The sequence below is a fragment of the Ixodes scapularis genome, unplaced genomic scaffold (genome assembly GCF_016920785.2).
Source record: "Ixodes scapularis isolate PalLabHiFi unplaced genomic scaffold, ASM1692078v2 PGA_scaffold8__174_contigs__length_109621045, whole genome shotgun sequence".
Classification (NCBI taxonomy): Eukaryota; Metazoa; Arthropoda; class Arachnida; order Ixodida; family Ixodidae; genus Ixodes; species Ixodes scapularis.
The window spans coordinates 50,220,722-50,292,810 of NW_024609883.1; the positions used below are offsets into that span (position 1 = coordinate 50,220,722).

The following is a 72,089-nucleotide window of genomic DNA, read 5'->3' on the forward strand; positions in this document are numbered from 1 at the left end:
TTTTAGTTCGTGCAGCCACCACCGCCTGGTGCCGGCGGTATGTGGAAAAGGTCCATTGCATGTCGAGGCCTTTATCGTCACGAGCGCAAATCGAATGTCCACGTAGTGCTCTTGTCCTCTGTATCATCCGCATATAAATATTCACACCACGGCTATCGCAAAATGTGATGACGTGATCGTGTTTTTTTTTTTTTTTGTGGTAATGAAGATTTGCGAGAAAGAGACTAAGACAAAATGTCCGCTCTTATCCTTCAAATTTCGCGGCGACAACTTCTTGGTCAGAAGTGTTGCCTGCGAGTATACTTGCGTCCTGCTAGTACCAGCGAGTTCGTGTAACGTACGTGCAAAACATTCTTATCCAAAATTGATTCCCAGTTCATTTTAAGAAGGCATCCGGAAATATTGGTACGAATTGGTCAGTTTTCACAAGCTTACCGACACTATAGCGGGACGGAAAAAAGATAAAAGCGGCGTTTTTCATTTTTGTTTTTCAGTGTCTGCTGCATAAAAGTTTGTGAGCCAGTTGTGGCATTGCGTTGTTCATATAGAATTTTAGGAAACCATTACCGCGTTCCGCGCATCACACTATCGAAGCCTTTGAAGCGTGCCTTTAAGCGTATGACCCGCGGTAACAGCATCACCCGGGCGCGCGCCTAAAAGCATGTTTCAAAGGCTCCAGTATTGCGATACGTCGAACACAGGAGCGGTTTGCTAAAAGTCCCTAATAATTCGATTCCCGGGATTTCGTCATCAAGCTTTGTGATCGACGCCAGCGAAATGGCAACACAGCGAACAAGCAAGGAACATGTAGTGATTGCGCAGGCGAGCTGATGGATGTTAACCATTTTGTTCTGAGCCCGAGACTGAGGCAGGAAAAGAGGAAAGTTTCAAAGTAGAAGAAAAATGAACAGTCGATTCGACTGTTCATATTTCTTCCACTTTGAAACTTTCCTCTTTTCCTGCCTGAGTCTCAGGCTAAGAACAAAATAAAAAAAAAAAAAAAAAAAGCAAGGAACGCTTGATTGCGAGGGAGCCGAGCGCGTGACGTCACTGGTTGGGGTCAGCGGGAGGCAAATGTACGTGGGCGCATTTGGCGAGTGAACAAACGCACCGGGTATACGCGAGGAGCAGAAGAACTTGCACGCGGCATGTAACCAAAAATATTATCTCAAGTCAACGAGCACGGAATGAACTATAATTAGTGAGCACACCTATACTAGCTTTAGCAGCTTCACTCGGCGTCCACTTCGTATTTCAGTAAAACGTGACCTACCCGAGCAAACAAATGCCGAAATATGCAAAGCGTCGTTGTGGCGGGGTTCAAAACTAGCGGTGCTGCGGAAAGCTATAACTATGCTAGACATCGACAGCCTTGTTTCGCACATGAGTCAATGGGTTCCATCAATTAATGGGAGCGCGAACACTCGTCAACGTAAAATAAGGAGTCATCAAATCGCCTTTGGCTTACCTCACTGCGTAAGGATTCTCATCTTTTCGGTAGACTTCTGTGCATGCCAAGGGAAGCACACGTTGTTGTGCCCTTGGAACTAGAGGCCGCGATAGAACTTCTCAGACCGTGCTCCTCCTCAAAAACTTGGCCATTTTTTTCTGCCTTTTCCTGTTCTAGCCAACTAAGCGTCGCTTTTATTTGTTTCAAAACAACGTTTAACTCTCTTTTTTTAAACACAAGACAAATATAACCGGTCAAATAGAACTTCGCGGTTCACATAAATCAGTCAGCGTTCCATGATCTCACCAGCCTTCGGCTCATCCGGCAGAAGCAGCCACTGGATTTCTTTGCCGAGGCCAGAGTTGGCACTTCATACCATTGTTTCCATTCTGGTCGTATTGGAGGCAGTGCAGTTGAAAAAATTCTTCCACGAATAAAATTAGAAAGGACGCCGTTTCGTCGCTGGGGCCCTTCATCTTTGTCTGCTTCACTGGCAGATTGGCCAGACGCTGACGGGATGCAAATTGAGCAGGGGGGTCGGTGGCCGACGAACTGCCATCCTACATCTCCGGCCACCGATCCCCCTGCTCTATTTGCGGATCTACAGGTTTTCCCGCTCATTTTAATCCAAGCGACGACCAATTTAATCCCGGGGTCACTCAATTTAATCCAAGCGCCATACAATTTAATCCAAGCGCCACACAATTTAATCCTGGGGTCAGTCAATTTAATCCACAATATAGATATGCACTTATTGTGTTCACTGGGCGTGTTTCGCTTACACATTTGGTAACTTAGAACAATTCTTTATACAATTAGAATTTTGTTTGTATTGTTGTTGTTTGTTTTGTATTGTATTGTTTCATTGAAAATGTAAACTTGATAGCAGCTGTGTACCAGAAAGTATGTCTGGAACTAGAGTGATTGCCGTTTTTTTTTTTTTTTTTTTAACGCTGTCGATGATAAGAGGATTTTAACAATTCACACCGCCCCTCAAAACCTTACAGGCGGCGTTTTATCGTCATCTTCACTAACGCCATCAATATATTATTGTACATTTTAAAAGAAATGTATCGTGCATTGTGAATCTTTGTTTACTGTCGAAATCTTGCATAAAAAAAATAAAAAAAAGATCGGTGGCCGAGTGGGCTTGCGCACTCCAGCTTGGAGCACGTCGAGCGAAAGCTCGCGCTGCAGAGCCCAGAGATCCTGGGTTCAATCCCCATCCCTCTCGTTTCGATCTGGATGAACATCGTACAGGCGTACGGTCGTGTATCACTACTGCGTTGTGCACGTTAAAAACCCCAGGCTAGCGGTTATGCTGCACTGGCTAAATTGCTTATTGACAGTGGGTAACAATGTCGCCATGTTCTGGCAGACTAACCACCTACCAGGGTTGTAAAGTACCTAGGTACAAGTAACTGTAAATCGGTATCTAGGTACTTTTGTTGTACCTGAGGTACAAACCTAGGCACTTTAATTTCTCAGTATCTGTATTTATTTATTTATTTATTCAGATACCTACAGCGCCATGGGGCATTACAGTAGGGGGGGGGGGGGGGGGGAGAAGTTGGAAATAAAGAACACGAATAGTTATACAAAAGTTGAAAGAGCAATATTCACAAGCCATAAATCTTTCAGTATCACAACAAAGTGCAGGCTACATAAAAAATAAAAATGCGGTCTACTAAACACTCCGAACGTTACTCAACTACTAACTAGACACTACGAGGTTAGTGTTGAATAAAACATATCGTTAGGAACAATGTTGACCACCGAGGCTGGCAAACCGTTCCAATCCCGTATTGTTTTAGGAAAAAAAGAGTTCATATAGACGTCACTTTTACAGCGGAATTCCTTGACCTTATACACATGATCTTTTCGTTGCGATATGTAATCTGGCGGGTGAAGGTAGGCATTTCTATCTATCCCAGTCCTACAGTGAAATATGTTATTAAAAAATTTCAGTCGAAGGTTCTTCCTTCTAAAGCTTAACTCCTTCCATCCTAGGCTCTGTTTCGCACGAGTCATACTAAGTCGCCTGTCGTAATTGTTTAAAACAAAACGGGCAGCCCGGTTTTGTACTTTTTCAAGTTTGATTATCTGGACAGCAGTGTGAGGATCCCATATAGTGCAGGCATATTCTAAAATTGAGCGGACATGCGAAAAATAAAGTCTCTCTTTCAAGGAACGTGGTACAGGCTTAAAGTTACGAGCGAGAAAGCCAAGCATTCTCGAGGCTTTAGAGACAGTATAGTCAATGTGCTTACTCCAACTTAGGGTCGAGGTTAGGAATACACCAAGATAATCTGTATCTGTATCTTAGGTACATTTTCCAGTAACTTGTAACTAAGTGAAGTTACTTTTTACAGGTACTTTCTATTCACTTCGTCAAAATCGTAGAAAATACAATATAACATATAACTGAAAATAAATTATAATTACAGTCGTAAAGCACGTGGTGTTTCCACTCAGTAAATCAAACTCAAATTTTGCACTTCACAAAACTGAAAATGTTTGTGAAGAAAAAAATCTGGGTGTACGATTAACCTTGGCCTTTAAGAGTTGAAGGCGATAGGGTTATCGGGCCCCGTTCGCATGGCCTTCTCAATCGCTTCTCATGCTCTTGAGTCACACAACGACCTAGTTTTTATGATACAACACTCCCGGCGCCATTGAGGAGCTTTTGCCAGTGCTTTGGATGCCATTTTACCCCGCAAGGTTTATTTATGTGTTTGCTCGGCACGCGCTAACAACACTCGATGCGATAATGCCTTTACCCTGACACAAACAGACATCGAGGCACTCTAATGACGGCAGGATCGCAGTGCCATTCCCAAGCCCTCCGCTGCCTAGTCGGTATCATGTCTGGCTCGCAGCCGAAGGGTCGTGGGTGCAATCCTGCGTAAATTCTTCAAATTTTTCTTTAAGGCAAAAGAATCAGTTTATTAAGTGGGATCATTTGAAACATGCTGCGACCATTAATTCGTATGTATTTAGCCACCTTCATTCCACGCTTGACGTCACGCTTCACATGAGCGTTGTGGGTTGTTTGAAATTCCCGCGCGAAGTCATGTGGCTGTGACGTCACGACCCTATCGACCATTCAGGAATTTTCCGTCACGCCACCGACACCACCGACATCCGACGGATTTTCTGTGACACGAGCTCCTAAACGCTCTCGCGTTACAATATTCTCTTCCTTCCTAAAAACGAAAGAAAAAACGTGAAAGCTTGAAGACTTTCGCGCGTCGTTGCGTTGCGAAGGTTAGGTGCGTGTGCACTCGAGTCTTCGTTTCTCCATGCGGCCGACGTCTTCAGGGCTCGCCGATGGCTTCGATGCCAGTGCTGGCGCTGAAGGGCAAGCCACGTCAACAAGCGAGTTTGAGCGGGACGTCGTAAACAGTGGAAGCTGTGTCCTCGGTGAGCCAATTGGATCGTGAGAGTAAGGCACGTGAGGACTCCACTCCGATCTGGACATCTGTGCAGCGCCGTCACGTGCCTCGCTTCAGTGAGCTTATTGGCCCCCCGGGCCCTTCTGTTTTGCCATGTGCCAACTTCTACCGAGTTGGAGGCTCCTCCGGTGGCTGTTTCTCGCCGACTGTACAGTACACCAAACTTGCTCCGACAAGAAGTCTGGACTGTTTCAAGCACATGCCGCTGCTGAAAAGCGTCTTCTTAAAATTCAACACAGGGCTTCCAGCGGCGGTGAAGCGCGTTTTTAGCATAGGAGGAACAATTGCTACCAAACTGCGATCGAAGATGTAGGATGAACATTTCGAAGAGTCCTGATTCTGAGGTCAAATCGAGCACTCAAGTGAAAAAGGCAAAGTCTTCGAAGGCTCTGGTGAGCGTTTTGCGTTACTTCTCCCATTGACACCAATAAAGCACGTTTATCAAAGTTGTTTTTGTTTTTTGTTTACATCCCAGTATACAAAGGATTTATTCCAATAATAATGTGACAAATTTGAGAAAAATACTTTACATGAAAATAAAAAAAAGTACCTTTGAAGTAACTCTACCTGTACCTAGGTACATTTTTAAGCAAGTAGCTAGATACGTACCTAGGTACATTTTCGTATGAGTAACTGTAACTGTATCTTAGGTACATTTTTGAAGTAACTTTTACAACCCTGGTAACAATGTCGCCATGTTCTGGCAGACTAAACTCTTGCTGTATAAACAATTAACGACTAATTTGTTTTGTTTGTTTGAGCATCACGTGCGCTGCCTGGTGGCTTTTTCTTAGCTTGGAGTGCAGCGAAAGCTTTGGGCACACGGTCACAACCTTGAGAGGTGCCGATTTTGTTTGGTAGCACGTGCAGCGAAAGCAGCAACCGAAGCTACGATCTCGGACTCGCAGTCCTTACACTTTGGTCCACGGTAACCATGGGGTGTAAAGCCAGGTCCGCGGATTAACCACGGACCTGTTGATTTTTCCGTAATGAGGTCAAAATCACGTGATGAGAACAATTCTCTGGTCCACGGACTAGGTTCCCGAAAGGTGTATTCACACGTCAGGTTTCCTGACGTGTGAATACACCTTTAGGGGCACTGTTTCGGTGGCTGTTGGTTGAACGACCGCTTGACAAGATCACCTCCTGATATTGAGGTCGGGCGCTTGGTCTTGGGACGGTTCTTTCCCGCCCAATTAAGGTGGTCGTATTGTCACGGTGGGCATTTATACACCGCACAGTGTATATGACTATAAGCTTTGATTGTGTTATTTGTATATATTGCTCACAATTTTAATTTATTATTTTGTCAAGGTTAATAAGGCAGTCGATTGTAAAATAAAAAGTAAACGTTTAATTACGCGAGCTTTTGCCAACCTACTTAAAGACTAGGTACAACGTGTCTTGCGTCAGAAGTGCGACTGTTCCGAAGCAGCCTGTATCTGCGGATTTAATAGACGTGGTTAGTTCATGAATGTTCCGAACCAGAACACACGGTGGCAGCCGATAATCCGCTGGAACTTTCCAGAAGAGTAAATATTTTTAATAGAAATAACCGTGTCGATCGGTGTTCATTCGCGTGGTAGCGGACTGTGTTGCCCACTCCGCCACGCAGGCGGCAATATGGATTAGATGGTGCTGGCCCTACTGCGGTAAAAATATCCACATCTACCTTTTTGGTTTAATAAAGATATATTTTTGTCTTGATCTCTCCCGCCTTGTACCTTGTGACTTTTGTGTCTTTATTTCGTCTGCCTTCGTTGGCTGCTGATGCCACCTGTCATAAAGCCGTGTAGATCTCACAAATTGCGTGATTGAGTGGGTGTAGGAGGTGAACATTAACCGCGAGAATCTTATTCAGTAAAGAGGACAAAAAGAAGAAGAAACAAACGGAGCGCTTCAAGAAAAGCCCTTGATGTGCTAGCTTGCAGCCTGCTAGTGGCGGCGGTTCATCTGTCTTCATAGCAAACGCCATAAAAAATATTTTAAACTTTTTTAGATTTTGATTTTTTTATCACGTTGTTAGAAGCAGTTACGACATTGACGCAAACGCCTTTGGTGTATATAAAAGTAGGATGTGAATCGCCACAAAATCTCACTTTGCCCAGCGAGCAACCTCCACAGTTTCAGCTGGTTGGAAGGCCATTTGTAAGTTCAGCAAGATCTTCAAGCTTACTCAAATCATGGTCAGTGCTCACTTTAAAAGTTTTAGAAGGAAAAGGTGTTTAATTAAGATATATATACTCTTTTTTTTCCGACGTGCGCTTTTTAAGAAGATTGAGGTAATGAAAAGGAAACTAATTTTGTTTTCGATTAAGCCAGAATTAGTTACGAAGTAATAATGCGCGAATTCCAGCATCACCTAAAAATTCTCACATTAAACACGAGTGCTGCGTCAGGGTTCGGCTGAGACTCGTGTTCAGTTCGTAGGAACACCAGTCCCAGTTGAGCAGTGATAGAGTGGTTGTGTCCAGTCTGTTTCCCGCCTTGGCATTCTACGGGTGACGGCAACAATCCAACTCTTCGGCTCTTTACACTGAAACGTTGTTTGGCTAGGTGTTCGGCATTTAGGCCTGGATAAAAGCGCAACCGCGAGGTTCGACACCGATCAGTTGGATGCTCGACGCTGATTGGTTAACGGGTAGGTCATGTGGCCAGTGGGGTAGGCGAGGAGGAGCTTGACCACCCGCGCGCACTGAGGAAGATGAGCTCGGGAGTAAGGAAGACTGGAATACTGCCAGGTTTATCAGCCCAATTAGCCGCACTATCGCTTATTTCTGGGAACAGCGATGAAGTGTACAGATTGTACACGTTAAATTCTATCTGATGAAGAGTGCCGTGAACGTAGGTTTCTGGCGTCTGGAAACTCAGAGTGGCAGTAAACGTTTGTTGTGCAAGAAAGTTTCACGAATACACACAATTGCCCAGCAATTTGCCATAAATATTTTTTACTTAGGAAACATTGTTTAAAGTGATCAAGTAAAAAAAAAAAAAAACTAATCGAACGATATTACAAACATGTCATTAGCCGGTGAATTTTCGTAAAATAAGGAATAAGGTTCTTTTCTTTTCTATAGGAAAGTGGCATACTAAAATTGCCATTTATTGTCGAGTTTTACGCGTTTGAAATTCCTCCTAACGACAGTTCGCGGTCGGAAACGAAAATTGGTTACCCAAGCAGAGATGTTGATCTCAGAGCCTTACACAACGCTCCAAATATTTAATGAGATAAAATTCGTACTCTGAAAATGCAGCATCTTGACTTGGACGTAATAATTTTCTCAGATTTTAATATTCAAAGTTCGCGATACTTTGACTCGCTGGCATTTAGGCAGATGCGCTTTCTACAAAAAACAATTACCACTTGAGCAAAAAAAAATTTTTTTTTTTGGTTATGGGGATATTTATACAGCGCGTAGTTGGTCAGCCGTTTAAAGTTGCGACGAGTCACTCGCTGTAGATGAGAAATTTAGCCAGTGCAGTACAACCGCTAGCCTGGGGTCTTTAACCTGCACCACGCAGTAGTGACACACGACCGCACGAAAAAAAAAATTGGTTTGTGGGGATATTTATACAGCGTGTAGTTGGTCAGCCATTTTTAAAGTGGCGACGAGTCACTCGCTGTATATGAGCAATTTAGCCGGTGCAGTACAACCGCTAGCCTGGGGTCTTTAACGTGCACCACGCAGTGGTGATACACGACCGCACGCCGGTACGATGCTCATCCAGATCGAAACGGGCAGGGGTGGGCTCGAACCTAGGATCCCTGGGTTCTGCAGCGCGAGCTTTCGCTCCACGCGCGTCGAGCTGGGTGTGCGCTCTAACCTCTCGACCGCAGCAGAAGTTTATTTTTTTATTTTTTTTATTACATGGGATTTGGTCAGAAAACACAAGGCACTTGAAATCACGCGGTACACCAAGGTTGCCGTTAGGTGTCATGTACAGGCGTTGACATACATTTCGTTCATCTAAAGTCACACCATTGTGGGGGTTTAGTTCCCCTCATAAGTTCGAGTGCGGTTTCACAACTCAACAAAGTATTCTGTATTGAATAATACGTCTAAAAATCCGGAAGATGAATGCATCGATTTAAGAGAGCATACCAGTCGAGGCGTTCACCGAGATCGTCAAATACATTTCGTACACGTGATACAGTTTCTATAAAATTCGACTTTGTTGTCCGGGCAGCATCAGCATTTCTGTCAATCATTCTCGTTTTCCAGAGACTATGCAAACCCCTCATTGTAAACAGATGATAAAAGAAGCTGTCATTCGGGTTTAAAGGTAGAAAACGGATTGTGTAGGCACTTATATTTAAATATTTTTTCACAGTTCTTTGTAACACATCCCAGAAGAGGTAAGCATCAGTGCAGAAAATAAAACAATGTTCTATAGTTTCCGGTTGGGTTCAAAGGCGGCATTTCACTGACCACGGAACGAAACTGCCTTTTTCTTGAAGCCAAGGCTTGACAGGTAGCGTGGAAGTGTGAAGTAAAAAAAAAAAAAAAGGTTTTTGCAGAAGGTGACACTCGCATTTTCTTCACACGTTTAAAACCAGCTTGTTCCCAACCGTTACCAAATAGGCTTCGATACAAATGTACAGGAAAAACAACGTCTATCAGATCAGCATAAATTGTTTTTTGGGAAACTTTAAATAAATACTCCAGAGAAAACCGGGTTTTCAAAAACTCAATAGCGCTAACTACCTCTCCAAGGAAACCGAAAGGACGCAATGTGCCTACAGGCACAGATGAGACTTCTGAAAGTTCTGTCTGCACGTAAGTGCGCAGAAAATGATGGGATACAGTTCGGAAGAACATAAAACGAACAACCACCTGCTTTAAAGATAGATGAATCAACCCAAGACCCCCTGTGTCAATGGAGCGAAAAAGGTTGTCTCGTTGCATGGGTTCCCAAGTGGAATCCCAGACAAAAGTCGCGAAAACTCTATGGAATTGTTTAATTTGGCATCTTGCACAGCAAATCACCTGGAGCACGTACCAGAGCTTCGCTACAAGGAAATTGTTACAGGCTTTTGCGCGTCCAAAGATTGACCACCGATTTGATTTCATTATATTGGCTTGACGTTTGATCTTTGCTGCACGCTCAGACCAGTAATGACCACTGTTCCCGAATGCAGTTCAAGGAGACTCCTAAATACGGAGGAGCAACACAGCTCCACAAAATACCAGCATACATCGAAGGTGCTGTGGCGCACTGGCCGCACCAGAAGCCAACGCATTTGAGTTATTTACCAACGCTCCCGAGGCTTCACAAAATGTTTGGGTTAACGTAAAGACATTATGGACACTTTTCTTATCAGCACAGAAAAACGCTATATCGTCAGCGTAGGCTAACTAACACTTTTACTTCCGCGGAATAGAAGCGATAATTGTCCACGGTAGGGTTGGAAAGTACGCTCAAGCAAAGAGGTTCCAAGTAAAGAGCAAACAAAAGAGGAGATAAAGGAAACCCTTGTTTATCAGAAGATTCTAAATTTATAGGAGTCGAGAGTGAACCATTAACAATAAGTGGGTAGCACAGCTTCGGTAGCATAGTTCGATTCCTTTCAGCAATGTTGGTCCCGGGTTTATGTGTCTAAGAATGGCGAAAAGGAAGTCATGAGATAAGCGGTCGAAGGCTTTCGCCAAGTCTACTTGGACTATGGTGACCTGGTTGTTATGCCGAGTACAGCTGTCTATGACCGAACGTGCGACGTGTATACTGGTCTGTATGATTCGCCTTTTAATTCCACATGTCTGATGGTCGCCAACAACACTAGAAGCGACGAACTGAAGCCGTTTTGTCAAAATCTTAGCGAATATCTTATAGTCCACATTGCAGAGAGTAATAGGGCGGTATCCTTCTACGTGTATAAGTTTATCTGCATCCTTACTTTTGGGGATTAATACTGTATGGCTGCTATAAAAAGATGGTGGTAAGCGTTCACTATCGTAAGCTTCAAGAAATACTTTGTGTAAGAATGGGCACAGTAGTTCCTTATACTCCTTGTAAAACTGAGCTGGGAGTCAATCCGGTCCTGGCGTTTTAGAGTTAGGCAACTCATCTATCCCACTCCGAATGTCCTCCAGCGTTACTGGTCCACTAAGTAGTTCGCGTTGAATCTCACTTACTTTAGGCAACATGGAAACTAAAGTGTCTGCCATTTGACTGTTGGAAGATGGCGTTTTCTGGATTAGGTTTTTGTAGTGGGATTCGAATGTGCGCATTATATCAACATCGTTGGTTGAGAGGGTTCCGTTGCAGTCCAAAAGTTTGATTTTTTTTAAAGCCCATGGCGCCTTTCATCATCAATGGCACGCCGCGTGGGTGTTTCAGATGACAAGAAACGCCTACACCTAGAACGTACTAGTGCACCATTATAGCGATTTTGCTCATAGCGCTGCAGCTGACTTTTGATAAGAATGATTTCTTCCTGAAACTCACCAGATTTTTCACATTCCAATTCGTGAAGGCTATTTAGGCTTCGCAAAAGGGCAGTTCCGTCTTTCTTTGCGTGAAAGGACGCAATAAAAGCGAATTCAATCGCTTCATTTTTGACCTCTTGTTTAAATGAGTCCCATTGGGCGAAAATGCCGAATTTTTCATTCGTTGACATATTATTAAAACATTCACGAACATGTTTTTGAATATCATCACTGCCAAGAAGCCTTGTGTTCAATTTCCAGAATTCCCATTTTGGCCGTGACTTATTACGTACGCCTGCCCCAATACGAACCTTTACAAGGCAATGATCAGGAAAGGACGGGTTTTACTTTATAAGTAGTCACATGCGGAAAAAGTTGGCTTGAAACATGAACTCGGTCAAGCCTCGCGTTACATGAAGCATCAATGTGAGTGAATCGACCAGCAGTAACCTGAGAAGCACCGACATCAAATAGGTGAAAGTCATATGTGAGGTTGTTTAGTATGTCAGCATTGCTGTCAGGTCTTGTAGGAGGCACTGATCTATCATTGATATTACAGACACAATTGAAATCACCAAACAAAACAACTTGCCTGTCGGTGTCAAGAAAAGGGGCGAGATTTAAAAAAAAAAAAACGTCTTTGTCGAACATCATTGTAGGCATAAATGCAAATCAAACGCCAGGAGCTACCATTTAAGAAAAAATCACAGCATATGAACCTGCCCTTATCATCCACAGCATGGGAAAATGACGAGTATTCTAGTCTCTTCTTTAAGAATAAAAGGCACCCTCCCGACTAGCCATCCGCATGGCTGACAGATACCTCATAACTTGAGAGGAAAGGGTCCAGTGCACGAGCTGTGTCCTCGTCGGACGATATCTTTGTCTTCTGGACGGCAGCAAAGTCAATCTGTTCCTTTGAGAGGACTCTATACAGTTGGGATTGACGTGCACGTGAACACAGTCCTCTGACGTCGAAGGTAGCGAAGCTCAGGGGAGGAAATGCCAGGGAGGTGTTTGTTAAGGGGGTAGTACATCACCGTCCTCCATCACGTCAGCAGGCCGTGTGGCCTTACTGTAACGGTGCTCACACACCTCCGCTGCCTGCGTTTTGCGTCGCCTCTCTCGTCGCCGTTGTGGCCGATCGGGACATTCTTGGTAGACGACTGAGACAATTTTTCCGATGTTGTGGCGGGTCGTTTGACAGATGTTCCACTGGACGTGGTCGAGCGCTCCCGTCGATGTAATGAATCCTGTGAAGCAATCGTTGACGTCGTACTTAAAGAAGGAAATTCGCTGTCTTGCAAAAACGATTCAGGCTTTTCAGATTCAGCGGTGATCTTCGCCAACTCAGTGTTGACGTCGGGTGGTGGGTGCAGTGGGGCTGTTAGCTGTACCCCTGAAGTGGTGCTGGAAGGGATGACTTCTCCTGGTTGCATCGACCACTTCGCTTATGTCCATTAGGTGTTCTAAAACGACATCTTCAGCTGGGCTCCTTGCTTGTCGGAGCTTGTCCGCATAGGTGGTGACGCACTCACTTGTTGCATGACCATAACGTCGGCATTCACCGCCCCATCTTGAAGTCCTACACTCGCGACGAATGTGACCGATTCGGTAGCATCGTGGACACAGTGGAGGCCGGCCAGGCACGAACACCAAGCTTCGACAGCCGAGCTCTGTGGGCGGGTGCGGTATCTGGCTCGCGTTCATTCCCTCGTGAAGGGTCAACGTCACTTTTTTGTTTATCGTCTCCATCTGCACCATTCCGGCGCAGCGCCATATTTCTCTAACAATCGAACGCACCGTGCCAAAAGCCGCCAGTGCTTTTTTGATACGCTGGTTGTCCAAGTGAACTGGTAGCCATAGAAGCTTCAGTTTGACGTCTCTGGTGTTCGGGTCGATGATTAGGCATCGACGCCCCTTTACACGGAGCTCTACTTTGGTCACAAGTTTGGCTTTGGCCAAAGCGCTTGAGCAGGTCACCATCCAGACGTGACTCATCTGGAATGGGCCGATTCCGATGATACCCTGGCTGTCAACCACGTCCCGCAAAGCGTCTCGGAAGTCTGTTGCTCGGTATGGCCGCGTGGCGAGATCTCCGTCTAGAAAGACAGAATAAAGACTCAAATTACCTGTCGGTAGACGGCGAAGTACGGTCCGGTACTCTTCAGCCGTCATTTTGGTAGTCGTCATTTCGGTCACTTGGATTTCCGGCCGTCAAGGGATCCCGGGCAACGAGGCTGCCCACGACGTCACCAGGCAGGCTTTAAGCAGCTTCGCTCCCAATCAATGCGTTGAGCAGAGTCCTGCCAATGACCTTGAACAAGGCTTTGAGTACTACTAGTAAAAAAACCTCGCTGACTCAGAGCGCCGCGCCTAACTTTGGGCCCTCGTGCTCGAAGAGGACGAGGGCCCGAAGCGGAAGAGGACGATGGCTTGTCTTCGAAAACTCCCTACTGGAACGGAAATCCCGATGATGCTTCGCCAACGTCAGCATGACTAGCTCCCGCATGATATTTTCTTCCTTTATTCACGGTGGTCCTGCAACGCCATCAGGCATTATCGCAGGGGGCAAATAAACACGAAAAAAACATTTTACCATTTGCGGCACTAACAATTTCACAAGGCAAGGCATCCCAGTCTCTAATAGATTTTACAAAAAAAAATGTTTTGCCCAATTCTGTTTTAGTGTGAAGTTTCCCTATTTTATGCATGTGATCTTTCCTTTGGATATGTAATTTAGAGATAATAAACAGGATGAGCTATTAATGCCTGCTGTAATATTATAGATACTGTATAAAAACTTCAGGCGCAAATGTTTTCGTCGTTGTTCCAATGGATACCATCCTAACTCTTTAATCATGTTGGTGACGCTCTCCAAACGGTCGTACCGCGTCAGGACGGATCGAGCTGCACGATTTTGAATTCGCTGAAGTGCAACATCATGGTTTTGTTGCGAAGGGTCCCCGACGGTTCAGGCGTATTCCAAAACTAATCGTACATAGTTAAGGTAAGCGAGCTCCTTAATAGTTTTAGTGGACTTTTGTTTTTAAATTTCGGTTCAAGAATTTAAGTGCTCGTCCGGCCCTCATTACAACATCGTCAATGTGAGCGTTCCAAGTGCAGTCAGCTGGTAGTGTGACAGCTGGATATTTAACTGCTTGGGCCCTCCATCCTCACAGGAACAAAGCCCTCCGCAGGTTCCCTCTGTCGACCGGACCGATGACGCTGGAGGAATGGATTCACTCCAGGGGCACTCCACAGCACCGAAAGGCCACATTAGATTCGCTTATCAAAGACATCTGGGAAGCGACGCGTCATGGTTTCATTTAGCTTCGTCCTATTTGACTCCCTCCTGACACTATATCTATATCCTTTCTTTCGTACCATAGCTGTTCGTAAGTACGAGGCTGTCTCATAATGCATAATAAAGACAATGTTATTCAATCCTTACCCCGCGCATGCTCGTCTAGCCAGAGGACGCGTTCACTGGATCTGCTGCAGTCTTCACAATGCCTCGCTTGAGGAAGAAAAAAATTCGAGAGGAAATAGCTGAGCAGAAGCTAAAACATGCTGAGTATGAAAATGCTCGCCGTGCCAAAAAATTCGCTGGAGGATTGAGAGCGACGTTTGGCGACGGATAGCGAAGTAAGTTTTCAAAAGAAAAGGAGAATGTTCTAACAATTCGACGTAGTCTGCAGCAAAGCGCCGCACAAACACAGCCTCGTTTTTTAGTGTTTGCAATTCGATATAAGGCGACCATGTAAAGTCCAAATTATGTGTGCGATTATAAAAAAAGGCAGATGACAATAATTATCATTTAATTTCTATAAATTATGAATATTTCCTATTTAGCCGAAATTATTTTCTGTTACTTTGCTTCTCCTACTGCTCCCTACTAAAATACGCCGGCAAAAAAAAAAAAAAAAAAAAAAGAAAAAAAAACGACGAAAAAAAGAAAGAAAAAGAGATGCACCATTTAAATGTACATCACACTGTACATCACACGTACATCGGCTGGTCGTGAGACAAAGTCATATGAAAGGCTCGCATTGGAGACAGAGCATCTACAACACTTTAACCTTTCACAGTTTGTGAAATCAACCAGTTAGCCGGCTAACAATAAAATGCACCAGTCTCTAGCGTTATAAAATTATTTCGCCGATTGAAGTTGGTTACGCGCTCTGGGATGTCAATCCAAACTTCAATGTCCTCCCCTCTAATACCGGTGGAGACCTTAAGGTTGAACTTTACAATCTAAACAAATCTGGTCGTAAAAAAAAGCTCTTAGGGGTTCTTCGGCTTGTTCATATTTCGCCCCATAAAAAGTTAGTGTTGGGCACCTCATGAAGGGGGTCTTCGTGAAAAAGCTATAAGGGGTTCTTGTAAGCTCCTTTATTGATGCGAAATAGTTCTTAATCGTCAAGTTGCCTTTATAGTGCGCCAGGGGTCGATAGTGCTTGAGGCGAAACCGTTCTTCAAGAGCTGAAAGAGTTCTTAGGGCATCAAAGAACTTTTCAATAACAATTTTTTTAGAGTGCATAGAGCGAATATGCGGCGAATAACCGACAAACTTTTCCCGTCGGCGCGTTCACCTTGCGTGCGCTGCAACAGCCGCTCTTCTGACGACACGCGCCAAGCGAACGCCGCCGGGCGAAATTTGTAGCTTTTTTTTCACTCCATGGAGTCCAGCCTTTAGGGTCTCGTATCCGCGGCTTTGGACAGTTCACGCAGTCGCCGACGGGGCCGGCAACCTCGCGTGGTCAACCATTATTCGAGAAAACGCATTTGGAATTTGCGCTGGTGTTGAGGTCGCGCTGAACACAGCAAGCCCTCCAGGTTGCAACTTCAGTGCGCCGCGGGTGCAAAGATTCTGGGATTTCAGACCTAGTCACGTCTATAGCGCTGTGACTCCAAAATGAGCTGCTCCACGAAAGAACTGAATAAAGGATCGCCCTAAATTCAATCAAAAATCGCGTGGATTGGACATTCCGTCAGATACAATGAAAGTGACATAGCACCAACAAGCAGTTCCTACTTTACCGCGCAGCTACGCGGTAGAGCGCCACTTAATCCCCCCAACTCTGCGAGGCTCAGCGCTATTGGTGGTGCGTTTTGAGGCCAAACCTTCACGGTTGCGCTTCGTTGCTGACACTCTCTCGCATGTCCTTTCTACGGTCGGACTGACACCGACACAGGCAAGAAAGGTCCATGCGGGTTTTCAAATAAAAGTATCCATTTAAAGCAGATGTACACCCGCCGGCAATTTGAAGGTGAACGCCGGACCGTCGACCGCTCCGTGCTATCAGCGCGAGACGCGGCTGCTGTGACGCCTCGCTTTCTTATCGCGACATGAAGGTGAACGCCGGACCGTCCACCGCTCCTTGTTATCAGCGCCATGACGCGGCTGCCACGGCAGCCACGTCATGGCGCTGATAACAAAGAGCGGTCGACGGCCCGGCGTTCACCTTCATATCAGGGTTGCGGAGTTGCCACTCCGGAGTTGGAATGATTCCCGGAATCATTCCGCATTTTCACGACCCCCGGAATGGAACGGGAATGGAATGGCGGCAGCGTTGAGGGGAATTCAATGGGAATGGAATTAGATGCCTTTTGACCGGAATGGAATGGTAATGGAATGGACACGGTTATTTATTTTATTTTATATATATATATATATATTTTTTTTTTTGGAGGGGGGGGGGGTATTTTTAGCTAAACCGAGCCAGTCAGCGAGTCAGTTGCTCCGAAATAAAATGAGCGGGAAACTGCTAGCCCGCGTGGCACATAAGAGACTTATACGCAAAAAATATGCAATACAAAAAACAAGCGTCAGAGCAAAGACCAGAGGGGGGAGGGGGGGGGGGGTGGCGGTGGCGCCTTTCACGGATGCGCAGGAGACGGGCTTTACTGGTGTTACACGAGATCGAAACAAGAGACCAAGCACCAAGCAAAAGAAACGAAGGGAACGGCAATGAAAGAAACCGCCTTGCGCAGCTCCTCATCGTCCTTCCTGTCTTTCTTCTTTTTTTCTTTTGCGCGTGACGGCATGGAGGATGCACGCGCGCGCACAGACTGAGACCAGGGAGCAGGGGCCGACTCATAACCCGCAGAGCTCTGATAACTCGTTGAATCGCACGCCGCCACGCCGCCGAAATATGGTCAGTTATTGTTTTCTTATAGTTCGAGGAGCGTTTTTTAGCATGCAGGTGGCCAACCCAGCTGCCTTTCACGTTCGTTCGCGCACTGCTTTGAAGCGCGAAATCTGGGTTCGCTTCGGCATTAAAACAAAGCCAGGTTCACTTCTCTCTTCTCCTCTTGCGCTTTGCTCCGACGCGTTTTTTTATACTGCATTTTTACGTGTAGGTTTGCCGTTTACTTGGTCTTTGTTGCGATGCTTGTTTTCTGTGTTATGTGTTTTACATTCAAGTGGGTTAGGGTCACAAGCAAGCTAGCGGATGCCCGCTCATTTCCTTGGACTTTAGTCTCTGCGTAGCTTGCTTCACCTTGCGATGGACAGCTGCGGACCCTTCGAGTCACCCCAGGCAATCCAGCACCGTGAGCTTAGTAAGATCAGTGTTTTTTTTTGGAGGAATTTAGCAATTTTTTTCAAATGTTTATGCGTTCGATAATGTCAGCCTTATGCTACATATGCCGAAAACATTGCACAATGTAGCTCTCAAGTGCCAATATTTTACGTTTAGGAATTAGAGGAATGAAATAGAACGATTCAGCCATTCCAGGAGTGGGAATGGGCCCAGTGTCCCTATTCCTAGGAGTTGAAGGAATTGAATTATCGAAAACTCTAATTCCCCGGAATGGAATGGGAATGGAATGGGGGTGCCCATTCCGCAACACTACTTCATATCGCACACGACTGTACACTTTCAAGCAGGTCAGAAAAAAGATGAGTACAAGGTGTGAGATAAGCAGGTGAGGGAACAACCACTGAAAACGTCCGCAGAGGTGTGGCCAGATGGTATCCTGGCGGCTTCCGCTTTGCAGGTACCTCCGCCTTACGATAGATGGCGCGGCGGCATACGGAAAGGCCATGAACCCGGTTTTGTATTAGCGAGTTCGTTTCACACGCACTGGCACCGTTCGAGTTCTCTCCCAGAATGCATCGCACTCTCAGAGTGTTGCACGGAAACTGGACTCAAACGAACTCGCCAAATGCACCAAGTGCAGAAGACTGAAGCTGCCGCCATCTATGTTGTACAAAAGGTACCTTCTTCAAACCGAAACTAGCGGCTTTCTGATCGGAGTGATGCGTGGGAATGCGAGAATGACAGTCGCTGCCAACGTCTATCTACAAACGTTGGTCGCTGCAACCTGTAGTTTATAGTTGCGATGACTTCAAGCAGCTCAGCTGCCGTAGAGATAGTTACAGACGGCGTAAATTTCCGCAACCAGCTGTCTACAAAGCAGCTGGTTGCGATCTTTCAATTCTTATAACCGTTTACACTGAAGAAAACTGATGATGCTGTCCGAGCACAAGCATGATCCGTTTGAGCATGGTATTATGCGTGAACCACTGAAAGGGTGCGGCTTAAAACTAGCCTGTTGGAATATCCAGCAAAACTGGGACTTTCGATTTGGATCGTCATTATAGGTGGATCAGATATTAGCCTTGGTGAGGGCGTCGAGAACGAGAGCATTCTCGAACAAAATACGACGGGGTAAGTTAGCTGACATAGCTATGTTAAACATGATGATGTTGCCCAATCCTCGGGTAAAGTTACCATCTTTAGCTTTCTTTGATGCTTATTGGGCAGTCAGAGGTTTCTGCTGGGGGAGTTTTGTCGACAAATGTTAAATTTTTCACCCGCACACGGATGGTGATAGATATCTCGGGGGCCGCTGTTACGTTTGTTCTGAGCATTCCTTTACACACTGGTATATTTCAGCGTTTGTACGGCAACAGAGCGATTTAAAACCTGCAAATAAATCACGGGTTGTCAATTGCTTTCTTCGGGAAATAGCAGACGCTCACAATTCAAGCTCGCGTTTGATTTCGTGGCCCGCGGGACCCGATTTTTATCAGAAAATCTACTTTTTTTCCCGTTCGGTTCCGCGACACATCGTAGCAGACGAACCCTTGTCGTCTGCTCCCGCTCCTCGCCGGCCCCGCCGGAGCGAGGCATGACGGGATTGCATTTTGGCGCACTCCCGATTTTCTCGGTGCAGCGAGTGCATGCACGCGTGGGGTGTCAGCGCTGAAACGAACTCGGAGAGTGCAACCACTCGTGGAGTGCCGGCCGAAACGAACCCGTTCCACGCTGCGAGTGGGCACGCGTGGGCACGAGTGCCGTGAAACGAACTCGCTATATGAAACTGCGAGGGAACGCACCGCGTCAGCGCTATTCTTTAATTTAAAGTGACATATTTACTGAATCCTTGAGGAATAAAATTATCACACGATTATCTTTCGACATTTTCCTTAACATTAATGCGCTCTCCAAGCCGCGTGAGCGGCTGGCAATAGGGATTAAAGGTTTTCCCGCTCATAATAATCCAAGTGCCAGCCTTTTTTAATACGAGCATCTTTGAATTTAATCCAGTTATACCCCTATTTAATCCAAGTTGTCAGGAATATAACCGAAGCTTTCACCAAGTTAATCCCAGCGCTGTTCATTAATCTGGGGCACTCAAACTAATCAGTTCGTATCTGTGAATCAACAATGACTGCTGCTGGCCTGTCAGAAGTATATCAGAGGTCTGATGTGCTTGCAAGTCATGAATAAATTTTAATGTGATATGCGCGTTTAATTGCTGCTTTCTCATATTCCAAATTCATGCGCTTCGCAGTACGCTTGCGTCGTGTAGCGGTTTCCTGGAAGGGCGTCGTCTGTTTCCTTAAACGTCTGCAGAAACTTGGCGGTAGGCTTGCGCCTCTAGTTTGCAGACGATTACACGGAAGTCTCTGTTTGGATGGCTTATTGAGTTCGGGCAACCCTGTCGTGCTGGAAACAGTCGCACAGTTTGACCGCACTGTAGTGCGACGGTGTACCGCTGGCTTCAAATCACGTCGAACTGAACTTTACCTTGCTTGTACGTAAACTGCAGAAACTTACAAGCTGGAACTTAGAAGACGTCTACAGGCGGAGTGAAACCGGTGCCGTCAGCGCATTCACGACGCATCTCAGCTGACTTCTCAGCTCGCCTTCATTTTGTAGCGCTGCGTGCCTTATGGAATATTTTAGCTTGTAATGTAAACTACAGGCAAAATATTAAATATATTTTTAGTTTGCTGGATTAAACTTGCGTGGTTCAAGGACAGCTTACGAAATAAATTGCCAGTGGGTCATGTTGCCTGCAAAATAATGAAGATATTTGGCTTTTTCGTCTCCTTGCGTGGCGCCATATTTGTGGTGTAAAAGGAACCTTTCTGAAACGGGGACACAGTTAGGTCAGCCAATCGGCTCTCGTTTCCTCACCTGCCGATCTTAAACCCTGGATGAATTTGAGGAGGATAGGGACGTCGATAATAATAGAGAGTAATGAATCGCAATAGAGACGGATTGTTTAGCCGTGCGCTCTCAATATGTCACGCGATGCCTTATTGGGCGGTAAAGAGTTTTATCGCTCCCAATACGCTTACGATTAGCTGCGGTGGCAAGACGTCACGTCATGCAATTGATGCGCTGCTCATTGGTGCGTTATAATCCGCCCGTGACGACGTTAGACTGCGTGCGGAGCTGGGCTTTGTTATTCGAGAGTCAGCTGTGCGGACAAATGATAGGCTCCCGTGAGTCGTGGTTAGTTGATCAGCTGGCCTTTTCGCTCGCCTCCTCATGGGGCCGATCAAAGTCATCGGTCTGGGTTTCACACAATCGGAGATTTGACTCCAGTTGAGCCGCTTTGCAAATTAGAATAAGAATAATCTGTATTGCCTCAGGAGAGCCGTGGTACTGCGGATTGGCGACAGCCCGTACCATGAAGGCCTGCGGTTCCACGGCTCGTGATGATGATGATGATGATGATACAAGGGGAGGACGACGCGGTCTTCTCACCATCGCAAGCACCGTTGCTCAGAGGTTCGGGGTTTACAAACACACTTCTACCAGCTCTGAGAAGTGTCTTGGCAAAGGCGAAAAATCTGCATAAAATCATCTTGATTATACATAATTATGGTTAAAATATTTTATATGTACATTGTTCAGGCTTTTTAAGTACACCTTATTTAAGCTTCGCAGGCTTTTGAATTGCCTTCTCTGGGATACTTGTGCGTTTCCTTGGACTCCGCTTGTTACACTCAAGCGAAACCTTTTTTGCAGAAAAAAAAATCTGCGCTTTAACATATTGTCAGAGCTGGCAGTAATGCAATTACTGTAATGAAATTACAGTAATTTAATTACTTGTTCCAGTAATTAGTAATGTAATTCATTACTTTTTGTAGCAGGTAATTTAGTAATGTAATGAATTACTCCAGCGACGGTAATTGTGATTAAATTACCTAATTACTTTTTCGCACCAGGCATATTTTTTGTGTTCACAATACACAAGAGCACTTTTCTTTTTATTTTACTTTTTCTTTTTCCTCTACACCTTTCCAAAAAACGCTCTTTGGTCGCCGCTATGTTGCTGATGCTGGGGGATCGGTGGCCGAGTGGGCTAAAGCGCACACCCAGCTCGACGCACGTGGAGCGAAAGCTCGCGTTGCAGAACCCAGGAATCCTGGCTTCGAGCCCCACCCCTGCCCGTTTCGATCTGGATGAGCATTGTACCGGCGTGCGGTCGTGTATCACTATTGCGTGGTGCACGTTAAAGACCCCAGGCTAGCGGTGTTACTGCACTGGCTAAATTGCTCATCTACAGTGGGTAACAATGTCGCCATGTTCTGGCAGACTAAACTCCTGCTGTATAAACAACTAACGACTCATTTGTTTTTTGCTGATGCTAATGCGGCTGGTGCGACTCTCGCGCCCGCTATCAGCTAGACATTTTCTGCCACTCTCTTGAACTGTGAAAACCCGCTCAGCGCGATTCTCTACCTATGTTTTGCGGTTTTGCATTCGACGTTTTTTGGCCCCTCTTGAAAGTTTCCGCTTACTTTTTCTGATGCATACTGCGTACCCTCTCTGTGTTATCTTCCACTGTGAGAAATAGGGCTGGTAAGTGCCTTCCATTCGAGCTTTTCTGCTCGACATTCTCGGGAAACGAAGGATGGGAGGTAGGTCGAACTAAGGCCTCTGGTGGAACGGCCCTCGACGCGATTTTGCGAACAATGACAACTGTTCTCCCCCCTCCCAGAGATAACGCGCGTAGGGTCCTCAGTCATCTCCAAAAATAGTTGTCCGGGTCGGGGTGGGAAACGGATCAGTCGCGTGCGTTGCTCTGTCCATCGGTAAACATGCAACAGAGAGTTCTAGCTGTGCGCCATGACCTGTGTAAATAATGTAAATAAAGTTATCTGTAAAAGGAAGTTATCAATAGCTCCTTTATATTTAAAAGTATACAAAAGTAATGCGAAAGTAATGTCATTACTTTTAAAAGTAATTTGTAATGGTAATTAATTACTTTCTGGCTGTGGTAATTTGTAATGTAATTTAATTACATTTCAGCAATTTTCAGCAAAGTAATTGGTAATGTAATTTAATTACAAAATATGAGTAATTTGGCCAGCTCTGCATATTGTACGTGTGTTAATTAATATCGCTTTTTGTTGAAACGTCCAGTATTTATTTATGTCTTCATGCGGTCGACCAGGGTACTCACTGTGCATGTGAATGGTAATATAAATAATAATTTTCGTTTAAGGATAATGTTTTTAATATTTTTTAATTCTTCGTGAATATACATATTAACGAGGTACAATTATTCAGAGTACATTGTAAAAGAATAGCACTTCTTTGTATCTTCGCTATATGGATACTTTATTGTTTGAATAATTGCTGTCCGAACATTCCGATTTATAAAAGTTAGCTCTTTTAATATTCCATTGTTCGAATGCTCGCTGTTTGAGCATAATAGTCATAAAATCTTCGGAGGCTGTAGATTCCACATTAAAAATTCTGAACATCACACTTTTTTTAACATATCTTGTTAAAAATTTGATGGAACTTGCAGTACAGTCATTGGGAGTTTGATTTAACGATAGGTTAGAATTACACGAGCCCCTTCAAGGAGGATCTTGAATCAAGCATTTTCTCAAATCAGTCGTCGCTCTTTTATAAACATATACATTGTTATTGTTTGGCCGCACAGGGCCTAATATTCCAAAATTAATAATGTGTTCAGTCAAGCACACCACTCCAAACGTTTTTCAACTTGTAGTACTTGAGGGTTTAGGCCATTTGTTCACTAATTCTCACTTAACGGCTGTAGCATTACACCCGGCGACGAGAAAACGTTTTGGTGAAGAAATTGGTTCTCTTTTATTTTAAGTACCAATTTTGTTTTTCGCTCTAAGTCCATTTCTATACACCAACTCATGTTTACAAACAAACCAGAGCGCCCCCTAGCGGACGCCACCGACGCCGCGCATGCGTGATGGGGGTGTGGGCAAGAAGCTCGCCGTCACCCATAAACAAACCGTTGCAATGGGATGTTTTCGGCGTTGTTGTGAGTCCCCGCGCTCCTTTTCGCGTTAGAATTGCTGATTCTACGTCTTCCTGGCAATGTCTGACTACTTGCGCGGCCTCAGCGAAATTAACACGGCTCGTTACACCGCAAAACTCGGCGTGAATAATGTGACATGCGGCGATTCATTCTGCGTGGACGCCGCAGAATGGACGAAAGCCTGATTCACATGGTGACGTTCTGCTCGCTATTTTCAGTCATGACGTCGCTCGGCTGCAAAAGCCTAAACCGTGGCCGTGATGTCGACGTCGGTACTGAAAATCGCAAGCAGAATCAGACCGAGTGAATTAGGCATAACAGGTCGGTGATGGCCACTGGTAACAATTATCAACATCTCCTTATACCTACTGTTTACACCAAGCCTACTTACAGGAAGCAACCTTCAAACTTGAATGTCTTTTGAAGTATGCACTTCTTATCGCAATTACCGGGTCAACGTTTGGTCTACGGACCGCTGTCGTTTGAACGAGCAGGCGACAAGCAGAAACGTTTGAGAGAGATCTAACGATGAGGCGGCCGTTTGAACGTGATGACGCACTGAACGTAGTCCGCATGTGGTCCGTGCAACTTGACGGTTTTCCCGCGTTAATGTTGGGACAAAACAAATAAATCTGATGACCACAAGTATCCGTGAATTCAATCCAAAGTGCTCTCCGCCCAAGCAGTCGTGGTCCGACGACGTCTTTTTTTCCTTTTTCACGGCCCCTATTCACGTTCTCGGACGAACCGTGCAGGCAGAAAACGAACGAAAACTGACCTTCAAACCGCGACTCTTTTGGTAAAGCCCCAGTCGCGGCGCTTTGCCGAGAAGGCAGGTTTTCGTCCGGTTTCTTCCAAAGTAACACATGAATGTACGTGGCCCATAGCGGTTTCCGCCCAGAGCCCCAGACCGGATGTGCGCCCGACGCGCCACCACCGCGCCGTGACGTAACAGAGATGAGTTTGTGTATATAAGGTGTTTGTTATAAATTTAAACATAATATTGAAAAATATGGATCAGAGTAAAACGGATGTCAAACTTGTTTTATGCGAATTTTGTTAATTTACGTACGTTTGACGGAAAATAAACCCACGATCTCCATAAATATTAACTGTTTAGTTCATGGCAAAATTGTCGGTTTAAAACTGCCATTAATAAAAGCTAAACCAATTTTACATGTTGCACAAAGGCAAGGGGTTCGGATACATTATTAAATAGTGATTTGTTTTTTGCCGCTTAACTTTGAATTCGAAGGCAATAGAAACGCCGAGTTCCAGCTCACAGCATATTGGATGAATGCTGTGACAACTGTATGTAGAGTTAGCGGTGTTCCGTAATACACGAGAAAAACTTCAAAACCTTCCAATTTCAAACTTCAAACTTAAAGCTTCAAGCTTCAAACTTCAAAAAATGTATAACTCCAAAACCAAAACCTAGCGATGAAGCTACATGTTTCAGTCCTTTCCCGATCGCTTTGTGTTTGTCTGAATTAAAATACCTGGGACTCTCTCAAGCGTGTCCTTGATGAGAGATCATTGCGAATCCCGGTTTGAAATTCCTTTCCTGTTTTAATTACCCTTTATGTTTTATGCGAGCGCACGGGCTGTTCGTCTTAGTTTTATGTGCTGTATTTTGGCGCCTTAGACCCTTCCAGAAAGAAAGACAAAAGTAAAAAAAAAAGCGCTTGTCTTTATTTCAGGTGTATTTTAATTTTTTTTTTCATTTTAACACATCAATTTGATCCGCGTGTTTTTATTCTAGGTGGATGACAGTATGAAGAACACCGGTCTTTTATTCTTTCTTATGAGAACCACAACACTGATCGGGGCTATGTTTGTGCTGCTTGCAATTTGTACACCAACGGTCGCCGGCGCTGGTGAGTGCAAGATTATTACATATTATGCGTGCAGTTTAGAAGCCGTGTAAATGATAACAATTGAACTTCAATGTAACATTGGGCTGGTTGTGGTTGACAATGACGCGGAATAACAAAATAATTGATATGCGTAAGTCTTGTAATGTCCCTTCAACACATACTACCAACGCATATCAGTTCATAAAAAAATAGTGTATACACTCAGCCTCGAAACAGTCTACCACGTCTGGGACGTTATTTATTTCAATTCGCAATTTAACAATCAACCGAATTTTCACTCAATAACTCGGAACTAAAAGGGCCTTCTCAGTAAGATCTTTTTGGAATTTCACCTCAGATAAAAAAATCTCTTTTCAAACCATGGAATGTTGTTAATTTTCTTTGATGGACCACAAAATTTTTTCCAGCTTGTTTAAACAGTGTCTCGAATTATGGTCATAGAACCTAGAAGAGGAATTTGTTTTCTTTTTAGCTGCTCGTTAACGTAAAATAGAATAGCCCAACTTTGCCTGTCTTCTTATCTCAAAAGCTGAATTAGAAATTATGTTGGTCGTAACATAGCATGTGACGGAAACGAAACACGTTCCCTGCCATGCGGGGGCAGCGGGTTTAGCCGTTCGTGTTCATTGGGCCTGATGCAATCGTCGAAAATACTAAGCTACACCGATAATGTGTAGCTTAGCCTTTTTGCTGACGTGGTCGGCATTCCACGACTGCCTAGACGCCAGATGCTCACTGTGACGTATTTATTTAGAATAATTCCGCTTTCAGAGACAGAAGTAAAAGTAATGTAAGACTGTCAACTTTGACAGTGTTAGTTTAAAACAGGGTGTCGAACCTAACCCGGACCCGAACCCAAAACCGAAGAAGTACCAATTATTTTTGACCGAACCGTAAGAAAACCCGAACCAATATTATACATTTGATGTTGAACCGGAACGGGAAAAAAACCATATTCTCATATGTGACGGTTACCGGTTCATTGGAAAATAGTTCGACAAAATAAAATGTGAGCCGCGCGTCTTTTTGTGGGTGGCGTCATGAATTAAGCGGCGCGGTATTTACTAAAGGCATGTGTTCACCTGCTTTTACTTACGACATAATTATTGTGATACCTTACGACAAAAGAACAGGCTGGCACGCTGGCGCCATCTGTAAGGTAACTCTGGAACTGCGTTTTACTGGAGCGAGGGTTTTGCTTCAATTTCGAAATCAAAAGTACGTATTTTCAATAAATAGTCGGTTATAACATTATCGAATTGTTTTTCAAAGCCAAGAAAGAAAGAATGATGTGTTAAAAGAGTACAAAATGCGCGGAAATGCAAAGTGTTCCAGAGATACCCATTAGATGACGCCAGTGTGTTCTCTCGTCGTGAGAGATTTTAAGAGGTGCTTAGGCACATTGTTTAACGCAGTCGCAGCTGTATAAACCAGCCTTAAGCAATCAACAGCGACGTTTCGATTGTGCGGAAGACGCGAGACAGTCGTTCCGGGAGTGAAGATACTGTTTTTATAAATTTTGAAAAAATTGAATTAGTGAGTTACGTGACCAGGGAGTGAGGAGGGATGGGGAAGTGGTAGATGGAGCGAGATAAAAAAAAAAAGACTGAGAGCAGCAGCGAGAGGAGGATTGTGTAACAATGGAGACAACCATAAGAGAATGAGACAAGACAGAAAGTAAGGTTCCAGCTGGTACAGCGACAAGCTTAGACGACATACCCATGGAACTCATAAAGACACTAGGAGAAACAAGCAAATTGAAGTTACAGCATGTGATTAATGAAATAATTATGGGAGGAGTGGTACCTAATGATCGGAAACTAAGTAAAATGAAAGTGATATATAGAGAGGAAACAAAGACAACATTAAGTCATATCGCCCAATAACGGTACCTTCAGTTCTGTACAGATTAGCTATGCAGATAGTAATGCGGAGAATGGAGGAATGGGCACAAGATATGCAAATACTGGGTGAGCTCCAAAATGAATTCTGAAGAGATAGAAGACTGGAATATAACTTATTCGTCAACACACAATGTATAGAAATGGCAATGAAGAACCAAATTTTTTATGGTTAGCTTATTTGAACATCGAGTTAGCGTACGATAATGTGAGCCCGAGAAAAACTCTGGGGTCAGCTGAATGAGTATAATTTAGATGCAAATTTGGTTAGGTTTATTCAGCAAGTGAAAACCGACAATAAGGTTTTTAGGCATGTGAAACAGAAACTACACAACTCGCAGCCATAAAAAAAGGGCTCAAACGGGGCTGTCCACTGACACCTCTACTGTTCATGATATATATCTGTGAAATGGAAACGAAACTCAAGCATAACAACTTAGGTTTTGATGTGAGTTATATGGAAGGAGAGAGAACTGTAGTACACAAAATACCAGGACTGATGTATGCGGATAACAGTACTTATGGCAGATATATTCAGGATACATTACAGGAACTCGCTGGAATATGTGGAGAGGAAGGTGATGCCTTGGGCATGAGGTTTAGTAGTAACAAGTTTGGTGTAATCGTGTTTAACGACAAAAAGAGTGAACCTCCGTGAATACAAGACATTGTAATAGACCATGTTGAAAAATAAACACATCTGAGAGTCTGGCTCACTGAGGGAAGGAAATATCTAGAGGAACACGGGAAGAATATAATTAGAAAACAGAAAATAAATTTTTCTATTATGAACCTCAAGGCACTATGGAACTATAATAGATAATAAGTGACCAGAGGTATATGGATAGGAATGATGGTACCATGACTGCCTCTTCGCAATGGTGTACTATGCATGAAATGAAAGGTTCAATCAGGATTAGAAATTCGGCAAAGAAGCGTAAGCAGATTGGCACTGGGAGCACATGGAAATACACCCATGCAGATAGTACAGTACAGGGGGACATGGGCTGGTCGTCTTTTAAGAGCAGGAGAAGAATTGGTAAGTTCAAATTTGAACAGAAGTTGACCGAAATGGATGATACGCCGTGGACATGGAAGGTATTCAAGTATTTATACATGAGAAGGTTAAACACAAAATGGACAAACCGAACCCGAAAGCTTACATTTAAGTGCCTACACACTAGTGTTGGGTCTGAGCAGCCTACTTCAGTGGAAAAAGAAGTGAAAGAGGCAGAAATTTTGTGGGACATAAGAATGCAGGACAAATCAGCTCTAACAATGTACGTGTCACAAAAAGGACATAAAAAAGGAAGATTTGTTTTATAATTCACTGGGAAGTGTTTTACTGTTTGAGGCGAAAACTGGAACTTTGAGGACGATGACGTATAGACCTTTTTCGCTTACTCTCGTCCCCGGCCGTCAAGTAGGCAAATCAGGTATGGGCGACAAAATGTAATAAAACATTTCAACCTGCAACTAGTAAAAAAATAGAGGAGAGACAAAACGAGAATGGGTGACGGTAACGCTTATATCCTAAATGCATTCTATTGGCGTGGCGACGGGAAAGCAATGTTCTCGCCCATACTTGAAGTGGCGATATTTCAAGGGGGCGGCGCCCTTGTGCAAAAAGTCTATAGAGCTAAATTTCAGGATATTGACACATTATGTGCCACCTGCCATAATGAGAGCGAGACAATAGAGGCCTGGGCTTTGAAGTGCACAGGGCTTCGCCCTGCCCTCCCTGAAGGGATAGCAGATTTGGCGGGGACTTTGGGCTTTGCTGGCGGCGCAGGAAGGACGGGGGAGAAGAGGATTACAATCACAAAGAGGCGATTAGAAGATTGGAGGAAATTAGCTAGGGAAAATTTAATTACGCTCAACTAAACAGCACAGTTGGAGACAGAGAGGAAAATTGGGACTTCCTTCCGCGTGGCTCCGGCCCTAAGCCCCAACCCTGTCCCCTAGTGGGTCCGGTGCTGGGGCAACGTCGACAAGGTTTGACCAGAGGAAAATTGGCGACTTCCTCGCCGGGGGAAAGAGGTGAGGGGTGATGTTTTTAGTCATTTTGCCCGATCCCCCAAAAGGTCATCCTGGTGATATCCCACACTGCCTGGTGACAGTCAGGGGAAGAAAATTGGTCTTAGAAGGGTGGGTGGAATCAGATGCTTGTCTTTTTAGACTTAGGGTAGGTGGCGCTATCTACCACCCGTTACAAAGGGTATAGCAATTAACAACTATCTATTTATTCATCCATTCATCCAGGGAAGGGGATGGGAGGCAGATGGAGAGAGAGAGAGAGAGAAGACAGAATAGGAGGGTAAGAAGAGGGATTGGGAGGATAGAAAAGTAAGAAGAGAGATTGATGGGTGTCAGAAATTGCAATCAAATACTCTACTAAAGTATTTGTCGGTATGTCACGTGACGTTAATTTTCCCGCTAAATTTAGCATGAAAACTGAGTTGGTGTATCACCTGACCGCGGCGGGAGGAAGCAGAGAGAGAGGGAAAGGGAGGGAGGGCACCGTATAAGGGGGGCGGAGGGTTTGGGAGGGGAAATCGGCATAACCCGTACGTTTGTTTCCCCGATCAATTTAGCGGAGAAACTGAATTGTTGCATAGGTCATGTGACGTTAATTCCCCCTCTAAATCTAGCTGGAAACTGGATTCTTGTTTAGGTCATGCGATACCTTAAGCTATATCTAGCGGGGATGGTGACTTAGTTATAGGTCACGTGACTTAAATTGCCCGCTAAATTTAATGGGAAGCTGAACAGATGTACGGGTGTCGTAACATTGTCACAATAATTTTCCGCTAAATGGTGTTTAGAGGGCAAACTGAATTGGTGTTTAGGCCACAATACGTAAGTTTCCTACTAAATTTAGCGGTGAAACTGAGTTGACATAGAGATGGCGTAACTTCGTGCATAGGTCAAGTGATCTAAATTATTCTTTGTTTCTTACTTTATTATTTAACGAAGAGTGTTCACTGCACAAAGCCATGGTTTGCGTTGCAACTGGTAAGGGAAGAAGTCACCAAACCGTGGTCTTTGAATGACGCAGGCATGAAACTATATTTGCAACATAGAAGAAGTAGCTGGGGGAAGCCACCTTGAAAAGCGAACTTGATTGTGTTGATTTTATGCCGAGGTATGGCGAGCAGGAAGCTTCTTAAACGTTCGAACGTCGTGTGCCATTATAACATCTGCATTCGAGTTATTTTTATGGCGCGAGCTCAGTTCCCAATCGGCTGTGAAAAAACAGACGAGACAACGTCGGCGACATCGTAGCGCGCGGATGAGTGCTTCCGTCCAAGTCCCACTAGAGCGACACACAGAAACAAACGACAGCGACAAGACCAGAGTTTTTCACGATTCGACAGGCTTTGTGATAGCCTCTTATATACTGACAAAGCCTGGCAGACCGCCACGAGAAGTGGAGCCAAAATGGAAAAGGTGGAGCGGCAGAAAACGGATGAAAGGAGAGCCGCGTGACTGGCGCCCCGCTGCGGCGAGACGCCGAAACACACTTCTTTCGAGCGAACAAGTGTGCTTCGGTTCCTCGCCGCTCCAAAAGCTGTGCGCTGACGTCCAGGTTTCCCAAGAAATGGCTCTTTGATGCTCTACGCTACCAGATCCTCGCGTTCCAAATCTGCGAGCTTGCACTTATAGCTCCGTCGTCGAAGTGCCAGGCTTTGTGAGTATAGATGCGTTGCAGCAGCTGTGCATGGGCGCCGCCGTAACCGGCCTTCAGTTTTTGTTTCCTCTTATCCTGTTCGCTTCACCTCATGATTGTCACAGGAGGACCGGTTATTGACACTTTAGGTGGTACTGTGTCCTTCTCCCCCGCATCGGCCTTTGTGGAGGCTCATCAACGCCCGTTTCAGTGGCTTGGCATCTCAGTAAGACAAGAGAGGGTCGGCCATGGCGGCTCAATCTGGCGCGTGTTTAAAGCATCTATAGAGAAGGCTATGGCTTTGTATAATAAAGGAGGCTATGCTCTAACACGAGCATCATGCTCGCGAGGGAATCTTTGGCACGCTTGCAATCTATCGTGCTTGCTTCACGAGCACCGAACAATTAAACGCCTGCCAAAGGTACCACCCACCGCGAGCATGCTGCATGTGTTTGAGAATTACCGCTGTCGTTTCTTTCTGTTTTTCGCTCTTTTGTGGCTCGGGCATTATGGGGGACCCGGGAGACGCATGACGGCGCAAGCGGGGCGCGGCCGAAGCATGTTCGGTGAGTCGCTGCCTTATGTCGTGGCGTCCGTCGGCTCTCCAGGCGTCTCCTGCAAGGGCGACGGTTGCTTCCCTCAATACTTGGAGGCTCAAATTTGAGACCTTTGAGATACCTTGTTCCGCCAACAGATCACATACAAAGTATTCCTGCGAAAAGATTGCATCGCATCAAAAAAAAAAAAACCAAAAAAAACGTTGATGTTGTATTGATCTCTGCCAAAGGGCCCACTTGGGATAATAATAACGTTCGGTAGAACTAGTTTATTATTTACTTTCGAGTAATTAAGTGTTTACTATGTAAATGTATTGGTTGCTTAGCAACTTGCTGGGCATAATAAAAAATAACACTAAATTAACGGATTTTAAGAAGATATTTTATGTTTTGATTTTTCTGTCGGAACGGAGCTTTTCCCCAGTGGCCAAAACGCCGCAGCTCCCCCTTTCCTCCCTCGTAGGAGTGAAGGAAATGATTGACTACGGGGGTGGGAGGTTAGGGCCAGATCCGTTTATACTGGGATAGTATCCCATCTTCAAGGGCGGTGCAAGGAAATTCAACTGGAATGTTATTCATTTTACACAAGCTTACTGGCACAATGGGACTCAAGGATACTCGCACGCAACGCCACTGGCCAAGAAACACCTTTGTTGCGATGCAATTTCAAGCTGGGCGGTCGCAGTTTCGCCAGTGACGATATTTGAAGGCGGCTCATAGTCTGGACCCGAGCATTGTGTGGGCACTCGATTGGGACTCGTGACAATCGACAGCTCGAGAAGCCTTTGGGTGGTGGCCCGTGTACAGTCGTTGCAATGGCGACAATAGACAAACCATAACAATGTCTGGAACTCAGCGCGTGTCCTGTGCTTCGCCAACCCCAGCGCGGGGCTATGATCAAGATTGGCGTCACATTATCGGCTCCAGATCACGTGGCCTCTTGTTCTGGTTGCGAGTTGAGGGGGTCAACGCTGATCATTTTTCTTTGTTTCTGCGACTTCGATTGCGTGTATTGAAAAACGAACGGGTGTTTCACAGGTCATCAACGTCAACAATCCGTTCATAGCGGTATTTGCGCAAAGCTCAAAACGCGTTGCACGGCCCCTTTAAGGAGACTTTGACGGTCTGGCTAGTTTGGCAACCAATGCTGCGTAGTCTGGCAACCGGAGGAAGACTTTGACTCATAGGAACTCTATGCGATTTCTCAGGAATATACGAGAGAAGTAACGCCATTTTGTGTTATCGCGAAACCCGCTGGTTCTAGATGGGAGCAAGCTCTTCCCATTGGCCAAACTCTCTCAGTATAAACAGCTCTGGGCAGTAGTGCTGGCGTAGAGATCCCCTTCGATAAAAAACTGAAACTCAACGCGCCCGAATTGAGCGTTTTTTCCGAAACCCTCTAGAATAGTTTGTGTGCCTTATATGTTATGTAACAGTAAAGTGATTTTATACAGTGATTTTTGTTGATGCTCAGAAAGTTCGTATTTGAAACCATAAATTTAAATGTACCTTCTAAAAAAATTAATTAGTCGAAAGTAAGTAATGAACTCAATATATAAAACATCAAAAAATTTTTTTTAATGGCCCGTTGGCAGAGACAAACACTACAATAACTTTTTTTCCCTGCGTGATCCGTACTGTTCGCATAAACGATTTACCCGCGCCTCAAGAAACCCTGCAAAGTTACACTAGGCTAAAACGGCTTGCAGCTCCCGCTCTGGCCCGGTTCAGAAAAAAGACAAAAAGCAAATGAACAGTTATGAGTAGCTTGTCATATTCATTTAATAATTAATTTTTTTAAAGCATGTCTTCATGACCTCAGTGCATCTAATGTGAGCAAATATGCTGGAGTTGGCTATTTGTTTGACTAGTGTTTATTTTGTTTATTTATTGCCTGCTATTATTATGAGTTGTTTTATTCTGCGCGATCTATGCAACTTCTCTGCTTTTGCTAGGGAATGTACCAAGACCAACAGTTCGTTAAAGCCCAATTTCCATGGTGGGATTTTGCTTGCGAATTCGCAGCTGCGACGTCGGGCACCGCTGCTTCGCCCAGGCTTTTTATGCCGCACGAGCGACGTCGCAACTGCGAAATCGCATGTAACATTTTACCATGTGAATCAGGCTTAATAAAGTTTCTTTCTCGGCCCCCAGTATTGCCTGTAATGGGAATTGTCCGGTATTTCCGGTAATGGTGGAATTGTCCGGTAGTAAAAAAAAGTACGAGGTGAAGCTGTATAGGGTCTCGTAAATGCAGTTCTTGAAGAGTACCAAAACATCAAGATGAAGGCATGGTTTATTTTCGTGATTGAATAAACGCGAAGTTTTTTTTCTTCTGAACACCTGTTGATCGAAGGGAAAAATCGATTAATGGTGCCTATAACGCGTTTCATGCATGTAGTATACGATAAGTTTACAACATGCATATAGTATACGATAGGTTTACGCAATTACAATAGGCATATAAAGCATTTACGTAATTCTAATTATGCTACTAGCACCTGCAGGCTATGTTATAAAGTGGTTCCTCAAATAGGTACTGTTTTACTTCTGGCACATAGGTATACGTGATCCCACCATAAAGCGTCGCGATATAAAAAAAAAAAAAACGGATTCTAAAAATTTGTTTTACTGTAATGGAAAAAGGTTTGCTTCAGGTAACGCATTCAATATTTTTATTTCAGATGTGCAATCTGCATATACAGACGGGTATAAAACTGATAATAAAAAACAAAACATCGAAGAAAGGTCTCTCGTCGAAAACTATAGGAAAGCTGTCAAAAGTATATATGGGAGCGAATGCGAGAGAAATTGGCCTGGTTCTAAGGTAAGAAAATTTACTAATCAGGAAAACATGAACTTTAGAGGTAGAGTTACTAAATAAACTAGGTGGGCCAATTAAACAAGACAGCCCGGCCTCCTTTTCACGTCGCGTCCATCATCGGTTGATTTGAGCCCTGCCAGTTTTAAAGATTGCGGCTAGTCTGAAAGAACGTGCAGCGCAAAGTGCAGCTCCCTTCCAATACGTTAAATTAGGATCACTGAATGTTCCCAGAGTACTGAATTCCATCCAGTCTGCTTCCCGAAAGTTAATCCCGCGGACTCCACTGCTGATTGGGGTGTTTAGCCTGTGGCGGAACTTATCAGTCAGCTATTTTGGGGATTTGTCCGAAACAACAAATAACGTATTTCAAACGTTTCCGCGTAACCACGGCTACGGTGGGTACGCACGGGTGGGAGCTCTGGGCATCGCTGGGTTAGAAACGAACGAATGGTGCGTTGATTTTCTCTAGTTTTTTTTTTCCCCCTTATTTTTAAAGCGCAGCTCTTAAAGGGCTACTCCACCGATTTTTTCATTGTCTCCGATTTGCTTGAAATTTTGCTAAGCTAACCAACAAACATCGCAAAAATAGTATCCCAAATATTAGGTCAAAATATTGTTTTTTCGCGAAGTTATTGAATTTACAGTTTTGGTCCTCACCGTGTTTTTCAAGCTCGAAGTCTCTACTGGCAACAATGAAAAAGTGACGTCAGTGGAAGGCAGGGGTTCACTCTTTGGGCTGTAGATTTTGTTTTAAACTGATTCGAAGCAGTTTCATGGTGTCAAATGAATGCTTGGGAAGTTCGCTGCAGTACCCGCGCTCCAGCACGGAACAAATGATTGGCATATTCTATTTTTTGGCTGCTTGCTCGACTGGCAAGCCTGCCTGCCACTGACGTCACGGCCCTGAAAAGCGCGCGTATATTTGAATATTGGTTTTTGCATCATTTTCATTTGCCGATTTCGCAATAACTATTATGAATTTCGCGATTCTAAATAGCATACCGGAGAGAGTAAAGGCCGGGGAGTCCGAAAATATAGTTAGTTGAGGTAGCTCAAAAAATCGGTGGAGTACCCCTTTAAGGCTCTGTTATACTCCGACGTAACGCGTGCGCGCGTGCGAGCGCGTCACAGCGACGTCACGTCGGCGAAAACCCGACGCTCTAGACTCCGGCGTCGTGGCGTAACCGGCGCGGCCGGCGGCGTTCGACGGAGTCTGACCGCCTCGACGCCAAAATGGAGCATGCCGTATTCCGCGCCGGCCGCGCCAGCGACGCCGGACCAGGATGCACCACGCGCTGGCTCCCGGCAGCCCTCGCGGCGAATACGAGCAATAGCAGACGACGGGAGCACCACTCCGTGTGGCGTCATGTTTGAAGAATCGGACATCTCGGGTCGTCGAGAAGCTGATCGAGGTAATTCGTCCTCACCCGAGTGTCTACGACTCGAGGAAGCTTGAGTACCGTAGACCGTGCGCTTGTCAAAGACGTACCGCATGTATACACTGACCGCCTACGCTTGCGGCGCAGGCGGTGCACCAACAGTGCAAGCCCGAGTTTTCGTCGTGCAAGGTACGTCCGCGCCATCGCTCAAATTCGTCGCTCAAGAAGCGCGAGAATTCTCGACTGCTAATCGAAACGAAAAGGAACCGGAAATGGCGCACTCTCGCCGGAAACGCGCCCTCGTAGCCAGATTCTGCGCATGCGCCGCGCTGGCGGCCCACCGACGCGGGCCGCGGAAGTCGCCAGGGCCGCCGGAGTCTAGAGAGGGCGAATTTTTGACGCGCGCGGCGTGACTGACCTGACGTAGCCGACTTCGGCCGGCGTTCGCTTGCGCGCGCGTTACGTCGGAGTGTAACAGAGCCTTTAGGCGCCCGTTTCCGGCTTCAGTGGTCGGCGCCAGCGGCGTAACCGCGTTGTGCATTATGGGTAACTTTCCCCGTTAAATTTAGCGGAAACATTTCCCCTTTAAATTTAGCAAAAAAATTCCCTTAAATGGAAGGCGAGCAGGAGAGGATGAGGGGCATAGCCTCCTCTCCGTACCTTCCCCTCCTCCTTCTCAAGAGCTACGCTGTAATTCGGCATTACAGGGGATTGTAAACGTCTCATCTTTTTTTTTTTTTTTTTAATCAGGAAGTTGCTAATCTAGTTCGTCAAAGAAGATTTCCGGCTTGTTTGCTCGCTCCGTTCCGAGCGGTGAGTGATATGCTACTCGCTGTCTTATCTCTCTCTCTCTCACCTCAAAACATATCGGAGTCAAGTGAAAGGCTTAGCGCCTGAGGCTTGGAGTTTGAAACGCAGCACAAGCGTTGCGCTTGGGCAGCGTTTCAAACTCTACGCCTCAGATGCTAAGCCTTTCACTTGACTCCGATATATTTTGAGGTGAGAGAGAGAGAGAGATATGGAGACAGCAGGAAGCATGTCACTCACCGCTCGGAACAAAGAAAATAACTTTAACAAATACAAAGCATTCTCGCCACAGGCCAGAGTGAGTTGAGAGCTCGCACGAGAACGAACGCTACAGTACGCACTTCGCTTCGACCGCACAGGGCAGCGCCGTAATGTGGAAATTGTTTGGAGCGCTACTGCTGTGCCGCGACTCGGTTCTGAAACGAAGCTTCTGAATTTCGGTACTCTGGGAACATTCAGTGACTCTACGTTAACTTATGACGAACGTTGGGGGAGATCTATTGGGTGTCCCAAGGAGCGGCCAGGCTTTTTAAATCGACCGCGAAATTCAGTTTCTTGACCTATCGCGCTACGACTTTGTGCAGCGTTGCCCACAGATGGTGCATTTTTTGGGTAAAATTTACAAAGAGCGGACTTACCCGAGGAACAAGTAAAGAAAGAAAAAAGCTTAGCTCCTATGGAAACGCAACGAAGTCACCGGTCTTCAAACAATACGGCGCCGTTTCGCACGGGAGACAAGAGATGGCGCAAGCGGTCGCGACGCCAACTGCCGCCAACGAACGAGCATACGGCGCCGAGAGCCGGCGTCTTTAGCAGATAATCTTTTCGACTCAAAAGGGGGCGAGCTTTTCTGATATAAGTTGCCAATGCATTATTTTATCATCTTTACGAATAAAACATATTGAATGGGCACATAATCGATTAAAAAGATGGATTGTCGTGTTATTTTAACTGTTGTTTTTGGTGGTACTTGTGTCATCTGCTTTGCAGTTCCTTTTTGTTACCACGCCTGTTTTTGTTTCTGCGATTGTCGCCGCCTGCGGAACGCGCGCCGCTTTTGAGTCGAAAAGATCATCTGCTAAAGACGCCTGCTCTCGGCGCCGTATGCTCGTTCGTTGGCGGTAGTTGGCGTCGCGACCGCTTGCGCCATCTCTTGTCTCCCGTGCGAAACTGCGCCGTATTGTTTAAAGACCGGTGGCTTCGGTGCGTTTCCATAGGAGCTAAGCCTTTTTCTTTCTTTACTTTTTCCTCAGGTAAATTCGCTCTTTGCAAACTTTACAATAAAAAAAAAAAGCACCATCTGTGGGCAACGCTGCACAAAGTCGTAGCGCGATTGGTTAAGAAACCGAATTTTGCGGTCGATTTTAAGAGCCTGGCCACTTCTTGGGACACCCAGTAGTTTAACATTTGGTTTAATTCCTGCAAGCAACCGTCGAGTTTGCCAGGTGACGTAGTAGGTGCTTGCGCATGACGTCACTTCCGTCCGCCAACTCTATAGGTTTACCATTAATGGTGTCGTGCGCACAAGAGCGTCTTATGAATTTGAAATTAGTGGAAGCTACGTTGTCACCATCCCCAAAACACCAAGATATCTAACCATGTGGTGTGTCCATTTGACGATAGCACGCTGGTAGCACGACAGAGAAACGCCCAACTTGGGCAAAAGTGTGGTAAACGTAAGGGCCTAACTTAGGCCCATTTAGGTTTCGCTCCATGGCGATTCTCAGTGCCAAACTACGTTGCCTAACTATAGCCCTAGTTGGGCGATACTAGGGCACGCCAAAGTTGGGCTTTTTTCTGGTCCGCCACGGGAGTGCAGAAGTAAGTGCCATACTTGAGCCATAACTGCCAATGCAACGCCTAATGTGGGTATTTCGGACATGCCAAAATTGCGATTTTCTCTGGTCCGCTACAGTTGTGTCAAAGTAAGTGCCAGACTTGAGCCTTAACTGCCGAAGTAAATTCTAATTGGGAGATTTGGGGCATGCCGAAGTTTGGCTCTTCTCTGGCTAGCCACTGGAGCGTCAAATAATTGCCATATAAAGCCCAGAAGCCTGCCGAAGTTTGGAATTTCTCTAGTGTGCCACAGGAGCGCTCTTTCACGCGCTCCAGAAGAAAATGAGATTAAAGAAGTGTTGGAAACACAATGGTCATTGGTCATCATCTCTGTTCTTAAGCAGGACGGAGATACCTGGCAGTGTCGTGCCAGCACCGGACGAAAGTCGGTTCCAATATCGCTCAGACTGCCAGTTCTCCACCACCATTTGATATCCGGCAGAGTTTGCAGTAGAGTCGTTTTGCCCCGGCCTAGTGTTTGCGCAATTCCGTGTGAATACTCTACGATGCGTCTGCTTCGTATTGGCCGGACGTCGTGCAAGTCTGTGTTGTATAGGATGTTGGATAGCATTTGTTGCATATCAATCATATACACCGGCGAACAAACGTTTTTTGATCGCTCCCAGAAGTTGATTAAACCACAATCATTACACACAGCTTATTGTCGACTTATTTACAAAGGTCATACTTTTCTGTAAAACAAAAATCAAATTATAAAATATAATTAACACGGATTTCATGCCAACCAAACTCATAAATTAAAACACAAAAAGAACCGCGCAGATTGAGAAGAAAGCAGAACTACTATCAGAAGCATGCTTGCAGTTTACTTAGTTATAAAATATAAATATCATGTAATCCTTGTTAGATGCATAATCCGACTCGGGCAGCCCAAAAACACAGTCAAGGAAGAAGGTAGCATCCACCAACTGACGTATCATCGTCGGCGAACAGTAGTTTTTGTTGAAGCGCGTCCAACAAACACAGCACAAGGATTCCACGGGCTCCGGCGAAAAATATGGCCGTTACCGAAAAATGGGCATGGACGTATTCTAGCTGTTTTACGACGAGAACCACGGCCGCATCTGCAACGCACGAAAGCAAAAAAAAAAAAAAAAAAGCACTGAAGAGCGGATTTTGGAAACCGGATCTATTTCTATAACTCGGCAAACGGCGCAAACAGCAGCCCCAGAGATCCCCTCAGAGCGGCAGAGTCACGTGACAAATTTTCGTCCAAGCGTTTTTGTCCAACGCGTCCTACGGAGAGAGGTCACACGTTTCGCTCCACCCTTCTAATTTGCTTAAAGCGGCCGTCGCACTCGCTTACAGCCATAGCAAAAGTTGAGGTCGGAGGGGCATGAACAATGCAGCTTGCTTTATCTGATTTTTTTTGACAGAAAATGAAGACATTCCATGCCTTGTAGCCGAGGCTGGGATTGTCACCTTTGGTTCCTGGTGGTTCAGCTGTCGTCTGGCAACCGAACTATCAAGGGGGGGGGGGGGGGGGGGGGTTAAAGACTGTGAGGGAAAGGAGTGTCTCGGTTGATGCTATGAAATGCTTCAAATGAACTTTAAAAAATCGCCCTCGGAAGGGTTTCATCTTAGTCCCCCCGGGTGTGAAGCGGGCGCAATACCACAGAGCCACGGTCGCTTCCGCTTTTTGTTGTCACTAGGATTTGACAGTGCTCAATTACAATGCAAGGCACGCACCGAGCAAGGTTCGCTTTTGCAATGCGCCGGCTAATAATGGCATCTGTTGATGAGACATGCGTACATCAGTCTCGCGCAGCGCTTGCTCGATGGCAGCAGTTTTTGTAACGTCGAACCAGCCTCACGGCGCGTCGCGATGTTGGCGTGCGTACCCACGCGCGAGTACAACAATCCGCCTTTGTAAACCCCGGTCCAGCCACGGCAAAACATTCAGCCCACTTTTCGTCTGGAGAATTCAAGGGACACTGAAAATAAAATCAAAAGTTGCGTGCAGAATAAAACGATTTCTAATTAATTAAGTTGCAGATCACCCGCGTGCATCCAATACCTCATCAGCCGAACTACAAGGCACTAAGCCTAGTTCTCGCACTTGTTTGGCGACTTTGGCCGTAGCTGCCACATGACAGCCGAACTATCAGGAAGCGAAGCCTAACTTTGGCACTTGTTTGCGACTTGGGCCCAAAGACGCCAGATAACAGCCGAACTTCCAGGAAGTGAAGTCTAACTTTGGCACTTCTTTGGCGAATTGGGGCCAAAATACCAAGTCTTGCCAAAGAATGTCACATTTTTCTCTAATTTAGATTGGGGTTTCTCAAGGCACAAAACTCCCAGACACCTGCCAAATTTTCGCCCAAAACTTTCTCCTACCTGGTACATTAAAGATGGCTGCATGGCATTCAAATAACACAATAATACAATTACTTCATTATAAACCTCAGGTTGTAGACATATAAATCCATCTACATGGTATCCCAAAAAATCAAATTTTTTTTTTTTTTAACGCAAAAATAGATTACGCATTGCCGAACGGTCCTGCTGCACCCAAATACAGGGTCTAGAGGTCGAAACCGGATGTCAAAGTTTCAGCCCTAGCCGGTAGCTTATTCAAAATCTATGTGATTTTTTTTTTTTTAAATTTTCAAATGTGAAAAGAGCCGCTTACTGAGCTCTCGAATATATGGAACTCTATGGCGACAGTTACAAGAAACGGGTAAAAATGAAACACAATTTTGCAGTGATAATTTGAGAAAATCACTTATAACTTTTAAATTAGGTAACGGTTGTTGCTGAAACTTTATTATCTCATTCAGACCTACGTTTGGGCGAAAAATGAGCGATCGCGAACGCATATTTTATTTTTGCAAATTTTTTATACACGCTGTATATTTTTAGGCTTAGTGATGTCTCTAAAAATAAAAAAAGCAAGACAACAAATGCCTCAAAACCGACAAATGTTTCAGATATAAAGTAGCGGTGACTTTTCAGGGTCTCGAGCTCAATCACCTCGTACATTAAACTAGCTTAGCTCTCAGTGTGACGTTGCCCCATTGTTCTATGGGCAACGCCTGAAGTAAAATGTGCTTGATATTTCGAAGTGTAATAAAACAACTTGGAATAAAGTTTAAACATTCCAATCAAATGATCCCAGCTCGGCAAAATACAAGTTCCGACGCACTATCGCAGTTGACGCGTAAATAATGTGTTCATGTGCAAAGGCAATTCGCGGGATATGTAAATAGCAGTTTATCAAATGAGATTTCCATAGCAAGATTGCGGGGACACTTTTAGACCGTTTTTGGACTGTCACAACAACACCTCTCACTGTGCAGGCCCAACTTTTTATGACATGCATAATAGGGTGTTTCGTACGCAACGTCACTTCACAGGAGTTGCCTTGATATAGGCAACTCCTGTGTGCCGGGATCTCCGATACCAGTTATTTCTATTTAGGTTATTCTGTGTTTCGCCAACAGAGAGACTGTAATAAAACGGGCATGAAATTTTGGGTTGTGTACTTGTTGCGGTGAACTCTGTAGTTCAGTCTCACCGTAGGAATGTTGTGGAGTCCCATGAGAGAGCGTGGTGGCTCTAAATAATTAATTGATAATTACTATTTTCCTCCTCTTTTATATAACAGAGTGTTTACTAACCAATTTAAAGTACTCCAGGAAAAAAATAGAGTTTGAGAAGTTTCACGTTCAGGTTTACGGTGATTTCAATTTGTTAGGAAATGACTGAGCGGCCGGCACAGTTTCTTTTACACCAAGGACTTCGGAAAACGCGTAGTGAATACTGTTGGTTTACAGTTTTTTAATTAATTTTCGTTAATATAACTCAATTTTAGATTGTCATGAACTTATTAAATGCTTCGCTTGAGATAACAACAACCGCTATGATCCCATTAGATAAGTTTGATAGGTATCATCCCCATTTTATTACAAAATTCTACTTATCATAGAGGCAACGTGTAACCGATAGTTCGGTTGCATTCTTGTATTCCTGAGGAAATTTTATCGGATTGTATAAATTCTTGGAGCAGAATAACTGGTGATATGTTTAAAATAAAAACGTGGTCGGTACAACTATAGATACATTGACGTCCGAGTTTAAGGACGCAGTATAGGTATTTGTACCGAAACGACTGGCACAGTTCTCCCATTATTCAAGTTGATTTTCAAAAAAATAAAAAAATGTCTCACAAAAAACAACAACTACAACATCCCTGCTCTATCATGGCATGTATAAGAATGTAACTTCTTAAATATGGTGTCGGAAATTCAGTATATATTGTATTCTAGTAGAACACCGCGACAAACGAGACAGAATAGGATACACTCGGCACGACAGACCCACAGGCTCGAAGGTAAAAAACAAATCGAGTACTCACGGCGTGAAAAAGCGCGACACACGAGCCTCGCGAAGCTAGAGGCTGAGAACACTCTGAACCTTCATGGCAAACAGACGCTAGTTGTTTTTCACTTCTCACTCAGCTTATTGTGGTAGAAATTCGTACTTTTCCCACAACATTGAAGGGATGGTGAACCGAAATATAGATGTCAGAATACAATGCAGGATCGATAGGCGGGACGCTACAATCCCTTCATCACCACTCATAAGGTGATATTTCGAATGGACGGCCGTATTTTTAGAAAAAGAGGTCGAGATTGAACGAGGCCGACGACGGGTTTCCGAGCATCTGGAATCGATAAGACAATTGCAAGATCTACGGTACCTATTTGGTGACGTCAACTATAAGACAAAAAGTGGATGAAGAGTAATTGATACTGACAGCTCAAAATGCAACATCAAACGAAAGACAGCCAATAGGCAGCTCTGTTATACGCACAATGAACATCAACTTAGTTTTTTGAGTGAGACTAAAGCCAGGAATGAAGCACGTGCTCCCTCAAATCAGAAAACGCTCTACAACAATTACGCGAGTCTATCGATTTGTCTCAGTCGTGCGTTTGTTGTAGAACTTTATCAGTGATAAGGAGAACAATGTAAGCTCGATGTTTTTCTTGAATATCGTATTTTGATATCACATTTCGAGCTGCTACACTGGGCTACCGAATTCTTAGAAGACTCGCGAAGTTCATGATTCTGCCCTTAATCGTAACACACGTTAGTTACACGGTGTTAAAAATTGCTTGAGTGTGTCCTCAGCATTAAAAAAAAAAAAGAAAAAAAGAAGCTCGTGTATTGGTGAAGCATCTTAGTTTCTTTTGGAGAAAAGGGGTTTGACATAGTGAACTGTATCCTTCCAAATACATTGATCGAGCGCATGTAAATGAACTTAGGTTATAGCTTGTGTATCTAATGTGATATTTAACAGTTTTTTCATATAATTTTCGGTCTATGTTTCAGCCTGGAGCATTTGCTGGTTGCTTCCTTAATTGTAACGAGCAAAATGAAAATAATTCTACTGTAACAGTACACACTTTAACATTGAATAATGGCTCTCCATGCATAATAAATGGTGGGGTAAGTGACATCTCACCGGCCGGGCCCCATACATTAAAACTGGCAGCCCTTCTAGAATCTACAATAGAAATACCCAACCGAAAACGAAAACCTCTTTTGACGGAAAGCCTTTACACATCGTAATGAGTATATACAGCGCCAAAAAACGACAGGACAAAGGCGAGAGTAAACAGGACGAGGCGCTCGTCCTGTTTACTCTCGTCTTTGTCCTGTCGTTTTTTGGCGCTGTATATGCTGATCATGAACCAACTAGCCCAAATTTCTACTTTGCTACATCGTAATCAGTTCAATTTCTTCCATATCAAAATCCTCAGATCCTTGTTCGCAATATAAAACAACGTAGACATCCGAACGATGAGAGATGTAATTAAACAATTTTAAATGCAGCGTATACAGACTTAATTAAATCCATCGGTGCACTAACAGCATGTTATTTACCGATCACCATCTGTTATCGGTCGGGTTATACCTAGGCTGCAGTTTTTCCGGTTTTTATTTGAAATTGAAGTCGGCAAACGTTTTTTTGACGTTTACTTATTTTTAAGTAATATTGTATTTTAGTTATTTGTTTCGGATGGACGCTAAAAACGGTAATTATCGGGGAAACTTCTCATTAAAAACGGAGAGTTAAAGACTGACTGGGAGGGTTTCAACATATACAATCTTAACAGGAAAAAAATTATAGAAAGCGATGTTTTTAGGTTTTATTTGATATTCCTTTTATTTTTGGCACAAACGGCGGTTTGTCGGTGTTTTTCAGATTTAGCAAATTTTGTATTTATGACACCGGCGGATTTTTATTGGTGATTTTTGTTAAATCCGGAAAGTCCAGTTTTATCGCTCCATGGTAATGTTCTCTATAAGCTGAAAAATGCTGATGCATATTCATGTATAGTAAATTACGTAAATTCCTAAGTTTATTGAAAAATTGAGAAAACAAATATATGAGCAAAATTATACCGCAAAGTGTAGTCGCCACTATCAATCCCACGGAACTTTAATTATCTGGAGATATTGTCAATTGATGGGTTTTTCCTCAATTTACCCTTCTTTTTATAGATATGCAAAGACGGAACATGTGCACCTTAAGTTCTTGAATAAAAAGTCGAAATAACGTAACCGGGAAGCAAACACACGCACACACATCTGGGATACAGCCGCTCTACTAACTGCAATCAGATGCACCATCGGGCTAAAAATGGAACACTTCGTACAAAATACAGCCAGTGCCGTATTTGTTACCTTGTATGTTAAAAAAATATGTAATAAAAATATCAGAGTATGCTTCTGCTTTTCTTTTCATTTATGGAAAGTTACATTCCAGTTCTAGTAATTTAATCATTCCTGGTTTGCAATCGTCTTCCCGACAAAAATACAACCAGCCATCAACCAACCTGTCGCTGTTTCTCACCTGGGCTGAGCGATCTCCGCATTTCAGCTGAACTTATTTCTATTTTACTCATGATATAATGAAACGAAAGTTAATAATTCAATAATGATATATGCGTGAGTTTTTTCATAATGTACTCGGAAGACCAATCACTACAATCAGCAAATGTTTTCACCTAACTTCGAGGACGTAACTATTAAATCGCTTTCGAACGCGATGTGCCTTTCTTTATTTAGTAGACGTGAGACACCCTGACCGCCTGGCCCGCGGCCGTTGGTGCCTTGCCAAGTGTCAGCGCCTTCCGTGGCGCGGAAAGGAATGATGAGACTGATGTCTGTTGCCTCTTGATCCACTAAAGGGTTTTTGTCGATAATATTCAGTGGCAACATGGGTGCTAGATCCTTCAGTAAAATCCTATTCAACGTTGAAGTGAAGGGCGTTACATGTACTCCGAGATTCTTTAACCTACGAATATTAGTCATAGCTGCGTGCAGCGCACTCTGAAAAAAAAAGGGTGTAGTGGGTACACCCACAGGGGGTGTAAGTGCTGCCACATATACTACACCCATAAAGGTGTACAAGTACACCTCAAATCGAGGTGCATATATACACCCTCTTTAGGGGTACATATGTGCACCCTTTTATACACCTTCAGCATTCGGGGGTGCACAGATGCACCCCATACTGGGGTGTGTCACTACTCCTTTCTTACACCCTCACTGTCGTTTCGGTGTGCAGGTACACCCCAATTTAAGGTGTACAAGTATTCCCTTCTCTACACCCACCAACAGGGTTTGCTATTACACCGTTGTTTACACCCACCCCGCTTATAGGGAACAGAGATACACCCGCCAACAGGGTTTACTATTACACCGTTTCTACACCCACCCCGCTCATATGGAACATATATACACCTCATTCAATGATGTACCATTACACCTCTTTGTGCACCCACCTCAAGGAAACCTGTAAAAAATGTACGCGCCCAGGTTGTTGCAAAAAGGCAGGTAAACAGACACAACGGATTGTTTTCAAATCTCCTATAAGTTTATTAGCCTATTCCGTAAACAAATACAAACGTGCAAGCAATCTGTGATATGTGAAGATGTACACCGAAGCTGTTACACAACTGAGGAGATTACTGAGCGAGCGAGAACCGGGGTGATTCTTAGGTAGTGCCTATTCTCTCAGCAGCCGGCAGAATTATTTACCCAAAATCGTGCCGGCAGTCGTCACTCATTGGCGATATAATCACTTCAGTGAACGACGTGTCATCGACAGCTCAGGTTAGCTTTCCTCTATAAACATCTTTTTTTTTTTTGTAATGAGCCGCCCCAGGCTACATGCATGAGGTGATATATACGGGTATCACAGGTAGGGTGAATATTTTTTTAATGAGCCGCCGCATACTGTCGCCACGAAGCGATGTGAACGAATGGGCTGGGTCGGTGAGCACGCGCCTCAGAGACACACGCACGACGAAATGTCCCTACAGCGTGTATTTCGCGTAATGAGTAACGGTGAAATGTTAGTGTCGACGAAACGTGTCTAGAAAACGTGTATCAACGAAAAGGTGTCCATGAAACGCGTGTTCACAAAACGCCGGGAGAATAAGAAAGTCACCTGCAGTTATCACATGATTGTAGACAGCTAATGGCAGGCGACTGCCGATAGAATTTCGGGGAAATTATTCTCCCGGCTGCTAGGAAACAGGCACTGCCTAATTTCAGACGTAATTAGGAACGGAACGGTCAATTGCTGCAAAGGAGTAGGTTGCAGCGCACTTACGATGAAAATATCGGACTTGAAATATATAATCCGAGATAGATGTTGACACGGGCACTGCAGAACCACACAAACACAAACACGGAAAGAAAGGGGTCTGTGAAGATTCAACGCGATGTGGCAGAAGAAGTAATTTGGCAAACCGAACACTAAACGCACCACATGAATTCCTTGGGCTTTTTTGAAGAAATCGCTTGTTGCCGATGTACGTTGGACTTTTTAAACACTGGAAGCCTTGGTACACTCGAATACGTTGTCACGGACGAAATCTCTGGCAGCCCCGCTGGTCGCAGCACAGCACACAAGAAACTAGGCCGGGAATCAGACATTCCCGGATCGGAAAGAGCTACTACGTCACCCGTGAAACCTTTGCCACATGATCACGCTCCTGCCATTACCCGCGCCCAGACAGCGGACTCAAGGCATAAAAAAAGCCTCCGGTTCATCGGTCCGACTAGAGTGCCTTCATGTGCGCTTCGCATAGAGTGATGCCAACTGCCTGTTTCCCTTTCCCACACCCTCTTCCACCGCCATTTTGTTTCTCTCATTGTTTCCCCGCGCGCCGGAAAGTGGCCTTTGTGTCCATCGGTAATCCCATCCGAGGGGGAAAATGCTAATCCTCCCTCCGTGGGTTCCACAACGCTGCTCTGAACTTCTGAGATAAGGTGCTTGTTTCCGGGAGGGTTATAAGCCCCACGGATTATCGCCGAGGAACAAAATGGCTGCTGGTTTGTCGGCGAGTGGTATTACAAAGGATGGCATCACCCTAGCAAAGCGCACATGAAGGCTCCCTAGGTCCGACGACTGCGTAGCCTGTTCCACGCTTTCAGCTTAGGGAGAGAAAGAAAAGTGAGGAGTATACGAAAATAGCAGCTCCTTCAAGGCCAAAAGTGGTCGCCCTCGCGAAGGCTCATCTTCAGGGTAATCCCAACAATGAACGCAGCTAGAGGATTTGTCCCCTATATCCTCTTGAAATTTCGACCCAAAGTTAATAGTGCAGATGATGCTACCCGTGGCCTTGGCCTTCAGGCAGGTGCCGTGCTCTGCCTTATCTCTAGCTTGGAGACTTTAGTCACGTGATCCTACCCGGAGACCCAATTGGCCTAAAACCAAGCATAGAGTGTACTCTACTGTCAATACCGAGTGAACAAAACAGTTCCATACTTCCTAAGAAACTGACCAACCTAAAAGTGACCCCCAAGAGGGCATCCAAGCACATGCTGGTCGTGGTGCGGCGCTAGCGTGGCGGTGCACTGATACACCTAGAGGTTTTTAAGGGAGAGGAGGATGCTCATTGTCGGTGCACGAATACACTAGCTGGGCAACTGAGGGTGCATCTTTCAGGAAAGGGGTGCATGTGCTGCTGATACACCCGACTACATCCGTTTTTTCTTAAAAAGGCCGGCCCGCAAGCAGAGAGAAGGAACCCGACCCTCATTTTCCTTCTCGCCACTGTGAAAGGAGGAAATCGCCTCTCGTTTCCTCCTCGCCATCTTCCGATTTTTTTGTATTTTTTTTTTTTGCCAGCTGCCTGTTTTTTTTTTGTTTTTTGTTTTACAAGTTTGGGGTGGAGGAGAGCTTCAAGGATTTGAAAAGATTATCCAGAAGCCAGCCGGCACACCTGCGACAAGGACCTGAACCAACCGAGTGGCTGTTTTGAGCGAGCTTGGCACTTGCTCTTCCCAACGAGTTGCATTGGCTCTTTTTTAGCATTGGTTTGGAAGACGATTCTTTGCTGTTGTGAAAGCACAAATGCCTTGTTCTGCTCAAAGAAGTAGTCATTGAAGTATCAATTTTAATATAAATATCTGATTTGGCATCTTTCGTTGTTTAGGCGGATTCATGGCGACAACGGGAAGTACGAGCGGCGTTTTCTGTATATCAGGGATGGCGCTTCATAGACCAGTGGTTCTGAATCATCATGGTTCGTAAACCGGCAGAGGTGACAGAGGATCCCATCCGCAGTGGGTCCAGCACTTTTCGGTGTAGAGCGTTTTGCTGTAGGGCATTTCGGTGCGGACTTTTTGGTGCACAGACATTTTAGTGTACGGACTTTTTGCTGCAAAGACTTTTCGGTGTGGGACTTTTCAGTGAGCGGATATTTCGGTGCACGGACATTTTGATGCATGGACATTCGACGCTATGGTTTGCTCGCCAGTATCTCTTTTCCAACGTACGCAGACACGCTTCACATCGTGTTTGCGCGTTGAGTTGATAGAAATAGTCTCCTCTATAAGGTGTTGACTTTATTATTGGTCCTGCGTGTAGGAAACGACGCAAACAGCAAGACGTTTGAAGTTGTTTGTGTATTCAGAACAATTTTGAATATCTTCAAATGCGCCTCCTCCGCGTAATCGCATAGCTCCGATTGTTAATAATTAATTGTGATGACCTCGCACGACAAAAATATACAAAAAACAATGTAATTATTACTTGTAACTCATCAGGGAATAAAGTAGGCGTGTGCGGGTACAAAATAAGTGTAATCAAATCAAATATCGATTTGAATAAAGTAAACAAGCCGAATTAGGTGAATGCTAAATCTATTTTATTTGGTATCAAATGTTTGCTCATTCTCGTACGAAAAAAAAAAAACAGTGACCACAGATCATGCACAGCGTATGATCTGTGGTCAACGTCTACTTCCATGCCGTAATGATGTCGCCGGACGTAAAGAACTGCCTTACAATCGTGCTTATACAGGGCGATTTTTTTTAACGACTAGACATTTTTCTAAAAAGACGTCAGAGTTACGCAATTGCGGTTTGTGCCTTTTCTATAGTCATCAAAAACACCAAATCATTCATTTTTAAAGAGATGTAGTGGACGTGAAGTGGCTCACGGCGTCCTAAAAAGCCTAATTTGGACGCGAATCGTGTTACCGCAATCTTTTCGGCCACCGCACTCCTCGCCCCTTCTACAGTGGCGTTGTCACAGCAATGCGCATGATTTGTCGCTTTAGCTTCATGGCGTTAGGCTGTGCCACGCGGAGATGGAGCCCACATAAAATCAGAACTATATTTTCGCGCCCAAATTAGGAGGACGCCGTATAATAGTGTACGCGCGTTACATCTTTTTAAGAATGGACGGTTTGGTGGCTTGCGATTATGGCCAACAACTTTCTAAATACAAGATGCCGTTTTCTTTTCTAATTAAAAGGTTAATTAGCGAATTTTAGGCAATCGGTCGGTTTTAGTTGCGTTCGTTATTGAACCTAATCCTCGCCTGGCCGAATAGCTCACCTACACAAATCGCAATGGCGCTAATTTTCACTGGACAATTTAGTGGCTTTCGATTACGCCCAACAACTTTATAAATCAACTATCCCGTTTTCTTTTATAATCAAAAAGTTTATTAACAAATGTTAGGTAATCGGTCGGTTTTTGTTGCGTTCTTTCTTGAACCCAATCTTCGCCTGGCCGTTTAGTTCACATCCACAAAACGTTAATTTCCACGTTTTTTTCTAATATCTAGTAGGTGAAAAAAAAAAAAAAAATAAACGTTGTATATAAAATAGAGGGCAGTTCTTTTCCGATATAAATTAAGCGTGGGGCACGCGTCTTACATGCATCTCTTTTTTTTTTTTTTTTCCGGCCTATGAAAACAAATCCCGGGACATTCGAAATTGATTTTATGATGGGGCGGGCGCTTTATCACGGGGTATTTTGTCATGTTTCATAAGCTTTATTACTAGTCAGAAGGAAGCCACGCGAGCCGCATCACGTTGCAAACAACTAATTCGGGTGTTTCTCAAGCAGCTCTAGAACTTTCCAATTGACATTTTGGTTCCTAATACATCTAAAAAAGTTTGGTACTTAGTCCTAAACATTTAATTTATTAGGCATACTTAAAAATACTGCAACTCTCGCAAGACGTCTACCCAAAACATAAAGTTGGCTTAATTCATTGGCGTAAAGTGGCTGCGTCTTTCATTTTTATGCTTGGTCTTTAAAGATTCGTGAAAAGCATTCGCGACCTTATCTGTCAAGGCGCGTACGCGGACAGCGCGGCCTCCTCGGCAAGTTGTTCCCTCATCGAAGACGACAATGAATAAAAGGTGCGACAAAAATCTTAATGCCTGAAAAAAGCGCAAGTTTAAAATAATTCTAAGGGTGTCAGTTGATTTTATTTCTACTATATTCAAATTTCAACACTCGTCGCGGGCAGCATGAAAGGAAGCACTGCACTCTTGGCGCAAAGCAGTGCCCAGTCAACGGTTCTACACTCAAACACGCATCACCACCCGACCTGTTTGAAAAATAAATAATTTTCAGTACTTTCGGTAGAAAAGGCGAATTTTCTACTGAGCGTGATATTTTGTGGACCCAAAAGTCCTGTAGCCGGGATCGGTAGTTCATAGCTTCAGGAAGACGAAGAACGACGGATGCATTATTTCCCGCGGAAGTACTGTTTTGAATCTGAATTCCACATAAAATTGTATATGCACAAATTGTGGCACGATACCGAACTTGCTTGATTACTTTTCTTTTAAAGACAACATAACCAGGCATAATCTACAGATATTGCAGAATTCATTTTAATTGGCGTACAGCGCGAAAGACAAGTATGGACATAAAGAACACAATAGAGCTCTGCATCTCTACTGCATTTTTTTCCGTCCATGTGGACAGTTAGTCCGCATGACTATATTCAAAAACTGCCAAATCGTTTAAGCCTACCCCTTTCTATAATTTTTTTCGTAGATTAATTGTGGCGAATCCCGGCTGGGTTTGGGTAAAGATCTCGCACGTGTTCAAGGACACATTTCGGCATGATTTCCCGCTTGGTGACGACGTTGAGCTGACCGCTGTTCCACTCCTTTTCTAAGTAGGCGGGGAACGCCAGACGCCTAAATTATCCAAGCAGCCCCAAAACTTGCGGTAGTACACCTTCCGAACTCCCGGGTTTTTTTGGAGATGGCCTTCGCCCACCCTGACAAAGCCCCAAACAATTACGTAAAGGCTGCAGAGGCTATCTGGGCATTCCGTTTCTTCATCAGCGAACAAATGCGAACAGAAGAGAATGAAAACTTCGTAATACCTGCTGTCTTTTAATAAATGGCATAAAGAACGACGGATGCATTATTTCCCGCGGAAGTACTGTTTTGAATTTGAATTCCACATAAAATTGTATATGCACAAATTGTGGCACGATACCGAACTTGCTTGATTACTTTTCTTTTAAAGACAACATAATCTACAGATATTGCAGAATTAATTTTAATTGGCGTACAGCGCGAAAGACAAGTATGGACATAAAGAACACAATAGAGCTCTGCATCTCTACTGCATTTCTTTCCGTCCATGTGGACAGTTAGTTCGCATGACTATATTCAAAAACTGCCAAATCGTTTAAGCCTACCCCTTTCTATAATTGTTTTCGTAGATTAATTGTGGCGAATCCCGGCTAGGTTCGGGTAAAGATCTCGCACGTGTTCAAGGACACATTTCGGCATGATTTCCCGCTTGGTGACGACGTTGAGCTGACCGCTGTTCCACTCCTTTTCTAAGTAGGCGGGGAACGCCAGACGCCTAAATTATCCAAGCAGCCCCAAAACTTGCGGTAGTACACCTTCCGAACTCCCGGGTTTTTTTGGAGATGGCCTTCGCCCACCCTGACAAAGCCCCAAACAATTACGTAAAGGCTGCAGAGGCTATCTGGGCATTCCGTTTCTTCATCAGCGAACAAATGCGAACAGAAGAGAATGAAAACTTCGTAATACCTGCTGTCTTTTAATAAATGGCATAATATTGCTAGTGGCATAATATTGCTAGTTGCACTATTTTACGCGAAGAAAATTGTGATTTTGCGGTTCTATCTCCGTGTTTCCCGTTCTCTTTGCTGATATGCAAGATATTTGTCGGGTGTCAAGTTTTCAGTTACATTTGTCGACAGAAACTAAATGCACGTTTGGCCACGAAGAAATTTTTTTTAAAGGCTGAAGATAGATGAAATATACCATAAACCGTTTCAGTTTTTATGGACGTTTGTTTTTACTTTTCTTAGTAGCTTCAACGAGGCGGCCGTCACTCTAGAAAACACCTGTAGTACGAACCCATATATTATGCCCCAGAAATGGTCAGACTGTGTCCCTCTGACTGCAATATCTTTGACTTGTAATTACTCATGATTATTACTTTGTACAAAAAACAAAAACACAATAGTGACACAATCACTCTTCAGTGTGCCGTTGTTAGAACGACAAATTTTCAACTCTCTGGGTAGAGCTCAAAGTTCGGATAAAAATACCCATCTTTTTTCCTTCTGCTGTGATGTTCAAGTTCCGTTCACTCGAGATAAATATGCGGTGGTGTAGCGTGTGTGGCCGCATGCGAAAGTATCTGAATGTAAAAGAACTTGTTGTTGGGCTAGTTGGTGTTGACTATCTGAGTGTGTTTTAGAACTGGAGAAAAAGAGCAAAAAAAAAAAAAAAAGAAGAAAAGAAGAAAAGCGAGCCAGCCCGAACCCTTCCGAGCTCATATCCAGCCTGCCTAACTAATCCCTGGTTTTTGGGATTGAAGTAGAGAACCTTGAAGGGTTACAGAGATTTTGTCGGGGGGCCGGTAAGCCCATTAGCACTCGTACGAGAAGGCCGTAAAAAGCGAGGAGGAAAATGGAGGAGGAAAGGGGAGAAGGAAAAAAGAAAAGAGGGGGAATCTTCTGCCACGCTGAAGAAAATTTTGAGCCCCCGCCTTTAAGGCCCGTTCACACTCTTGCGACCGACTTCAACCGAGAGAGACCCGACCGGTTTTTAAGCCTCTTGCGACTTCTTAGGACCAGCTCCGCTGCATCGCATCCGGTCCTAAGAAGTCGCAAAAGGCTTAAAAACCTGTCTGGTCTCTCTAGGTCGAAGTCGGTCGCAAGAGTGTGAACGGGCCTTTAGAGTGCGGTCTTCGCATGGCGCCAAGATTCTTGCGGCATTGGATCTTCTGCAGCGTTTTGAACTTTGTAATATGTTCTTGTTCGATAACTTACTTATCTCCAAATGGCTGCCATAGAATGTTCGATACGTCCAAGTAGCTAGAGTTAGATCCGTGTATGCCAGCGGAGCCTGTAGCTGAAGCTTCAGTGAGATGGGACGGAAGATACTGAAACTTGTCAACCTGATACAAATGGGGTGTCTGTCGATATGTTTTGGATTTGGAACAGGTCGCAGTAAATGTGTCATTGAGGAATGCTTCCATAGAAATGGAAGCATGGGGCATATACGTGCCAAACGAACGAAGGACATGTGGAATACCAAGAGAGACGGCAAGAACTACGCAGTAACACTGGATAAGTAACTCCTTGTGCTTGCAGACGATCAAAATAAATTGAAAACCGCGTAAGATAGTCCGATTCCCATTAAATAAGTACTGCTTTATTCTTTCTGCTCATGAATATGTGCAAAGATGCTTGTTCTGGGTTTAAAACATCACCCGTTGGAGAAAGAAGAAGACGTGCTTCGAATAGGTCTGTGCTCTTTTCGTCTCTCTTATTTGTGGCTATATTTTAATAGTATCAACCTTCTACACGTTTTTCTTTGAGCCTATACAAGTGCGAAGCCTGCCTCCAACTGCATGTGGGCAGGTGTGCCGGTCGGCTGGGGATTATTCCTCGGCTTTTCTGAAACGACTCCGCTATGTCCACTAGTACTCCCTCACTAATGGCAAGTCAAAGAGCTGCAACCGACCGATACAGCGTGAGTTCCTCGATATGCGGTACATCTCTCGCAAAATCGGAGTACGAAGCTTCCGCTGCTGACTTGGCAGAAGACCTCACAGCTGGTCAACATTCAAATATCAACGTATTGAATGCCGAAGGGTCACAACTCTGTGACATGGAGCTCAACGACGACGAAGAAGGCTGGCAGACCAAAGGAGCTAAAAAACGCAAGAAGACTGACTCAAACTCAAGCAAAAGCACGGATACAGTTACCCACTCGCCGAAAGTGACAGAAGGGCTGACTGTCATCTTTGTATCAACGGTTGAAAATCAGCTCATCGCAACACTCAGCAGCCTTAAACTGTCAATTGCTTTGGAACAAATGTGCCCGGAGTGCATTCTTGAGGTCCGTCCCAACAAAAGACTCAACCTAATTGCAGTGGACACACGCAATGGCCAGACGACTCGAACGCTCCTTGCCTGCTCCGAGCTTTGTGGAATGAAGGTCAGAGCATATGAGCCGGTCCCGCGACAGTACGCCGTCGGAGTCATCACAGACGTTGATCCTGCGCTTTCTGAAGTAGAGATCGAACAGAACGTAAGATCTCCGGAAGGTCGAGTGGCAAGATTGCGACGACTTGGCAAGAGCACAGCAGTGAAGCTGTCCTTCTCTACAACGACACTGCCAAGTTATGTTTACCTCGGCCATGTCCGTCACCCAGTCTCTCTATTCAAGGAACGCCCCATACAGTGCCGTAAGTGTTGCGCGTATGGACACCGAGAAGCGACTTGCAAGCGACCTCCTATTTGTAGCCGCTGCGGAGATTTACATGAGAGCAACACCGAGTGTTCGGCGCAAGAAAAGTGTGTCAACTGTGGACAACCTCACGCTGCCACTTCTTCATCCTGCCCCAAATGGAAGAAAGAAAGCGAGACTCGCAACTATGCACGTCAACATGCCGTTGATTTTCGTGCTGCAAGGACAGCTGTCCAACAGTATAAGACAGCCAACGCAAATCAAAATGGTCAGCCCCCTCCAAGCCCACCGAAAAAAAGGAATGATCCCATCAAGGAGCCTAATGTCAGTGCTGTGAATTACGCTGCAGCACTTCAGCGAAAAGGCAAAACGACGCAGGGAGCATCTGAATTGAACAACCACCACACCTGCACTGTGGAATCGAAAGCTGACACTGTCAGACCAGCATTGAATGTGACGCCTGCACTGAAGCCGCAGCCACCTCCCAGCCCGAATGCTGAACCTTCAGCTAAATCTGCATGGGAAAGCTGGATTCCACTTCTTCAGAAGGCAACCCGCATGGCTTACGCTTTTCTATCTACTGGGGATGCGCAGTGGGCACGACTTCTCCTCTCATTCCTTAACATGATTCTTCCTCTTATGGAGTCATAGTAAAGGGAGGGAAAGCCAACAGGCCGTGTCAACGAAACCGGAACCCCAAATTCCCATCGATTCTCCAATGGAACGTGAACGGCCTTCGTACACGCATTCCTGAACTTCGGCAAATTCTACAGCAGAGAACCATAGATGTAGTTGCACTTCAAGAAACCAACATCCTACAAGGTGAGGTACGACTCTCTCCATATGTTTTCTACAATTCTACCACAACTGACTCAAATACTAGGTCTCGAGTTTCACTTTTGGTGAGATCAAGCCTCCATCAAAGCGTCCTGGACCTTTCAGATCTCTGCTCATTAACGGCAGAGTATGCGGGAGTCATAGTAAGGCTCGGCACGCAAGACACCACAATAGTTTCCATTTACGTAGCCCCTGGGGGCACATGGGACCCTGATGTGTTGCACCAAATTCAACAGAGAGCTAAAGGTGAACTTTTATTAGCTGGAGATTTTAATGCACACAACATGAACTGGGGTGATAGCCGAACCAACAGAAGGGGAAGACGCCTGGAAGACACCATTGCGGCCCTGAACCTCACAACTCTAAACAACGGAGCACCCACACTTATCCGTAAAGGGGTCAGAAAAAGCGTCCTTGATCTCACATTTGCATCGCCTGCGATCAAAGTGTCGTGGGCAATACAACCAGACACATGGGGTAGCGACCATGTTCTCATCATTATAGCCTCGCCGAACGCAAGTGCAGTCGCCACCAGAACATGCAAAGTAGTCAACTGGGACCTTTACCGTGGATATATGGCAGCATCGGTAACTGCGGCTGACGGCACAGACCTACCTGCCATCATTGAAAACTGCATTCGACGAGCGACCCGACTAGTGAAGGTTCCCATCACGCGACCTGTCCCGGACCTAGAGTTTCTCAACCTCCGAGCGGCACGGAGACAAGCCCAACGACGGGCTATGCACACAGATACAAAATACGACTGGGCACGTTACAAAAAAATAGATGCGGCGTTCAGGAAGCACACGAAAAAATTGCAGCGCTATCAGTGGGCTCAAAAATGTATTTCCTTCGGGAATCCGAGGGGAGCCGCGCAAGCTTGGCGGTTAGTTGGCGCCTTGGCGACTGCCAAGGTCCCTTGTCACCCAATTGCAGCACTCGCCATCAGGAACGACAAAACCATGACTGAAACGGCAGAACTCCTAGCTGATGAATTTGCGTGCCTCCTTCCTCCACCAGCCGTGGCTTTACCCCAAGAGCTGATAGGCCCTTCCATTTCTAAAGCATCCACAGCAGATGACGACTTCACCATCTTTGAACTGCAATATGTGTGCAAACGCCGAAGTGCACCAGGGCCAGATGGAATCACGTATCAAGCATTGAAAAACATAGACCAAGCTTATCATCCACAATTTTTGGAGACACTCAACTCAATATGGAGAACAGGCATTCTGCCTATGACCTGGCTAGAATCAATCGTAATTCCGGTATTGAAATGCGGTAAGCCGAGCCACTCCTCCTCATCCTATAGACCTGTGTCCCTGACAAGCTGCCTGGGAAAGATACTTGAGCGCCTGGTCTTGAGACGCCTGACATGGCACCTAGAGCAATCACATGCGCTGCCACACCAGCTGTCAGGATTTCGTGCGAAGAGGTGTACAGCAGACGCAATGGGCGACTTGGCATCTGCACTCGAAGAGGCAAAAGCACGCCGCAACATGCTTCACTGTGTGTTCTTAGACATAAAGCGGGCATTTGATACACTTCCGCATATTGTTATCCTCCAGCGCCTCAGACATCTCGGAGTAAAAGGGAAAATGCTTGAATATATTAAGGCATTTCTCTCTGGTAAAACGATTCGGGTCAGGGTCCCGGGAGCGCTTAGCAGTCCACGTACTGTGACTCAGGGCGTTCCTCAGGGAAGTGTCCTTAGTCCTTTACTTTTCAATGTGGCCATGGCAACGCTTCCAAGCTCACTTCGCCAGCAGGGACCGTTCCTTGTACAGATATCCATCTATGCGGATGATGTGGCTCTTTGGTGCGCTGGCCCAACTCGAAGGGCAAGGAAGATTCGTTGTCAACTCCAAGAGGCACCCAATACAATCTGCATTGCCATCGAAAAACTCGGACTGACACCTTCCCCTGAGAAAACAGCAGCGCTGCTTTACCGTCCGAGAGGACGCCCCCCCCGAACAAGCGCTGCAACTCAAGATGGCTGGGATGCCAGTCAAGAGAGTGAGGACACATAGATATCTTGGATTGTTGTTGGATGATCGGGTAACCTGGAGACCGGAAGTCCGCAAAGTTCTCTCCAAGTGCCGCAGCCTTCTCGGAGTTCTACGGTGCCTCCGCGGCCATGCCTGGGGAACACCACAACACGCCCTCCTTCAGTTATATAAAGGTTTAATCCTTTCCCGCCTACATTATACTTTGCCACTTCTCAACATCGGACCAGCACAACAACGTGATGTTGAAACATTTCACCGTGTGGCACTAAGGATGTGCGTCGGACTGCCGCGATACGCGGGAAACGTTGCCACACTCGTTGCTGCCGAAGAATGGCCTGTTTTTCTCCGGGCTGATGAGCGCGCCTGCCGTCACCTTGCAAGAATTCATGGTGTGTCCTCTGGGAGTTCATTGCTCTCACACGTCCTTGACCGCCCCAACTCCCGCTTTGGCTATTTGGCTAGACAGTTCGAAGATCTTATAGGACCGCCCGGACATATCCCTCCACCCCCGCAGCCCCATCTAGAAGTACCACTGACGATAAGTGAAACTCTCCCTTACATGCATAGCAAGGCGAGTGTTTCTGGGACAATTTCTCGCCTTTTGACCCAGGAACTACTCTACACAGAGTATATTGGATGGCTGCAAGTATACACCGACGGCTCCACTAGTCCGGCGACAGGAACTACCACGACAGCAGTCTTCATCCCAACTCACAACGTCTGCATCGCAGACAGACTAAACTTCGCCACAACCTCTACTACTGCGGAGCTGGTGGCTATTTGGCGGGCTTTGGAGCTCCTAGTGCGAAGTGGAACGCCAGGGAGAGCTGTCATCCTCACAGATTCGAAATCTGCTCTTCATCTTCTCCGGAACCCTGAGACTGGCACTCCATTAACTGCAACAACTGTAGCATCTGCCAGGTCGGCTGAAAGAAAGGGTTGGCAACTTGCTTTTCAGTGGTGTCCTGCGCACACTGGAATAGCGGGAAATGAGAAGGCGGATGCCCTCGCTACTGAAGCCCATGGACTTGAGACCCCAACCATTTCCCTTCGCCGGTACAACGAAGCATGGCGATTTATACGAAATTTCTACCAGAAGCGCCACCCACACCGAGAGACGGCTGAAGGACGGCCCCCTCCAGCAATCCCCCGCAAGCTGTCAAGAGAACAAGCGTCAATGTTACATCGGCTGAGGGCAAACTGCGCAAACACAAGGTCAACTCTGCACAAACTTAAACGAGTCAATAGTCCTGATTGCCTACACTGTGGAGCCCTAGAGGACATTGAACACGTGCTACTAGTATGCACAGAATACGAAGAAGAGCGTAAAACCTTGTTTCAACGCTACACTTTCAATGGACTTCCTTCCTCCAACACTCGGGAACTCCTCATCCCAGAAGCCCCACGTCGGCTTGTCCAGAGGGCTTACAAAGACCTCTTGGATTTTTTGAGTGAGACTGGTTTGGCAGACCGTCTTTGATCAAATACCAGACACCGCAAACAGCAAGGTTGTTAAATTGAAACCCACACTTGTGCCAAACCCCCATCACATTATTGGACTGGTTTCCAAATTTCCACACTATCTCTTTTAGCCACCTACGGCTACTCCCCCTTCCCCAAGCCGGGTAGCGACTCGCCCCGTACAGGAGGCCAACATATCTCCCGGCTTTCCCTTTCCTTCTCTGGACCTCACAACAAGAAGAAGAAGAACATCACCCGCATGCTCCAAATTTTTGCAAATAGGGAGAAGCTAGAAAACAGGTGCCCGATAAAAACTGCCCGACGTAGGAAATTATAAAGAACGCACCTTTTGTAGCCCACGTACTTTATTTTTTTTTTTACGCTCGAATATTTTCTTAAACGGTCATAAAGATCCGGACGATGGAGTCATTTTCATGTAATGACAGGACTGGCATATTAGCAATATACAAGCGCCACCGGAATGCTTGAGAACCTTGAACACACTCTACATTCCTTTCGATAGTTATTGTGCTTATAGGATCGTCGCTCGTTTTTACATACCGGTCATGGTACAGAGGTTTGGGCCTGAAATATAGCGAAGTTAACATCGTTCAGTAGTAAAGAAATATGCTATAACGAAAGCAATTACACTTTCAAAATATTAATATCAACATATTGATATTGATATCAACAATATCAACAGCCGAAATAACAAAACTTATTTGTTTTTTTTTTTTTTTCGGCGAAGAGAAAGATTTACGCGCGTTTTCTCATAGGAGTGCAGAGGAGCACTGCGAAAGTAGACTGGTTGCTGTCCGCTTCAATTTGGCTCCCAAAAGTCGCATATACACTAGCGCCAGTTGAACCTCTAGCGTACATTATAAATAACTCTATGGGTAGGAGGACCGAGTTTTCGTGCCGCCTAGTAAAAACACCTGTCACTAGGTAACTAGGCCACTAGGTCACTAGGTGTACACCCTTACACAGTGCATTAAAGTGGCTCGAAAAGAGGAGAGAAGACTAATATGCACCTTCTTAGACGTCGCCAAGGCTTATGACAGCGTTCCACACGACAAGCTTTTATCAAGGCTGGAGCAGCTCGAAATGCCGACACAGGGGACCGAGCTTATTATTCGCTTATTCACAAACAACACGGTGACAACCCAGGTGGGAGAGGTGAGATCAGAAGAAATCGTTGTAACACGTGGATTGTGTGTTGTTGGTTGTTTATGACACAGAGCGCTTCCGGTATACCCTCCTGTCTAAACGCCATGCTTATTCTATATATCCAAAAAACCCATCGTTCTCCTCTTCTTCAGCAAAGCCTAACAGCACATCTCCCCCCTTTAAAACTGAAGTCTATTTACAGGTTTTACAACTCTTCCACTTCGTGTCGTGTACTCAGTCGATCCGACGTCTGGTGCTGCACTTTTATCGGTGTCTTCACTCCCAGGCACCGGTGTAAGAGCAGTCGATCCGATGTCTGGTGCTGCACTTTTATCGGTGTCTTCACTCCCAGGCATCGGTGTAAGATGAAAGCTGTTTCGGCGAAGAGTATCTGTATCGGTGTCCACTAAGTATGACCTTGGGTACTCCGTTGCAGATTGCACTGTTCCTCTTTTTCGCTGATCGGTAATCCAGTCCACATCTCCTCTTCTCAATGGTTTGCGTTGTCTTACACCCCGTCGTCTGTCATAGTTGGCCTTTTGTTGATTTGTTCTTTCTCTTACCCACCGTTGGAGTTCTTTGGTATTCACAAGCCTAGGTTCCAAAGAAGAGGAAACAGATGGAAGGGACGTTCTCAGCTTGCGACCCATGAGTAATTCGGCGGGACAATATCCATTTCCCAATGGTGTTGCACGGTAGGATTGCAGTGCGATGTAGCTGTCAGATGTCTTCTTGAGGCTTCTCTTAATAATTCTAACAGCAACTTCAACAAATCCATTGCTCTGTGGATATCTTGGACTGGACGTCCTGTGTTCAAAACCCCATTCCTGCGCAAACTGCTGAAATGCACTTCCAATGATTCGCTGGAACTGTGGTCCATTGTCGCTGAACACAACTTCAGGCGTCCCATGTCTTGCAAAAATTGACTTTAGGTGTATTATTACACCGTTTGATGTCATAGTATTTAGAAGAGCAATTTCTGGATATCTCGAATAATAGTCAGTTACTAGAAGATAGTTCTTTTCTGACAGGTAGAACAGATCCATTGCTACCTTTTGCCATGGACGCTCTGGAAAGTTGGATGGCATCAAAGGTTCATGGCGCTTGGACGCTTCTTTGATGCATTCTGGACATTTGCGTACCATACTTTCGATGGCTGTTGAAAGTCCTGGCCACCATACAGAGTCTTTGGCTCGAGCTCTGCACTTGGTGATTCCTTGATGACCCTGGTAGATCTTCAGCAGAATATCAGGACGCATGGACAGCGGTATGATGAGTCTTGATCCTCTCATGAGCAGTCCATCTTGAACGGCGATCTCTGATTGATGTTGCCAATACTCTTTGCAGCTGTTAGGGACTTCTTTTCGGATGGGCCACCCTTTTTCGCTGTACCATGGCAACTGTTTGCATGTAGAGTCCGTGGCCTGTTTATCTTTGATTTCTTGTAGCCTCTTTTCTGTCGCGGTAAGGTCAGCTGTCACCCCCTTGACATATGCAGTCACCTCTTGCTCCAGATCTCTGTCACCAGTTTCGCTTAGAGGCTGTCGGGACAATGTATCCGCCGCAATTAAAGACTTTCCTGGAATGTGTTTCATCACATAGGAGAATCTCATCATTCTCATCTTCATTCTTTGAAGTCTAGGTGTGATGTCAGCTAGATTTTTAGACATGAAGATTGGCACAAGCGGCTTGTGGTCGGTTTCAATTTCAATGTGAAGGCCCGTGATAAAATCTTGAAACCTTTCACATGCCCAAACTACCGCTAGGCCTTCCTTCTCCACCTGTGCGTACCTTTTTTCCGTCTCTGTGAGTGTCCGTGACACGTACGCCACAGGTTTGTAGGACCCGTCTTTTTGAATCTGCCGAAGCACAGCCCCCAAGCCATATGATGAAGCATCGGTTGAAATCACTGTCTTCTTTTTTGGGTCGAACAGCGTCAGTACAGGACTCGTGGTGAGTGCGTGCTTGAGCTGATCGAAGCTTCTCTGCTGTTCCGTAGCCCAAACCCATTGGTTCTTTGAGCTCAGAAGAGAATTGAGTGGGTAGGCGATATGTGACATGTTCGGTATGAACTTTGTCAAATAATTGACCATGCCCAGAAAACTTCTCAGTTCATGGACACTTGAGGGAGGCCTCATGTCAACGATAGCCTCGATTTTGGCGCTGTCTGGGCGAATTCCCTCGCGGTCGATGATGTGGCCCAGGAACTTCACTCTTTGTTCGCTAAATTCGCACTTGTCCGGATTCAAAGTCATTCCTTTCGCCTGGAGACGTTCCAGAACCAGACGGAGTCTGTCATCATGCTCTTGTTGGGAGCTGGCATAAATGAGAACGTCGTCCATGTTGCATACACCACCTTCGAGACCGTTCAGAAACTGCGACATCTTCTTTTGGAAACATTCTGGAGCCGATGATATTCCAAACGGTAGTCTCTTGAATTTGAACCTTCCGAAGGGTGTGATGAAAGTCGTTAGAGCTTGGGACTCCTCAGCAAGCTCAAATTGCCAAAACCCAGAATTGGCGTCGATCTTTGAAAAATAGCGTGCTCCGGTGAGCTGCCCGAAAACATGTTCTCCTACAGGTAGTTAGTGAACTTCCCTTTCGACGAACTTGTTGAGGTCCGTTAGATCTACGCAAATTCGGACCTCTCCGTTGGGTTTTCTCACGATCACCATTCCAGAGCACCATTCAGTTGGCTCCTCGATTGGCTCGATTATTCCCATCTTTACCATTTCTTCGAGCTTCGTCTTGGTCTTGCCGAGAAGAGGAATGGCCGCTCTTCGAGGTGTCATCATTGCGAAAGGTACAGCGTCAGGTCTCAGTTTGATCTTGTACGGAATCTTGACGTTACCCAACCCAGAAAATAACTTCGGGTATTCTCTTTTTGGGTCGACTGTGCAGCTTCGCACGGCCCAAACTTGATCAAGGCGCTGTACGATGCCTAATCGTCCACTTGCATCTCTTGAGAGAAGTGGCTGTTCCAGGTCTTCTACGATGTAGATGACGGTCATGAATGTTTTGCCCCTGTAGTAAAGGGTCTCGTTCATGACACCAAGAACTGTCAAGGATTTCTTACTTGGACCCTTGAGGACTTTCTTGGGATTCTGTAGAGAGACATCATTGAAGAGTTCTTTGTACATCTTCTCAGGAATCAAGGTGACGTCGGCCCCCGTGTCGACTTTGAATGTTATGGAGACTTCTCGGACGTCAACCTTGACTATCTATCGCTGTCCCTCTGACGTGAACACGGTGCCAAGAAATGCCGTCTCAGTCGTTGTTACCTCCCTCAGGGTGGTAGAGCTTCTGCAAACCCGTGCGTAGTGCCCCTGTCTTCTGCATTTGTTGCATGTTGCTTTTATCGCAGGGCACTTGTTCGTTTTATGTCGTTCATTGCCACATCTTGAACAGACTTTCTCGGATGTTGGTAAACTCGATCGAGAAGTTTTCTTTTCTCCATTTTTTTTCCTTTCCTCCCTGTTGACTTGCTTCTTTTCTGACGATTCTGTCAGCGTTTTCTTCTGGGGACTTGTGGAGCGCAACTTGCTGTTTCTTGACAGCTTCAGACTGTCGAGCCAGATTTGTAGCCTTCTCGAGTGTCAATTCCGGATCTAGTTGCATTTTCTCCGACAGTTTTTGGTTGAGGACCACGACGACAATGCGATCTCGAATCATCTCCTCATGTAGGACGCTGAAGTCGCAAGTCTTGGCGAGGCTATGAAGTTCTGTTATAAATTCTTCCACGCCCTCGCCTTCCCGCTGACTTCTTTTGTGGAACTTCGCTCTCTCGTAGATGACGTTTCGTCGGACTACGAAGTGTCGCTCGAAAGCTGAAAGGACTTCTTCGTACTTCTCCATCTTTGCTGGAGGCAGGTTCAACGAGAGAAGGATATCGTCTGCTTTGTCGCCCAGAAAGTAGATAAGACCGTTGACCTGTTCAGGCTCAGGTTTTTCTGATAGACCACTGATGACGCGGAAACGTTTGAATCGCCGCTTCCAATAAGGCCATTCATCGGGGCTGGTGAAATCGAATTCCGCGGGAGGTTGGCACTGGAATGAGTTGGCGTTTGCCATTGCTCACCGTTCCTCTCGGGTTCTGGGTCCTTCAACTTCTGACACCATGTGTTGTTGGCTGTTAATGACACAGAGCGCTCCCGGTAGCCTCCTGTCTAAACGCCATGTTTATTCTATATATCCAAAAAACCCCGTCGTTCTCCTCTTCTTCAGCAAAGCCTAACAGCACAGATTGCGCCAAGGATGCCCACTCTCGCCGCTTCTCTAGAGTGGTCTAGCGCACACCAGCTCGGAGCACGTGGAGCGAAAGCTCGCGCTGCAGAACCCAGGGATCCTGGGTTCGAGCCCCACCCCTGCCCGTTTCGATCTGGATGAGCATCGCACCGGCGTGCGGTCGTGTGTCACTACTGCGTGATGCACGTTAAAGACCCCAGGCTAGCGGCTGTACCGCACTGGCTAAATTTCTCATCTACAGCTAGGAGACTCGTCGCCCCTGTGAGGCAGACCAAGTTCTAGGCTGTATAAACACACACACAACCCAATTTTTTTCGCCGCTTCTCTACATGTTGTATGTCGCGCGACTAGAGGAGCGGTTGCAGAATCACGACTGGGCTTCTCGCTACTGCACGTTGAAAATTGAGAGCCCGTGAACTGGGTGGTACCGGGTCTGACCTTGGCGGACGACATTGTACTGACGGCGGGCTGTGCAACGGTGATGCAGCAACGTCTCGATATATGTGCTTATAAAGCTGCCGTGCTTGGCCTCAAAAAAAAAAATTGCGAGGACATTTAAGCACTTCATATGAGTTGTGAATGCGAAAGAATAAACGTAGTTCTTCCGCCCCCTTAGGGTCGTCTGTGGCGCACTGGTGTGGACGGCCACGCTTCGCTAATGCCGAGGTGTCGGCCGACGGCCGAGCGCGCACTCTCGTGAAGTCGCCGCGCCGCGCAGAGCTCGGCCGTGCAGCAACTCCGGAGTTTGCCCTCGTGGGCTCCGCTGGCGCGGCGGCTAGCCGCTCCCTCTTACTGGCGGCCGGGCCGCTGCGCCACCATAGAGAGGGCTTCTATGGTGGCGTTTCCTTAGAACTACGCCGCGCGAGCACCAACTGGAGCCTCGTTCCTTGAAACTATGATGCGCGCCAGCCAATGGGAGCCTATCCATCAGATCGCTGACACAGACGACAAGCTTCGGTCCATTGAGGCAGGAAAATTTAGGTGCCGTTTTGTGCGGCTTCAAAAGCTGATAACACCGGTTCGCTCCTTAGGACATTAAAAAGGCGCGCACAGATCCGTTACACTACCCAGACAACACCCGGCATCCCCAGGACGTCCTCGAAAGGTACAAACGTCCTCAAGGTTTTCAAGACGTCCTCAGGACATCCTGAGAACGTCAGTCGCTGGATCATCCTAGAAACATCCTTCCGAGGACTTATTGAGGACGAAGGATAAAAAGTTAGAGGTAATATATACGTCCTCAATTTGATCGCGTTTTTAAACAAATAAATGAATGAAATAGCGGTAGTATACACAGTTCACGTTCACTGCTCAACTAAATTTCACATACAAATTATTACATGTAGTTGCGTAAGTTTAGGACATCTTTTAACTATAGTTTTGATCAAACAATTCTTTAATAAAACCAGGACGCACAACAATTATTATTAGATTTGTATTTGCGCAGTATTTCGAAATTCAGTTCCATTGGCAACATTCAATCTAGGTGGCTCAAGCTACCGCCTACTACTAGGTGTACCGTTATGGCAATTATCCACCCATCCGAGAGACTCAAGCAAGCTAAGCCAAGCCAGGACAGAAACAGAAATAGCGCCGTGGTTGATGATGGCTTGATAATGTGGATGCTTGGGCTAGATGGTAATCCATGTTTGGATGGAGCAGCGCGGATACAGTCACACTCACAGGCACACAAGAAGGAAACAAACTCGCAGCGCTGATTAACAACTCTTTTTTTTTATTGATGCAATAAAAGGAAATCAGAGATGTTAGCCGGGAGTACAATCTCCTGACTGGCTACTCTGGTGGGAAAGGGGTAAGGGATATAACAGAGTTAGGAAAGAGGAAAAGAAACATAAAGAACAAAAGAGACATAATCACACATAACACACACACAACCATTTGGACAAGAGAGTTCAGTACATAGCATTAGAGTCTCTTATCCAGGCCTGTTGCTGAAAGAAAACGGAGGAGGGCCTTTGCGGTGTTTAAAGCACAGTCTTCGCTGTTCCATGGCCCCAGGAAGTGCTGTATTGTAAGGGGTGGTCCCGGAGTCTTCCTAATGTCTTGTAAAAATTGTTTTCGCTGATCATCATAACTTGTACATTGAAGTAAAATGTGTTGAATATCTTCGACAGTTCCACATACGGAGCAGTTTGGGGACTTTAATTTCCCAATAAGATGAAGGTAATAGTTAGTGTAGGCGACCTTTAGCCGAATCCTATGGAGAACCGCTTCCCGTCGTCTCTTCAGGCCTCGAGGTACTCGAAACCGTAAGTGCGGGTCAATATTTTTTAGAGAGGAACTTTGGTTGATATCCTCTTTCCAGAGGCTCGTTGCGGCCGATTTCCCCAATATCGCCACTCTTGAACAGACGTCCGATTTTGTAAATGGAGCTAGGACTTTTTGGGCAGATTCGTGAGCCTTTGCAGCCATAGAGTCAGCCATTTCGTTACCCATGACACCACAGTGACTGGGCACCCACTGGAATGATACGGAGTGGCCAAGGGAAACGATTTCTGAGTGAACTTTAAATATGTCTAAAATTACTTGTGTGTTTGGACTATTTTTACGTATAGACACTGAAGCGACTGGAGGGCAGACTGTGAATCGCTCATGATCGTCCAAGCGCGAGGTGATGCTTTTTTAATCTGTTGGAGCCCCTCTCGAATGGCCACCAGTTCAGCAGCCGTAGATGAGGTCTTGTGGGACAGCTTGTAACCAGCTTTGATATGAAGCACTGGGGCAGCCAGTCCAATCGATGACCCGTTATGCGTAGTTGATGCATCGGTATATATGTGGCAAGAAGAACGGTGCCGTGTGTACAATAAAGACAAAAAAAGCTGCCGAAGGACAACTGAAGAGAGCGTCGATTTTTTTGTTATTCCAGGAATAGTCTTGTAGATTAGAAGTGGAGGCAGTGACCAGGGTGGTGTATTGAGTACCACAGGATCTTGAAACACTGTTGGAAGGACATCCTTGTTGTCAATTATAGTTTGAGAGATGCGGCTGTAAAAACAACTATCCGGAATGTCAGCTAGATGATGAGAGTGATGCCGTGTCAGATGTCGCATATGCAGTCGTAGAGTTTCTTGGGTACGCAGAGCTTTCAAAGGTAGACAATGAGATTCTGCAATCGTGTCTATGGTCGCGGTTGCTCGCGGTACCCCAAGGCATACTCTGAGTGCCTGGGCCTGGAGCGATTGGAGTGCTTTCATGTTGGTCAGACTTAAGCCGTGCATAACAGGCAAGCTATAGCGAAAGATGCCAACAAACAGGCTGTTGTATAAACGAAGAAGAGCAGAGGTAGACGTCCCCCAAGTTGTACCACTTATAAATCGCCCCAAACTTGTGAATGCGGACAACTTAGTCTTTAGGTGTTTCAGTTGGGAGTTCCAAGTTAAGCCTTTGTCAATGGAAACGCCAAGAAATATGTGATTCGGCGCATATGGGATTGGGGTTCCATTAATGGAAAGTGGATATCGTGTCATCTTCATCTGTGTAAAGGCCACGGCAGTTGATTTTGCTGGCGCAGTCTCAAGCCCCCGTGTGTGAAGGAACTGAGAAATTTTGGACAGCGCATCTTGTAGGCGTGCATGTACGAGCTTAGGTGAGCCTGCAGACGTCCAGAGGCAAATGTCGTCTGCGTAGACTGTAAGGTGTACAGCTCTTGTGAGAATTTCGGTGATCCCAATGAGAGCAATGTTAAAGAGGACCGGGCTTAGAACACCCCCCTGAGGCACTCCTTTGGTCACTCTGTGACGAGAAGTTTCCCCTTCCTTTGTGCGCATGTAGATCGTTCGATTATTAAGGTAGTCAGATATCCATGCATAAAGACGACCGCCAATTCCGATAGATTGGAGTCCCCGTAAGACTGCCGAATGTTTGATATTATCAAAAGCTCCGCAGACATCAAGAAATACAGCTACTGTAATTTTCCCGCGAAGCTTCTTGTCGTCAACATGAGTTACAAGGTCTACGACATTATCAATGGAGCTACGACCCTGTCTAAATCCTGTCATGGTAGCTGGATATATCGATTGCGATTCAAGAAGCCATTCAATCCGTGATAGAACTAATCGCTTCATACATTTGCTGACACAGCTTGTTAGAGCGATTGGTCGGTAAGACTTTAAATCCAGAGGGGACTTGCCCGGTTTAAGTATGGGCACAACGCAGGCCGTTTTCCAGTCAGGTGGTATATTACCGCTTGTCCACGAAGTGTTGAATATGTCCAACAAACGCTGGCGAGCGTCAAGCCCCAAATGAGCGAGTGTGCCATAGGTTATGTTATCTGAACCTGGAGAAGAAGAATGACTGAGGGAAGCTAGAACTTGATCCAATTCCGGGGCATTAAATACATCATCCATGTAACGTGAAAATGGAGTAACTGAGGCTTGATGCTCTATATCTGAGATATCACTGTCACTCACTGCTGATAGGACAAGAGATGCGCAGAATTCCTCAGCAATGTGCAATTGCGAGCGTCTTAGGAAAAGTGATATCGCGTGAAAAGGCATTCTCTGTTGTGGTGGAAATCTTAACCCGCGTGCAATATGCCATATTTTTGAGAGGGGAGCACGGGGATCAAATGACGCACAGGTTCCCCTCCATTTCTTTTGTCCGAGTTTATCTAAATGACGGCGAATATGTTTTTGTGTGCGCCTGTCTTCCCTAATGTCAGCTTGTAGTTTAGTTCGACGTGCGCGTCGCTCAACCCTTCGGCGAATAGCTCGAAGTTTTTCATACTCTGAATCTACAACAGTTCGTGAGGCCGAAAGATTGACTGTCCTGGTTGCTTCTGTTGCTGATTGATTCATGACTGAAACAAACTCTTCGTAGGTCGTTGTCATATGTATGCGCTGTTCGACACTCTCCCGAAAGCATGTCCAGTCTATATATGAGGTTCGATCATGTCTGGCTCTATCAGCTTGGAAGCCGCCTACTGTGATGTAGGTAGGAATGTGGTCACTACCATGACTCTCTACGTCAACAAACCAGGAATTTCGAGTTACGAGTTCGCGTGACATGAAGGCAATATCTAAACAACTGCTACAGTGACTGCCTCGGATGAATGTAGGTGAACCGTCGTTTAGAAGACATAGGTCATGAGAATCTGCCAGCTCAAGTAGTTCACGACCCCGACGTGTAGTTCTTACAGTACCCCAAGCTATATTATGGGCGTTGAAGTCGCCAACAACCAAAACTGGCGAGTTACATTGTTGAATAATATCATGAAGTCGCGTAGCATCAAAATTGCAAGCTGGAGCTATATAGGCAGCGATTACAGTAAAAGTTAGTTTGCCCTTGCGAACAGTAACGCCGACGTACTCATTGTCTTGATGTGATGTGATATTATGGGAAACATATGTCAAGTCTTTTCGTAAGGCAAGAAGAACCCGACTGGCGTTAGAGGGACGAGCTGATTGAAATACTTCGTAACCTGAAAGCCGGAAGTCTGATGCTACACGCGATTCGCTAATAGCTAAAATTGGGAACTTATGTTTGAATGTGAATTGTCGGAAGTCTGAAAGGCGGGCACTAAGCCCTCTCGCGTTCCATTGAAAAACGGTCGCTCCTTTGACTCTTTCATCAAATGAGGAATCATCCAGTACCCTGGTGTGAACTTCCGGTCATTGCAATAACTGCCGGTTCGAATGCCATGATTCTCTGCAAGATGTCTTTGAATGTGCATGGCGGCAGTTGGGTCGTGAGACCTCAAAGGACGGAGAATATAATGCGTATGATGTCACCTATTGTCATTGCGCCAAAGACAGAGGGAACCTGTTGCTGGCGAGGCAGGACTACAGCGGAGGTTTTGCTGTGTGGGCGCGTACCTGCAGTGCTAGGAGGTACGCCTGATGCGTTGAGCTCTCCTGAAGCGGGTGCGGGGTCACGAGGAGGCCATTGGTTGGCCATAAGGGTGGATTTCGCAGCAGGTCGAGACTTCTTGCCTTTACCCTTGGGGGGTGAGTCTTTGATGTTTAACGCAGGGGACACCGTGTCTTGTGTTGCTTGAAGGTCGGCGGTGGATGATTCAAGAGGAGGCCAGGGGCCTTGAGGGACCTCTGCCTCATTTGTTGACGGCGCAACTTTCGGGCCATGGACGAATCTCTTGGTTCTTGCAAGAGCCGTCAGCCGCGCTTTACAATTGACGTAGCTTGCTGGGTGATCTCCGCCGCAGTTGGCGCACTTGAATGGTGCTTCGCCCTTGCAGTCTTTGGTGGAATGTTGCTGGGCGCATTTCTTGCATTTTGCGGCACCTTTGCAATATTTAGCGACATGACCAAGTGCTTGGCAGTTGTAGCATCTGGTTGGAGCTTCAATAAACTCTGTTACGTCATGTTTTGTAAATCCGAGATTTACTCGGACTGGGCGGTCTGTATTTGGGCGAAAGGTCAGGACTACACGGTCTGTTGGTTGCGCAGCTTCTCCGGACTTTCCTTGACGTCGATATAAGCGGCGGGCTGCAATAACTCCGTCTTGTTGCAGAAATGATGTTATGTCGGCATCGGTATGCCAAAGGGGCACTCCCTTGACAAGACCACCATTCTGTAGGTAAGTCCTCGGCACTGTA

General features: G+C 45.5%; 1 protein-coding gene across 1 annotated transcript; it reads left to right on the forward strand.

Annotated features, from left to right (window-relative positions):
• The first annotated feature begins 25,656 nt into the window (after nt 1-25,656).
• On the forward strand, nt 25,657-45,444 carry LOC120837763. Its single transcript, XM_040207334.1, has 4 exons — nt 25,657-25,771; nt 34,584-34,726; nt 44,104-44,220; nt 45,280-45,444. The coding sequence occupies exons 1-4, from the start codon at nt 25,669-25,671 to the stop codon at nt 45,307-45,309; spliced, it is 393 nt and encodes a 130-aa protein (XP_040063268.1). The 5' UTR covers nt 25,657-25,668; the 3' UTR covers nt 45,310-45,444.
• Nucleotides 45,445-72,089: the final 26,645 nt, after the last annotated feature.

Coding starts and splice junctions, on each gene's coding strand:
- LOC120837763 (XM_040207334.1), top strand. CDS start 25,669: ATGAAGAACACCGGTCTTTTATTCTTTCTTATGAGAACCACAACACTG. Junction 34,727..44,103: donor GAAATTGGCCTGGTTCTAAG/GTAAGAAAATTT, acceptor TCTATGTTTCAG/CCTGGAGCATTTGCTGGTTG. Junction 44,221..45,279: donor CATGCATAATAAATGGTGGG/GTAAGTGACATC, acceptor TTCTTTTTATAG/ATATGCAAAGACGGAACATG.